Below are 72089 nucleotides of genomic sequence, written 5' to 3' on the forward strand. Positions count from 1 at the left end.
GCTGGGTAGGGCAGTGATGTCATCTGCGGCCGCCCCTCCCCCGCCTGCCGGCCCTCGCCGCAGTTCCTGCCCAACGACATCCGGGTCTCTCCAGCTGCTCCGCCGCGCCGCAGCTGTAGCGGCCGCCGAGCCCGCGGGGCGGGGCGGACAGAGGAGTCGGGGAGGGGCAGCACGGCGCCGTCGTGAGCGCGCCTGCGCGGGGACGCGCTCGAGGCGGCGGCGGCGGCGGCGGCGCTAGGGGCGGGAGCGCGCGCGGGAGCGAGGGAGCAGTGGTCTCGGCGCCGGCCCGGCCCGCAGCTTCGGGTGTTCGGGCGGCTGCAGCGCCGGAACGGGTGGTTGGGGAGGGGGGTGGGGGGGCGCCAGGCAGGTGGGGCGCGAAAGCGATGAATCTTCGGATCTTCCTCCTCCTCCTCCGGGACCCGCTCTCCGCCTCCCGCTCCAACGCCCGGATGATCTGAGCCGCGAGGGCGCCGAGAGCGGGGGGCCCGGACGCAGCCCGGCTCCTCCCCTCCTCCGCCCCCTCCCCGGCCTGACCTGGCCGGCGGCCGCCGCGGTGACCCCCTTCCAGCCCCCTCCCCGGCCGCCGTCGCCACCGCTGCCTTGGCCGACCAGGGACCTGCCAGCCCGCGGCTGCTCCTGGTAAGCGCGACGCTCGGGCCGAAGGCGGGCGGGCGGGCGGCGCGGGCCTGCGCGGCGGCGGTGGCGGCGGCCAGGCCTGGGCCTGGGGCCTGTAAACAAGCCGGGCGTCTGCCCGGGCGCTCCCGGGAGGAGACACGACAACTCCACCCCCTGGCCCGGCCTCCTCCCCGAAGCCGGGCGGCGGGCCGCAAGGGGTTAACGCTCAGCGAGGGCGGTGGCGGCGGCGGCGCGGGAGGGGGCGCGACCCTCCCGCCGCCGAGGCCCGGCGGGTGTTTGTGGCCGCGACGCGGGCGAGAGCCCCAGGCCAGCCTGGCCCGAGAACGGCGGGCGGAACTTTTCCGAAACGAAGAGTAGGGCGTCGCGGCGCCCCCACCCGCAGGGCCGCCCAGGGCTCCAACCCCTGGGAGGGAGGCCTGGAGAAAGGAGGGGGTAGGCTTCCTTTGGACCGCACTTAGCCTCGAGACACCAAATTCTGGAGGATTTGCTTCAGGTCTCAGAGGGGTCTGAGCTGAGAGTGAGGCTCCTTGAGAACTCAAGTCTGTGATGCCTCCAGTTCATTCATTACATCGAACGAATCCATTGAAGCAAATCACACTGATTTCTTGTATTTTTAACTGTAAATTGTGTGATAAAGTTCTTAATGTTAGAGTTGGGTGGTTGAGGTATGGTTCTGTTCTGCTTGTAGATTTAAATATTGAAACACAGCTGGCTGTGGAGAGCCTTCTACCAACCGCAGTTTAGATACGTTTTGAAAATTTCATCACCTGAGGTATTTTTCCTTGTCTCTTCTCAAGCACCGCATGGTACTTACAATCCACAAAGGTCGTACTTAAGTTGTCCAAGCCAAGAAATGTATGCGCCGCCCCCATCCCTACCCCTGAATTTTCGGCAGATTGCATTAATGAGCGGAATGAATTTTAGTGATTTGTAGAGTGATGGGAGGTGTAAAAATCAGTGGGATATAGGTATTATTTTCTCAGAGTAGGTGGTTTTGACATTACTGAAAGAAATTAAAAAATGTTTAAATTGTTCTGAGGAAAAAGGCTTAATCTTTTCAAACTTGCGTATTGGGATTTTAAACACAACCAGTTTTTAGATGCAAAGAGCTCTGAAGAGTAGGAATTTATTTATTTAAACGGTACTCTGCTGAGCCTTAGGGGTTCCACAGCTCCCAGGAGTTCAGCAGGGCTTACTCCCCAATTCCTCTTTAACTGGAACAACTTCACTTTTATAACTTTTATATTTTTACATATTGGGCCTTTTACAAATACTGTATTTCTATAGCACTTTAGAAAATTGATTAGGGAGATAGTGACCCACCCCACTGCCAATTTTCTAATCATAGATGTTACCTTTGATTAAATGTTTCTTTGTCAGTAAATAATTTGAACCACAAAGTAGCATTCCTTGCCTGATGTTACAGTTCTGTTCTTATGTGTAACTCACATATATCTGAATAAACATTCAGTCATGTAGGGATGATTACTTTTAAGCTGCAAGTTGGCGGCAGTGACACATTATTGAAAGTATAGTGAGAAGTGCACATGGAAGTTACTAAAGACATTTTTGATGTGGTATCATCAAACATTTTTCATATTAGTGAAGTAATTTTATTATGGGAGAGGTATATAAGACCAGGAAGTTTGGCTAGCTACCTCAGTATATATTTGAGAAATAAAAGGGTTGAATGCCAGAGTCATTAAAATTTCTTTTTTAGGCGCACCTACGTGGCTCATTTGGTTAAGCTTCCACTCTGGCTCTCAGCTCAGGTCTTTTATTCCAGGGTCCTGAGTTCAAGCTCCACCTTGGGCGCTATGCTGGGCTTGGAGCCTACTTTAAAAAACATTTTTTTTCTTGGGGCGCCTGGATGGCTCATTCGTTAAGCATCTGCCTTCGGCTCAGGTCATGATCCCGGGGTCCTGGGATCGAGCCCCGCGTGGGGCTCCCTGCTTGGCGGGAAGCCTGCTTCTCCCTCTCAGACTCCCCCTGCTTGTGTTCCCTCTCTCGCTGTGTCTCTGTCAAATAAATAAATAAAATCTTTAAAAAAAATTTTTTTTCTTTTTTGGTGGAAATTTACATAAATTTCTTTAAATATTCCTTTTTTTTTAAACACAAGTTGTATGTTTTCATATTTCAGTTTGAAAGGCTGGAATGATGACCATAATTACAGTATAACCTGTTGAAGGGAACACTGTACTAGGAGATAAGAATTGTTTAGTCATGACCGTGCTCCAAAATGTCGTGTCCATGGACAAGTCCTTTAACCTTTTGAGTCTCAGTTCACAAATCAGTAAAGCCAAAGTGGTAAACTGTATTATCAAATGCATGGCCAGTTGTTAAATTTTTTTATTCTGCTAACATTGTCTATTCAAAATGCTTTGACCAAGTGCCTGGTATTTGCCAGACACTTAGATGTTTCAGTATTCTATTTTTTTTTAAAGATTATTTATTTATTTATTTATTTGACAGAGAGATAGAGAGCACAAGTAGGCAGAGAGGCAGGCAGAGGGAGAGGGAGAAGCAGGCTCCCTGCCGAGCAGGGAGCCTGATGCGGGGCTCGATCCCAGGAGACTGGGATCATGACCTGAGCCGAAGGCAGCCGCTTAACCAACTGAGCCACCCAGGCGCCCCAAATCTTTTTTTTTTTTTTTAATTTTATTTATTTATTCATGAGAGACAGAGAGAGAGAGAGGCAGAGGGAGAAGCAGGCTCCCAAGGAGCGGGAGCCCGATGCGGGGCTCGATCCCAGGAGACTGGGATCATGACCTGAGCCGAAGGCAGCCGCTTAACCAACTGAGCCACCCAGGTGCCCCAGATGTTTCAGTATTCTAAATCTGCATGTTATTTAAAAATAAGTGTCTTCCATAAAAGAATTTTAAGTTGGTGGTTGATGTTTAGGGATGATTTTCTTGTAGGCAGGCTTTATTGATTTTTCTGTTGGGATTGGGAAGTCTAGAAAAACTCTTGGGAGGAAGAAGGGTGGGGATTCCACAAGAGAATGGGTGGTTGAGACTGCAGGTTTGAACAAGCACAGGACCCTTGGTAGTTTGATGTGAAGGGCATTATAAGAACACATTATGAAGATGTTTCTGTGAGTTCAAGCTGGGTCTTGCTTATCTTGACTTGTTAATACACCTTTGTCTGAAAATTTGTTTCCTAATACCTAATTTTTTTTAAGATTTGATTTATTTTTAGAGAACGAGAGCACAAGCAGAGGGGAGGGGAGGAGCACAGGGAGAGGGAGAAGAAGACTCCCCGCTGAGCAGGGAACCCACCGTGGGACTCAGTCCCAGGACCCCGGATCATGACCTGAGCCAAAGGCAGACTCCCAACCAACTGAGCCACCCAGGTGCCCCTAGTACCTACTTTTTTTCAAAGGAATCTATAGCAATGTTGTGTTGTCACATGGTAAACATTGCTAAGCAGTTACCAAAAACTTAATGAATTTGTTCAGATTATACTTAGACTATTTATTATAGTAGCTAATAAAATGTGTAGCCTATTCTGGCTTAGCTGTGAATGCTTATTTATTTAATAATTTAAAACTAAAGACTGACATATGTCCACAGGAAGCTTGTTGTCCCTGTAATGCGCACCCATAAGAGCTGGATTGATTTCTTAAGGTGGAAGTCCATGATCATGTAGATATAATTATAGGGTGATATTTTGATGATCGACCCCACCCCCCCATGATTATCTAACTCTTGCCTGGGCACCTGACTCTTGAGTGGTACTGATTACTTTCCATCCTTAGATCAGAGGAGGAGGCAGCCATGTAAGAAAGTCGGTTCAAGTGGAGTCCTGTAAGAGTTAAGCAAGAAGATAAAATAAGGTGTGGCCCTGTGAAATGTGTGGACCTTGGGTGAGGGGAAGGTGTGAGGCAACTAGGTAAAAGTTTGTATCTTCCTGTACCTTAGGTAGTAACTTTATGCCAGAATGTGTTCTGTCTTTCATTTCAAATACTGTCGGTGACAAATTTTTAAAATTCAGTTGCTTCATTTATTATTGCACTATTAGCCAAGAAATTCTCTGAATTTCTACCTGGGATTATTAATCACCCTTATATGAAAGGAGCTTGGGTTAAATTACATAAAAATCAAAAGGTTGATTATATTCTTCTTTTGCTCTTTTTAATGTCGAATGTACAAGTAATAATTTTATATTTTATTGAGTCTCCAGAATAGATTCCTTGATGATTTTGACCTTTGCATGTCCTAGCTATCTATGTACTACCTAGATAATCTCTTTACCTAGCTTTTCTTTTGCTGAGACAGGTAGGAGGAGCTAGAGAAAGGAAACGATTAAGAGAGGTGAACTTCTGTATACCTTTATCTAAAATGTAATAGACTAGAATTTTTTTAAGAAACTGAGAGAAGAGTACTAGATGTTAATGTGTATTAATAGACTACTGATACTATGTTTATGAAATTAGAGGTGTCTTAAACATTCCTTGAATAAATGTGTGATAAAGGAGGGAGCTTGAGTTTATAATTTTTAATATGTTTATTTGGAATCCATTGATCAAGTTTATGTAGTATTCATATTTAGGATCTGGATTGAAAGTCATTAGAGTTTTTGTAGCTGATATGATTTGAATTAAAATCCTATGAGAACAAACTACTTCTAGATACAGAATAAAGAAATAATAAAAGCCAGAGTGTATTGACCATTTGTCAGGCTTTAATTTTCCCCACAACCCTCTAAAGTATATGATGTTATTTCTGTTTTACAAATGAAGAAACATAGATTCAGAGAATCTAAGTAACATGCCACAATCAGAGCTGTGTAGTTATAAAGTTATTTTCAAAATATTCCTGATTGAATTTTTCCCAACTAGATGAGCCTTCTTGTTCCTAGAAATCAAAAATTGAGAAGCTGAATGTTAACACTATGATTTAGATTCCTAGAATTAAAAGACACCTTATAAATTTATGTATAAATTAAGTCTTCCAATACAGGAGTCTCTTCTGAAACCTTCAGAAAAGATTTAAGAAGTTAAGTTCATTTTCTCATTCTCTTAAGTTTCCGAAGTCAACAGAGCTAAACAATTTTATGTCTTCAACTATCATTGTTTAGATTGAGGAATGGAATCAATATTAAATTCTCAAATGGTTGATATCCTTAATGAAGGACTAAGGGAAATGTTTCTAAGTACATACATTAAAGACTTTAGAGAGGAGGTGATGGTAAAATTTTCTAGTGGGGTGATTTGGGGCAAGCTCCTTGATTTCTCTAAGCCTCTGTTTTCTTACCTGTCTTATGGGAAAGCCTTTCTCATAAGGTGTTCTTTTTTTTTTTTTTTTAAGATTTTACTTATTTATTGGAAACAGAGAGAGAGCATGAGGGGGGGGAGGATCAGAGGGAGAAGCAGACTCCCCGCTGAGCAGGGAGCCCAATGTAGGACTCCATCCTGGGACTCCAGGATCATGACCTGAGCCGACAACCAACTGAGCCACCCAGGTGCCCCTCATAAGGTATTCTTGAAGATTAAGTGAGATGATTGTGTAAAATACTTGACGTTTTCTACCATGAAGAAAGTACTAAATAAACAGTAGTTGCTATTGAGTTTGTGAAATCTTGAGATACAGGAATAGAGATTTACTGAGTGTGAGTCTTTGAGTACAGTTTTAGCAGTGAGCCTGGAAACCATACTGTAAGAGATTGAGTAGAGACTTCAGAAGAAGTTATAAAGATTGTGGGCATCTAGAATTTATATATAAAAGTTAAATGTTAAGAGGTAATGGAAGAAAAAGTTGAGTATGAGTAGATTTATTTGAGTATATGAAGCTGGAGAGGTCATGCATTTGGAGTTAATGGTTAGGTGGGAATAGATGGTTAAATAGAGGATAATGAGTAAGAGTAATAGCAAAGGTGAATGTTCAGAGTAGAATGATCAGTAAGTGAAGAAAAACAAGGGTTGGTATTTTGAAGAAAAGTTACAGTTTATGATTAGACATGGGCAAGAAGATACTGCTATGGAAAAAAATGCAAGAGAGAGTAAGAAAACTAAGTTCTAATTAATTCAGTTCTTGTAAAAAAAATAGTCTTTATATAAAAGGTATTAAGGCTTTACAGGTGGGTCCTGTGTTATTTAAGGTTGAAAAATTGTATTAGAATAGTACAGATCTTAATTACTTCATATCCAAGCCGTGCTTTTAGCACTCCAGCTGGTCTTTCCCACTTTCATTTTGTGCTGCATCTCCCTTCTCCATTCTATAAACCATCACAAACTTTTTCTAAAAAACTATTTGTATCATATTATTTCTGTGCTTGATATACTTTGTGATTCGTTTTCATCTAGGATAAAGTTTAGAATTCTTTGCTGGGCTTTTGACACTTTCCATAATTGAACTTCAGGATTGATCTGTTTCTCTCTCTCTCTCTCTCTTTTTTTTTAAAGATTTATTTATTTATTTTGGAGAGAGAGTGGGAGGAGAGTGAGTGGGGGGAGGGGCAGCGGGAGAGAATTTCAAGCAGACTCCCCACTGAGGGGGGAGCTAGACGTGGGACTCAGTCATGAGATTGTGACCTGAACCAAAATCACAAGTCAGATGCTTAGCCAACCGAGCCACCCAGGCGTCCCAGGATTGATCTGTTTCAGCCAAACCAGTACACTTGCCATCTCTGGAACACACCCTATCCTTTTATCTCAGTGGATTCTTGTTCATGCTAATTGGTAGGTTGGATTCTTGCCCTTCTTTTTCCCCTCTATCAAAGCTCATTTCTTTTTTTTTTTTTTTAAGATTTTATTTATTTATTTGACAGAGCGAGACACAGCGAGAGAGGGAACACAAGCAGGGGTAGTAGGAGAGGGAGAAGCAGGCTTCCCGCGGAGGAGGGAGCCCGATGCGGAGCTCGATCATGAAGCTCATTTCTAATATTTCATCTTTCACAAAGCCTTCTCTGATCACAGTGTTTCATCTCTCATTTCTCTGTACTTCTACAGCAGTATCTATTGTATTATTTGTTAGGCTTTAGTTGTATACTTTATTGCTAGGTATTTGTGTTCTAATTATAACTGTGTGTTCAATTTAATTATAAAACTGGGAAGGGGAAAATACAATAACTTTTTATTATCCCAAAGCTTACCACAATGCCTTGTGGATAGTAGATATTCAGATATTTTGTAAATATTAGGCAAAATCTACCTGAGAGTGGAAGTGATTGCTGTAGGAGGTGGTGGAAACAGTTCAGAGCTTTCGGGTAGCAGACATTTCTGACTTTTCTTCCTATATATTATTTTGGCTGAACCTGGGTATTTAAGTGTGAAGATTATACATATCAGAAATGTGGCAGAGTTCTTATGTTGGTATAGATAATTAGGTTGATTGATTCTAGACCTAAAGGTTTCATTTTAACTTCCAGTGTTTTCACTTTGAGGGTTAATAGGACATTCATAGTCATGCATCTCTTTCCAGAGTTATATTTGCAGATACTACGAACTAGGCAGCCTTTTAAATGGGAGTTGTGGAGTCACAGTAATTAGATGACGTATTAGTTAAAGAAGGGAGATAACTTTGAACTGATTTAATTTGAACCAAAACCATAATACATGAATAGTCTATGTTCATATAAACCTTAAAGCTAAATTTTAAACCATATCAAACTGTTAAACTGTTTCCAGTATTTGGAAAATGCATAGTAAAATTTCCTTTATTGAATTTTTAAATGGATAATTTTATATAGGCAGTCTGGTTGCTAAGACCCATTTATTGGAGTATGATACTAATGAGACCAGAATGATAAATTTTTTTTTTTTTAAAGATTTTATTTATTCATTTGAGACACAGAGATACAGAGAGAGAGCATGAGCAGGGGAGAGGCAGAGGGAGAGGGAGAAGCAGGCTCCCCACTGAGCCAGGAGCCCGATGCGGGGCTCGATCCCAGGACCCTGGGATCATGACCTGAGCTGAAGGCAGATGCTTAACCATCTGAGCCACCCAGGTTCCCCCAGAATGATAAATTTGATTCTTGTGCAACTTTTAAGTTTTTCTAGCTTTAACATTAGCTACTAACAATGATAGCTAACATTGAGCAGTAGGTCAGGCATTATCATAGAAAAATTTTGATTACTGTCTTATTAAATCTTCCTATCTTTGTATATGACATAGATACTATTATTACTTGTATCTTAACAGATGAGGAATTGAGACAAAGGTTAAGTTACTTGTCCAAAGTTTCACAGCCAGTAATAGAAGCTAAACACATGTCCTTGGATTTTTCATAGTTATTGTATATGTGGATCACAGCAGTTTTATTCCTCTTGCTAAAAGAAACTGTTGGCAGTTGTGATGGCTTAGAAAATCTTTGGTTATGAAGGGTATGACTACATTTCCGTTGTACCCAGTGAGTGAATCTTGTGACTGAGTTGGGATCCTAGGTGGAAGGGTATACTAAATTTGAAAAGTGTAGTGTCATGTGTTAATGTCAATTCACTTTAGAACTTTTTACCAAGAACTATTAAATTTTGTAATATAAGAAAGATATAGGCATAATACAACTAGTACCACAAGCCATACGCAGGTTTGCCTTAGGGCTTATTCATTACTTTGCAACCCACTGACAGATGCTTTCATCAGGCCTTTATTCAAATTAAATTCTTAGTGAATTTAGGAAGATGGTCTTAAAACACAAGCTACCCCATTGGGCTTAAAATAGAAGTTATACTATAAATGGAATAGTTCAATATTAAGATTTATTAAAAATAAATTCCTTGAAAGCAGGGACAGGGTTTTGTTTTAAGTAGATCTCAATATGTGATTGTTTAATCTTTATAGTCTCCTTGCTTATTTTCTGATGAACACATGACAGAGAAAATTGAATGTGAACCAGAAGTATAGCAAATTATGAGAGCATAGATCATGTATAATCCATTTTATATTTAGGCTAGTTCTTTTTACTCATCTGTGATATGACCATTCAGGCAGGGATGTAGATAAATGGTTTTTTTGTGTGTGTATTTTGTTTTGAACCAGGCTATATAAGTAGCTTAGATATTTTATTTCAAGAATATGTTATTCAGTGGGGCACCTGGGTGGTTGTCAGTTCAGCATCTGCCTTCAGCTCTGGTCATGATCCCAGAGTCCCGGGATCAGGCCCTGCATTGGGCTCTCTGCTCAGCAGAGAGCTTGCTTCTCCCTCTGCTCCTCACACTGCTCTGCTCTCTCTCTCTCAAATAAATAAATAAAATCTTTAAAAAAAATGTTATTCAAGAACTATTGTGCTATTTCTAAGAATGTAATTCATTACTGATTTTGAATAAATGCCTTGGCTTTTTTTTTTTTTTGGCACTTCTACTTTTCTTTAGCATGAGTGGTAGAAAATTGCATCTACTTTGATATTACGTCTGTAGGAGATGTAGCTTGCTTACTTACCTTTGTTACCAAATTTCAGAGATGAAAATATTAATGATAAGGATAAGCAAGGAGTGGCTGGCTATATATTGCTTTTTTGATTTTGTTTTACAAACAGAATTACAAAACTTATCAGGCTTTAGAAAAACATCTCTGCAGTATGCCATCATGCTTCAGAATGTAAATAGATGGTAAATAAAATTTTTACTTTTCATAAAGCAGTGGATTATTATCCTTGCTGAGAATCTTTAAGGCTGTTTTAGATGTTAGGGGCTGATCTTAGAAGTGGCAGTTTTTGTTCTGCTCTAACCCACAGCTTAACTCTGAATTACTCCATATCTGTCATCTTCATTTTTCTCTGTGTAAATGCTTCCTGATAGTATAAGCAAGTACTTCAACAACTAGTCAGCCATCTAGTATGATCTTGTACTAGTTTGCTACAGTCAGTAGAATGAGGAGCTCCTTAAGTGCATATGGGATAAATTCATTTTATATACAGTAAAACTCCCAGACTAAGTTAAAGATATTTTTGTCTAAAATACATTGAAAGTGGGTTTCCTAGCTCTCAGAAATTATTCCTTTGTGTCTAAATTACCTTATACTTTGCTTCTCATATAGAAAACACTTCAAAAAATTTACCCATTCATGACTATTGATTGAATGATCAGATGAATAAATAAATAGCTCAGGGAAAGAGAATGTATAGGCCCTAACTTCTAGTCAAAACTACATCTTTCTCTTTTATCCCTTCCATTTTTCAATAATGAGAGTGTCAACTAATAATGTCAAGAAACTTTTTTTTTTTAAGATTTTATTTATTTATTTGACAGAGAGACACAGCAAGAGAGGGAACACAAGCAGGGGGAGTGGGAGAGGGAGAAGCAGGCTTCCCGCTGAGCAGGGAGCCCAATGTTGGGCTCCATCCCAGGACCCCGGGACCACGACCTGAGCCGAAGGCAGACATTTAACAACTGAGCCACCCAGGTGCCCCTGATGTCAAGAAACTTTAAGTCATTAATGAACACAATCTGAAAATCAAATTTTTAATTGGTAAGCTGCACATTTGCTTTAGAGTCCAATATTTTCTTATTAGAAATCAATTCTATTTCTGTAGAGGTTTTAAAAATTAGAACTATGCATTCTATAGAATAAGAAAATGGAAATGGTAGGATACAGTTTGTTTGCAAGTCCTCTTCTATGGGAATACCTTTTCCTGGATAGAAAAGAATTCCTGAGGCTGTTGACAAGAGAGAAGTCATGATGATGGCTATCATTCCCTTGTCCTACATATTGAACAAGTGTCTCACGATATGCAAAATATTATGAATAGAAAAGACATGATCCTTTCCCTCATGAATCTGAAAATCTAAAATGAGAAGAATTCACAGGGTCTTATATACTATGATAAGGGTGAAATACAGGATTCTGTGGGCTTATGACTAATGGTAGATCTATTTCCTGAGACAGGGAACTGGGTAGGAGAAGTGGCAGGGAATTGAGAAATTCATTTTAGGTCATGTCATTTGAGGTGTGGCTAATCAAGTACAGGAGGTAGTTAGATATATATATATTTTAAGCTAATAGAAAGATGGAATTTTTCACTTAAAAAAAAAACTTTTTTTCTCTTACTTTCCCAACACCCTTTTCCATACACTCAAAGCATCTCATCAAAACTTATGGACTCAGTGAATGAATCTGTTTTTGAAAAATGTTAGATTGTATGGACAGAAGTCTTTCTCTTAGAGGCAAATACTTTTTGGTTCTTTTTTCTAGCAGTGGTATTTCATACTTAAAATTGCTACATATTTTGTTTGTGAATAAACCTTTTATCATCTTAAAGATTTAATAAGTTTTATTTTCCCCTTCTTTCAGGTTACCAGCATACATTTTTAAATGTACTGTCACACAGGGGGTTTTGTTTGTTTTAAGCAAACGAAAAAAGAATGGGTTGGTTGGCTAAGGGAGTCAGTTATTATTTTCTAGGTCAGTCTGAGTCTGAATCCTCAAATATGCAAGGTTTAAAAAATAGCAAACTGGAAATTGAATCCATTTCTGTAGACAAGTTATTCAAAACCAAGAAATTTGAAATAGTTAACAGATGAGGCAAATTGAGATTGTGAATACTATAGAACATTCTTAGAAAACTTTAAAAACTAAATAGCTCTATGCTTTCCACATCTTTTCAATGTTTTTGCTCATACGGTAGTTGAAATAGGTCAGTATCCAATTTTTATAGTCACTGGAACCCACCAACTAAATTGAGCTTAGATATTTTTCAGGCAATTATGTCCTTCTGAAGTTTACTTTTAAAAATTGCTCAATACGTACCTTTGTAGAAACTTGAGACTACCTCATGGAGCTTGTAATTAATATCACAGTACATGTCTAGAAGATACTGATATATTAAACATGAAGGAAACATCAAAAGTGGCAAGCTCTGTCTACACTTACTATGTGAGATTGAGACTGCTGCTCATACCTGCACAAGGTGACTATGGTTTCTGGAGTTCTAAGTTTTTACCTAATTCAGCAATGACTATTTTTGAGTGATATTTGGTAGAAAAAAATGACTTACGTCATGGACTTCATGGAAATACTATTTAGCATAGAAGAACTGTATCTGACTTATTTTGGTTGGTTTGCTTGGTCACTTTTGGTTTGCTTTTTGAAATTCCATTTTTAAGGTTTTAATTTAGAGCATTTAAATTTAGGTATTATTTAACTCAGTAACAGTTATAATTTGCATTATAATTCATTTGGATGGAATTTGGTTATTTGGAAGAAATATTCAAAGAGTGAAGTCAGTGTTTAGTTGAAGCTATAAGATAAAGAAATATTGGGCAGCTGGGGAAGTTTCAGAGCTAATCTTTGAAAAAATTTAATACAGTATTTTACATGTTACTCCATATAATCTATAATCATCTTTTAAAATCTTTTTATGCAAAATAAAATATAGAGAAAACCATAGCAGTCTTTTTAAATGACTTTATTGAGACATAGCTCACATAGCATAAAATTCACCCATTTAAAGTTGCAGCTCAGTAGTTTTTAGTGTATTCACAGAATTGTGCAACCATTAACCACAATTTAATTTTAGAACATTTACATCACCCCCAAAGAAACCTTGTAGTCATTAGCAGTCACTCCACATTCTCCTCTCCCCCAGTTCTTATCAACCACTAATCTACTTTCTGTCTCTATACATTTTTTTGGATATTTCATATAAATGCAATCTAGATAACTTTTTGATCAGTTAATTTCTAGCCTTTATAAACATCTTGTATATCTTTCTTATGAGATAACCAGTGATGAATAATGTAGCTTCCTTATAGAGCTTAAATAATGGTTGTTTCCTCCTCCTCTGACCAGGAAAAATTAATTCAGTAATTGGAAGACTGTATCCAAATTTAAACCAAGAATCAGGCTCTTCAAAGAATATGTACGATTAGTCCTCATCCAGAAGTGCTTTTTACTGTGGGTTGCTCATAGTCCCTCAACTTTCCTTAAAGTATTCTCTAGTAGCCATTTCTCTTCTAACCTTTCAAACTCAGGCTTGCATGAGTTCACTGAAATATTTCCCCTAGCAGCTGACTTGCCTGAACTCTACCTACTTATACCCCTAAACCCAAGAATGGGAAAGGCAAGAACAGGAAAATAGAAGAGATTGATCAGGCTGGGGGGGCCGGGGTTCTCACAAGGAGACTGAATTTGTGAACAGAAGAGTAAAACTCGGAGTTTGCTTAGGAGAGAATAAGACCTAGAGGGAAGAAAGCAAAGGCAGAGATGTTACCATGTAGTAGAAGATAAGAATTTTTTTTAATTCTCTGTTCTGAACTTTGAATTTTAGTCATAATATCAGTGGAGCACAAATGATAATTCCATTTTCTGATGACGTTTAGTACCCTTGACATACTTTCTTTCCAGAACTTTGTATGGGAATTTTGAAGCTGAACTATAGTCATGTGTTGTTTTTTTGGATTATTTGAAGATCTTCAGGTTTGAACCAGCGTAGCATGGGATATCACCTTGGGATACTTTGGAGAAATCCCACAGACTTAAATGACACTATCCCCTGAGGGTTTTTAAATTGGAGTGGTAGAATCCTATTCTGGGTGCCTCCATATTCAGTGGACTACTTCAGGGATCTAGAATTAGCTAGGGGAATGGCACTAATTGAGAGATTGCCGCTGCCAAAGAAAATCTAATTTGATTTGATAGATCAGGGGCCTTCTGGTTGGACTAGAATTGTTAGTGGGATTTTAGGCACAGTCAGTGAAAGTGCCCCCAAAGAGCCATAGTCATACATACAGCTTTAAAGGAGTAAAATCCTGTAATAAGCAAACTCAAAATTTGGGAGAAAGGGAATGCAAACTAATGGGAACTGTTTGTACTTGTATTTTACATCTTGGATGATATGTTTAAAACCCCATAATCAGCCCCTTATCAGAAATATTGCCTACAATATTTTGTATATAACTTTCTAAAGGAGGAGGTGATGAAGATACTTAATTTCTTTAGAACAATGAGATTCGTTATTTAACATATAAAATATGTTATCTGATTTAAGTGAATGTTTTTAGTATTGGAACTCAAGTTTACAAAATGTGTGTATTTTTTTTTTTTAAATAATAAGTATTTCTATTCAAAAGAACTCTATAAGGGCACCTGGGTGGCTCAGTTGGTTAAGTGTCTGCCTTCAGGTCAGGTCATGATCACAGAGTCCTGGGATCTAGCCTGCATTGGGCTCCTTGCTCAGCAGGGAGCCTGCTTCTCCCTCTCCCTGCCGCTCTCCCTGCTTGTGTGCTCTCTCTCTCTCTCAGCTCGCTTTCTCTCTCTCTGTCAAATATTCTTCTTAAAAGAACTCTATATAAATCTTCATAACTTTTTTTTTAAAGATTTTATTTATTCGTTGAAGACAGAGATACAGAGAATCTTCATACCCTTTATAGATTACTTATATTGTAGGAGAAATTTAAGAGTATTTGTTGATTTAGCTGACTATAAAATTGAGCTTTATTAAAAGAATATTTAACCAGAGAAACTTGTGAAAATATTTTAGCCCTGAGGGAGATTGGAGCACCATTCCAGAGGCCTTAGCCCTATGAGCTGCAAACTAATGGATCCCATAGGACACTCTACCTCTAACTAAAGTAAAGATATACAAATTTGAAGATTGCTATGATTTAGGTATATTTAGAAAATGAGATACCAAAGGAGCATTTGTTAAATGAGATTAAGCTGTACCTTATAGAATTAGGTGCCATTATTTTCCTGGTGTTTTCTGATTCTCTCAGTAGAATAAATGTTGATTTAGAGTGTAAAGAACTCTGCTACTACCATAGCCATGTTCTAGGGAGTTGGCATCAACAGAGAGATTAGTTAATAGTTCTTGGGCTTTCAGAGGCACTATAAAGTCCAAGTCTTAAAATTTCTTAGAGCTACTTCTGTGTGGACTGTTTATACTACTTAACTATTATTGGAGAATTTGATTTTCTTTTTCTCCTTCCCCTTTCCCCCTCATCCTTTGGTGGTAGGTTTTTTAAAGTGAGCATAATTTTATTTTTTTATTTCTTCAACTCAGTGAACTAAATTTATTGCATTTGTTTCTAATCTGTTGTCATCCTTTGAAATTTTAATATCAATGATTTTTAATTTTTAATTTCCAAAAGTGGCATTTAATTCTTTCCCAATTCCTTGGTAAATTTTTAAGTAATTTCTTCTCATTTTCCTGGGGCCGTGTGTGTGTGTGTGTGTGTGTGTGTGTGTGTGTGTGTGTGTGAAAAATCTTGTTAAACATTTCATACATAGTTATTTTATATCTTGTATTTGTTATGTTACTCCTATTCATTGCAGCCTGTTTCCTTGTATATTTGGTGATTTTTTTTTCTCTGAGCTCACATTTGATTAAACACAACATACCTTCATCATCTGTATAACTGTCTATAATTTTATTTCCTCTTTTTGTAGCATAAAAACGTTTCGTTCTCTTTTTTATATTTAATACCTACTTTAATCAGTCAGATATTTCACTGTCCTTACTGTTCCTTTATATCTCACTCCTGGAGTTACCTTTCTTCTTGCTAAGGTATAGCTCTTAGTAATCTTTTCTAACAGAGTGTGGCCTGTAAATGTCTGTAATTTTTATCTAAAAGTATATTTTATACATTACTTTCTTTTTTTAAGCAAATAAAGAATTCTTGGTTAATAGGTGTCCCGTCCCCCTATCCCTATTAGTACCCTCAAGATATTTCACTGTATTATGATCTCTGAGAAGTCTGGTTTCCACCTAGTTGTTAGGCCTTTGTATATAATTTTTCTCTCTACCAGTTTTTAAAAGGATTCCTTTTCTGTATCCTGTCACCACTATTTACTTTGTGACCTTGGGCAAGTTCTAAACAGATAATGAGATAGTATCTGTATTGTATGGGGTTGTAGCATTGATTACCTTAATAATATGTAAAATATATGCAGGACAGAGCTCTGTTTTTTAAGTGTGGTATAAATATTAAGTATTTGTTCTACCGTACTTGATAACCTAACACATTCCCCTATACCTAGGAGGTATGTGTATGTTGTGCTATATGGAGGTACTCTTTGAAATACATTGTTGATCTAAAGATGCATATCTTTCTTCAGTTCTAGAAAATTCTTTAACCTTTATATTTTTCTTTTTTTCTTTTTTAAGATTTTATTTTTAAGTAATCCCTATGCCCAATGTGGGATTCGAGCATACAATCCCGAGATCAAGAATCTCATGCTCCACCCACTGAGCCAGCCAGGTGCCCCTATATTTTTGAATATTGCTTTTCCAGGATTCCTTTTTAATCTTTATGTTATTTTCTAGGCAGTTCTTAAGTATCATTTTTCGATTTACTGATAAATCCCTTGACTTTATTCAGCTAGAGTTTATGTGGCCTCAGTTGTTTTTATTTCTCAGTGAATATTTTTCTCCTTTTCAGGTTCTTTCTCTCTAAGAGCCACCTATTCTGGTTTGATTTCTGACTGTTTTAAATTTTTTTCCTCTTTATGTCTATTGTCTTTTTTAACTTTGGAAGGATCCTAAACACACATTTTAAGTTATTTTCAGATTGTTATTTTTCCTTCTAGTTTGAATTCCTACAATTGTTGATTTTGTTGGCTGTCCATCATATTTTTTTTTCCTCATGTGTTTTGGAGTTTGGTTTTGTGTTCTCTTATTAAATGAAAGTTTTTGGTTTTGTTTTCTTTGTTTTCACCCTTCTTATCCAGTGTTTTTGCATGTGCCTACATCTTGGCCCTGGGGTGCCCATTCTGAAACCATATCTTACATTGGAGGTGTGGTTCCTGATTCTTGATAAGATCAGGATCAGACTTTTACCTCTCTCCAAGAAAAGGCACTGACTAAAAGAAGAGCTATACTTTTTCTGCTCACTGAGCACCTAACTTCATCTAAACCATAGCTCCGGGTTATGGTTAGTAAGTAGCTTTTTCCATCTCCTTTTATAGGCAACAGAGCCCCTCCACCCCAGGCATGAGTTTCAGGGCGCTTGAGTTCTATCCCAGCTTTGCACAGGGCATTTTTAATTTCTGTTACTATCCCTACAGGATGTAGACTCATCCATCTCTGTTAGTTGAACCGGGGAGACTCATAGTTTCAGCTTCACAAAAAGTTTTGTATTTCAAGGGTTTATCTTTAGCAGGTGGTTTGGTTTTCTTATTTTTGTTTTATAGTCCATTTATTTTAAAAGTACTTTTGGAATAGAAGGGCACTTTAGAGTGTGAATATAAAAAACCATTTAAATGGAAGTCAACATTTAAAATTAACGTGTGTCATACATACCCTTCAGAAAGGTGGCAGTTTAGTCTCCTACCTATGAGAAGTGTATATATATATATATATATATTTTTTTTTTTTTTAACTCCTTTGCCAATACTGGACACTATAAATTTTTAATCTTTTTTTTTTTTTTTTAAGATTTTATATATTTCTTAGAAAGAAAGAGAACGAGTGGGCAAGAGCCTGAGCAGGGGGAGCGGCAGACAGAGGCAAGGGAGAGGGAGAAGCAGGCTCCGGCGGGGCTCAATCCCAGGACTCTGGGATCATGACCCGAGCCAGAGGCAGACGTTTAACCCACTGAGCCACCCAGGCGCCCCATTTTTAATCTTTGATAATGTGTAAAAAATAAATTTGTGTTTAATGGCTAGTGAGATTGGTTATTACTCCATGTATTTATTGTCTATTTGTATTCTTTTATGAATTGAATTGCCTGTTCATGTTCTTTGTTTCTTTTCCTTTAAAGTGTTCATTTTATTGTCTTACAAGAGACTTCTATTTTAGGCATATTAACTTTACCATGTATATTGCAAATACTTGTTTTAAAGATATGTGCCTTTCAAGCTTAGGAGCTTGGTTTTATAGTGTAAGAAGTTTTATTCCTCTGGAATTGCTTTTTATTTCTTTAAAGTCTTTTTTTGCCTAACGGCAAAAAAGTGTCATACTTAGAAAGTCCTTTCCTATGATAAAATTATAGAAATATTTGCCTAGATGTATGGTTTTATTATAGTGTTTCAAACTTAAATCTTTAATTACCTGGTATTTATTTCAAGATGTGTAATAGGAATTCAGCTACTTTCCATTGGGGGGCAGGATTAAAATAGGCCAGCTGTTTTAACATCATTGAATTTTTCCTCCCACAGTTGTCTTTCCAGAGTCTCAGTTCTGTCCCACTGATGAATCCTTTTAGTATTCCCTCTTAAATATCATAATTTGAAATTATTTTAATATTAGATATGACAAATGCTAATGTTTTTTAGAATGTTTTGGCTATTCTCAAACATTTATTCTTTCATATGAATTTAGTAATCATTTCATCAAGGTCTGGGAACAAAAAGACCCAGTTGTGGTTATACTGAATTTATTGATTAATAAAGGGAGGATGACTGTCTTTGCAATATTGAATCTTCCTGTCTCAGAAATAGGAGTGTCTTTTATTCTGAGGCTCTTTTTTTTTTTTTTTTTAGGATTTTTTATTTATTCATTTGAGACACAGAGATACAGAGGGAAGGAGAGAGCATGAGCAGGGGGAGAGGCAGAGGGAGAGGGAGAAGCAGGCTCCCCGCTGAGCCAGGAGCCCCATGTGGGGAATCCCAGGACCCTGGGATCATGACCCGAGCAGACGCTTAACCATCTGAGCCACCCAGGCGCCCCCTGAGGCTCTTTTCTTAAAGGTCTTGAATAATTCTTTGGTTATTTATTTAGATGTAAAGACTTTTATTGGCATTTTTTCTTTATTTTCTAAGTGGTTATTATTATTTTCTTAAGGATTTTCTGTAGTCAGATAACCTTAATTGAACTTTTTTTCCCTAATATTGTTTTAGATTTTGAGTTTGCCATCACATGGTTATTATCTGCAAGTAGCAGTTTGATCTCTTCTCATAATTTTATGCCTTTTTAAAAAAATCTTAACTGTATTGATCATTATTTCTAGACCTTGCTAATTGTTAGGGATAAGAATAAGTATCCTTGTGTTGGCTTCTTTCTGGGAATTGTTCTATATTTTTTTTTTTTTTAAGATTTTATTTATTTATTCATGAGAGACAGAGAGAGAGAGGCAGAGGGAGAAGCAGGCTCCCAAGGAGCAGAGAGCCTGATGCGGGACTCGATCCCAGGACCCTGGGATCATGACCTGAGCCAAAGGCAGACGCTTAACCATCTGAGCCACCCAGGCGCCCGATTTCTGGGAATTGTTCTAATCACTATGTTTCCTCTTTGGCTTGAAATATAGATTATCATATTATAGAATGAATTTTATCAGATGAAGAGATAATCATGTGGTTTTGAACTCATTTATTTATTTGAGAGCGTGCACACAAGGCGGAGGGGCGGGGGGGGGGAGGAGCAGAGGGAGAGTGAGAAGCAGACTCCCCGCTGAGCAGGGAGCCTGCCCCCTGGGCTCAATTCTGGAACTCCAGGATCACAATCTGAGCTGAAGGTAGTAGACACTTAACCGACTGGGTCACCTGGGTGCCCCCCTTTGGACTTTTTTTAAAAAGATGGCATATTAATAGGTTGCTGAATGTTGGCTCATAGTTAAATTGTTAAGATGAGCTCTAGTTGGTGATCTGCTTATACTTAGGGTTTTTTGCATCTGTATTAATATGTTTGGATTATAGTTTTATTTTTTGGTACTGTCTTTGCCAGTTTTTAATCAGGATTACGGTAGGTTTGTTAAACGAACTGGGAAGCTTTTTTCTTCTGTAGGTAATTTAGGTATTATGTTTTAAGGCTTGTCTGATACACTCGTTTTTAATAACTTTATTTTGGAAACAATTTAAACTTACAGAAAATTTGAAGAAAAAAAGGTACAGTGAACTTTCATATTATCTGAATGACTTTTTTCCCACATTTGTTTTATAAATTTTCTTTTTTCCCTTTGTGTATGTATGCATACATATTCTTTTTGCACACAGAAATAATACATAAGCCCATGCACAATTGTGCATTACACTTTATTGTCATATCTTCTTGGTCTTCTTTAACCTGGAATGGTTCTTCTGCTTTTTAAATTTTTTCATGAGCCCTAGAGTTCTTTTGAGGGTTAGTTCTTTGATAACTTTCTCATTTTGTTCCAGAGTTGCTGGTCTCTATTTCATCACTGCCTGAAAAAAATTTGGTAATTTGTTTTTCAAGAACATTGTCTGTTTCCTCCATATTTTCAAATTTATTAGCAAAGAATTGTACAGTGTGTTTTATAAAACAAAACAAACACCTGTCTCAGAGGCAAGCCATATGCTTATTTGGTTTCTAATTTTTTTTTTTTTTTTTTTTTTAAGATTTTATTTATTTATTTGAGACAGAGAGAATGAGAGAGAGAGAGAGAGCACATGAGGGGGGGAGGGTCAGAGGGAGAAGCAGGCTCCCCACTGAGCAGGGAGCATGATGCAGGACTTGATCCAGGGACTCCAGGATCATGACCTGAGCCGAAGGCAGTCGCTCAACCAACTGAGCCACCCAGGCGCCCTGATTTCTAATTTTGAATAATGGTTTTTCTCAGACTAATTAGTGGTTTACCTATTTTATTCATTTTTCTCTCATGACATCATGTTTACCTTAATTTTTCTTTTAGATTTTATTTATTTGACAGAGAGAGACACAGTGAGAGAGGGAACACAAGCAGGGGGAGCAGGAGAGGGAGAAGCAGGCTTCCCACTGAGCAGGGAGCCCGGTGCAGGACTCGATCCCAGGACCCTGGGATCATGATCTGAGCCGAAGGCAGATACTTAACAACTGAACCACCCAGGCGCCCCTACCTTAATTTTTCTTAATATACATTCCTTAATATATTTCTTTCCTTAGGTCTGTGTGTATGCATGTAGTTGTTCTTACTTTTTGAGTTGAGATTTAGTATACCGATTTTCACTTTTTTACTAAGAAAGTGAGTTTTCCTGAATAAGGTTTGGTCACATCTCATAAAATTTGATATAAGGTTTTACTTACCATTATTGTTTCTAAATATTCCGTAATTATAAAAATATACAAACTCACTGCAAGGTTGATTAGAAGCATGCCTTTAAAACAATTTCTAGATGTTTAAAGTTTTCTTCTTTCTTTATTTTTACCAACATCTACTGTTATTGCATTAAAGTCAGATAATATGGTCTGTGTCATTTGTTTTCTTTTGGGGGGGGGCGAGGGTTCCTGGAGTATGGTGGGTGGGAGTGTGTTAGGAAACTTTACAGCTTTTCTAATATACAATCAAATAAATGCTTGATTTTTAATGTTTTAAGCATATTTGAACAGAAAATATAGTCTTAATTTCAGCATATAGTATTTTTGAAGGATTGTTATGAATTATCTGGCATAAAAGTATTTAGCCCATAAAATTCATAGGTTATAATTTTAGAGTACACTCTCGTCAATTAAAAAAAGACAGTCATTGTATTTATTGACTTATTCCTTATGCTTTTCTTTCTCTGAAAGTAAAATCGCACCCTTGAGTTCTGTTATACAGGTGACCCTTGAACAACGTGGAGGTTGTTGCAGGAAAAGCAGGTTCCCCTTCCCTAAGGGCACCAATTCTCCACGTGGTCAAAAATTCACATATAACTTCTGTCTTCCCCAAAGCTTAACTACTGATAGCCTACTGTTGATTGGAAACCTTACTGATAACATAAAGTTGATTAATATATATTATGCATGTTATACGTATTGTATACTGTATTCTTATAATAAAATAAGCTAGAGAAAAAATGTCAAGAAAATCATAGGGAAGAGTAAATACATTTATAGTACTGTACTGTATTTACTAAAAAAAAAAAAATCCATGCACAGGTCCATAAGTGGATCAAACCCATGTTTTTCAAGGGACAACTGTATTTGCTTAGTGTATTTTGCCAACCCCAAAGTCCTATATACTATGACATCTCCATTTATTGAATTTCTGGTTTTAATCTCTTGGCATTAACCTTTCTTTAAATAGGTTTTCCATGAATGATACTTTTTTTTTTTTTTAAGATTTATTTATTTGAGAGAGAGAGGGAGCAAGCTTGAGCATGGGGAGGGGCAGAGGGAGAAGGAGAGAGAATCCACAATCAGACTCCTCAGCTGTGCGTGGAGCCTGATGTGGGGCTCTATCCCAGGACCCCAGGATCATGACCTGAGCCGAAGTCAAGAGTTGGCCGCTTAACTGAGCCACCCCGGCGCCCCTGGATGGTACTTTTTTAGTGTTGGCATAGTTGATGATACCTTTTCTGTTACTTTCACATATAAATGCCAGCTTTGCTGGGTATAGAATTCTGGGAATATCACTCTTCACCCTCAACGTTTATAGGCATTACTTCATTATTGCATATCATGTGACAAAGAAGTTTGAGGCCAGCTTGATTTTTTTTTTTTTTTTTTGGCATGTTCATTTTTCTAAACTCTTGTATTCTTGAAATTTATTATCAAAGTATACTTTGGTATTGATCATTTTCTACTAAAATTACTACTTGACGAACACTTTCAATCATCAGTTCAAATTTTCCCTCAGTTTGTGATTAATTTCTTTGAAGTTTTATTTCTTCTCCATTATTTGATTTTCTTTTTACAGTATACTAATTAAATTATTGGATCTGCATTGTTTGTGTCTTTAATCTACTCACTTTTATCTCTTTATTCTTACCTGCATACAGGATGATTTTTCTCTTATTTTAAGTTTCATGCCTTGCAGATTGTTTTCTATAGGTTCTTTGCTCATTATTGTTTTTCTTTTTTATTTTTTTAAAGATTTTATTTATTTATTTGACAGAGACAGTGAGAGAGGGAATACAAGCAGGGGGAGTGGGAGAGGGAGAAGCAGGCTTCCCGCAGAGCAGGGAGTCCGATGCGGGGCTTGATCCCAGGACCCTGGGATCATGACCTGACCCAAAGGCAGACACTTAACCGACTGAAGCACCCAGGCGCCCCTCATTATTGTTTTTCATGCCATTTAAAACATTATAGTAATTTTTATCTCTCAAATTTCTTTCCTTAGCTCTATTAGTACTTTTATACTCCAGGTTTTTATTTGTACACATTTATTCTCTTACCATTCTAGAGGGCACAAGTCCAAAATTAGTTTCACTGGGCCAAAGTCAAGGTATTGGCAGGAATGTGTTCACTCTGGAGGCTTTAGGGAGAATGCAGCATTCCTTGGATTGTAGCCATATATCACTGTAATCTTCAAGGGCTAGCATCTTCAAATCTCTATCTTCACTTCTCTGTGACAGTTCTTCCTCTACCTCTCTTTCAGGGACACTTGTGATTACATTTAGGGGCCCCAGTATAATCCAAAATAATCCCCCCATTGCAAATTTCTTAACTAATCACGACTGCAAAGACTGTTTCCAAATAAGGTAACATTTATAGGATTTGGAGCTGGTACCTATTATTCAGACATTTACAGGTATCATTTGTTTTGCTACTTTGAGATGAGGTGGCCACTTCATGAAAAATAAGATTAGAGTAAATCCTCATGGATTGTATGCTGTTATCATCACAGGTATTGTCCTCTTTATCAAATGATGCAAACTCAGATGCCATGTGGTCCATAAGGAGTAGTAGGAGCACTGGAGAATGCAAGTTGTTCAGGGACAGGGGCTAACAATATATGTGAAGATCAACTTCAGTCTACCAGCTTGTAGTCCTAGTTGGTAGCTGTTTTTTTCTTTTTTCATTCTCTACAAGTTGATTTTTCTGTTGTAAAATAATTTTATCTCATAATCTTTATCTTGGTATTGAGAATTTTATTGGCATGATTTTAGACTGAAATATTATTTACTAATGCCGTTTACCTTGGTATTCCTAGAATTTTAGGCTTCTTCTACATTTCTCAGAACAAGGTAATTATTCTGAAAATGGTTAATCAAGGTTGTTTATTTATCAATGAAGAGAGTTAGAAATTAAGCTAAAGGATTTGTCCAAAGTCACATACTGGATACATCTATAACTTTTAAGTTTAATCTTATGAAAGGTATTTCCATTTATAGACATAAGGGGTTTCTCCTTAGTATTAAATTGGATAAGTTGGCAATTTCCCAACTTCTTTTTACTTTATATATGGGATTTTGTTTTTTAGATTATTTTAACCAACTGAGCCACCCAGGCGCCCTGTTTTTTAGATTATTTTAAAGAAGCAGGTTATTTAAGAGTTAAACTAATGACAAGTCGTAGAGATGAACTTAGTTTTAAAACACAGTGAGTAGATGTTTGCTTGGCTGGATTTCTCATTAAAAAAGTATGAGTGTATACTTTGAGTCCTTTTGTATCTTAAAAAAGCATCTGGTTCCCTTTCCCCCATACACATGAATAATAGTTGGAAGCCAGCATAAAGTGAGAAAAGGGCTTGGGTCTAAGCCTTGAATGTCAGTATTTAATGGCTTGGAAGATGAAGATGGATCTGCAAAGGGAACAAGGACAGAAAAGCCTGGGGCAGGAGGAAAGCTGAGAGTGTGTAGCATCTTGAAAAGCCAGTGGGAAGTTGGAAGAGGGAGTGTCAAATGCTGTTGTAAACAGTCAGTGAAATGAGGACTAAAAATGTCCACTGGATTAAGCAACTTGGAGGAGATTATTTTGGTGGGATGGCCAGGCAACAGTGTGGAGCATCAACACGTGTTTTTAAGAAGTTGAACTGCAAAGAGAAGGGAAAGGCAGTAATGGTTGACATCTGAGTGTCTTTAGAAGTTGTACTCCAATTGAAAAGGAGAGGTTGAATATAAAGAAGAAGAGGATAATACTGTAAGGTTCCGGAGAAGACATGTAAGTAGTATAAGATTCCTTTGAAGCATGGGCTTCAAAGCTCTAGTAGAGGGATTTAAGTTAAGTGAGAGCAGAGAGTCCTCTTTTATAACAGAAAGGTATGAGAATAGGATGGGTACAGATGTGGGTGGGTTTCTATGTTTGGAATTAAGATGAAGAAAGACCTGAGTTCTAAAAGAATTTCTTGAGGTGATCTCATTTATTGGTTTGGTTTTTTTCTGTGGTATCTAATTGGCTATTCGTTGTTTCTATTGAAATTTTTAGTTCAATATTTGTTTTTCATTTCCATGTACCTACTTCCAGAGTGCCCCCCACCTTTTTTCTTTAATTGACAGCCTGTAGTTCCAACTCATAATCTCATATCTCCTATCTTGATGGGTCATTTCTAGTTTGGAGATAATGAATATTGAGGCTTGTGCTCCCCTCCCCCTCTCCCTCCCCCATCCCCGCATAACTTCTGAACCTTTAAAAATATATCCTCTTATTTTTCTTTGCTCATTATTACATTTTATTTAGCCTGAGTATTTAAGATTAGCTTTGCCAGAAATTGTTCACTCTGGTTTTCTCTCAGTCCCAGACAAAAAAACAGAGTTAGATTTCTTGCTTTTTTTCCTTTTCTCTTTACCTTTCCTTCTTTTTTGTCCTTTATCTTGGCAGTATAGAAGTTTAGAAAAGTTAGAGTAGGCAGAGGAAGAAATGGCACTTAAGGAATTTTCAGCTTTGTTCTGTGACAATCTTCCCTACTTATCTGCCTTGTGTGTTGTCTTTAAAAAGCCTGTTTTTAGACTTCCATTAACTTCATTTGCAAGTACACAGGACAGGATGTGTAGAATTGCAGTAAAATTCCAGAAACGTACTACCTATTCTCAGCTTTTACTGTTGGAACTAGCTTTGTGACCTTCAGCAAATCATTCTATTTCTTGTGCCTTCTCGTTTGTAAAATAGATTTAGACAGATCATTTCTACATTTTGGCTCTGATGAGTTACACAAGTTAATCAAAATCAAATTTGTAAATATAAATTTGTGTAATCCTTTTTTTAAGAGAGAGAGGAGGGCAGGGGGAGAGGGAGAGAGAGCATCTTAAGCAGGCTCCATGCCCAGCATGGAGCACAAAGCAGGGCTTGATATCACGACCCTGAGATCATGACCTGAGCTGAAATCAAGAGTCGGATGCTTAACTAGCTGCGCCCCCCCGGCACCCCTGTGTAATCATTTTTTAAAGTAAGGGTCGATGAGAAATTTCAGACTCCAATGAGAGAAAAATTTAGCCTTTTTCTTTTCTCAAATTGGTATAAAGTTTTGTTCATGCATTTATTTGTCATTACCATAGATAACTTTGATGTGGCTGCCTTGGATTATAAAATACAATTTATGAATTACCATGTCTCATAGCTTGGGAAGTTAAAAGTAGATTGTGTACCCTAAATTATCCTTTGCAGAGATACAGCCACAAGGAGTCTGTTTTTTCACTGAACCCCCACTCTGCAATATATTGCTTAAATCCTATCGTTCAATAAATGTGCATTTCAGGGGTCAGCTGAGCATTTGTCTTCGTGTTTGACAAAGTCTATTCACGTATAAGCATTAGTGGGCAATGTAGAATATGCTAAACATTTGGTAGCAGTAAAGAGTTTACATCCCACATCCCACTGCAAATGACTTGAATTTTGCCATGTTGTTTACACTGCTTCCTATGCTGCTAGTTAGTGTTCCATTTTTTCCCTCTTCCCCAAGGAGCTCCTAGCGCTCTTGTATATAGTTTTTTCCCCCTCTGGATTCCCCCCAATCTTTAAAATATATTTTCTCACGTTTTTTTTTTTTTTTTAAAGATTTTATTTATTTATTTGACAGAGATAGTGAGAGAAGGAACACAAGCAGGGGGAGTGGGAGAGGGAGGAGCAGGCCTCCCACGGAGCAGGGAGCCCGATGCGGGGCTTGATCCCAGGACCCTGGGATCATGACCTGAGCCGAAGGCAGACGCTTAACAATTGAGCCACCAAGGCGCCCCTCTCCATATTGTTTACATGTGTATTTTGTCCTCTGTTTATGGAGCCTGGAGGGGTTCTGTATTAGCCTGTGTCCCCATAGGTAAACAGAAAAAAAGACCTTATATCTTTTTACTCCTCAATTTTTTGACTAACTCTTGTTTCTGGGCTAATATGTTGCTTAAGGATCTTACCAGTTGAATATATAGAGCTTTTATTGGGGGGGGGTGATTTATAAGCAGATTAAACCAAATACCAAGGTTTAAGACTTTTCTGCTATGACTATGAGATCAGTTTTGCTTAATAAAAGCCAATGGCTGAACTTTAATGAATGACTTCCTGGCTCAGCCTTAGAATTTTTCAATTTAGGAGTTAGTTTGGTTTTCAAAGACAAAAAGTGTTCATCAAAATTTCTGATTATATCAAAGATGAGTTCAGTCTTGTGATTGTCATAGTACTTTGTTTTGAAAAGTTCAGATCAACCGATAGGCTAGTGTTGTGGTGAGATCCATCCGGCATGTGCTCAGAGTAGATCTAAGACAAGGCGAGAACTAGAATTTCTTTCAGAAACTAGCTTAAGCTTTCAAGGGCAAATTGAACCCCTTGGGATTTACTATTTATAGATAGATGCCAATTTAATAATTTGACTACATAATTAGTAGTCCACTTCTGGAAGATGACTATGTAAACATAGTATTTATAAGTAAGTAATTTCTGGTAAGTATTATATTTACATAACCATCTGCTGTATTTATGTAGCTATTGTTGGCTGCTTCACTAGGATTCTACAAATTACTCAGAATCCCAGGAGGTAAGATTTCTGAATTGTCTATTTTCACTATGTGAAAGTCCAATCACAAAATTACTAATTTGTCTTTGATGTATATTTTTCTACTTGCTATGGGCTGGACCTAAATTTTTATCAGATGGTTGACTTGGTTTGTTACATTTTTACATTTCTAATATATATTTTTCAAAAGTTTGGGTTTTGTTTTTAGAAATTTTATCCTGTTTGTCTTCAAAGAATTATTTATTTGGTAGTTTTATATGTATATCTGGAAAATAGCTACTGGACTTTTCTGCAAAAGAAAGTTCCCTGTTAGGTACTATCTGAATCTAGTGTGACTGTATATGTAGGAATGTAATAATAATTAAATAGTTTACTGAGTGCCTTATTTTTGCCTACCTCATTTAAACCTTGAAGCAACATTCAGAGGTAAGTATAAATATGTTCATTGTACAGACGAGGAATGCTAGATTATCAAGCATCTTAACTATATCTCTCTCCTCCCGTTTAGTCTAGCTAAAGGAATTGAGGTACAGAGATGAAGCAAATTGCTGTTGACCTTCAGCAGATGACTTAACTTCACGATGGCTCAGTCATCATCTAGCCATCTAGATGTACCTATCTAGGCATCTCATCTAGTCTTTTTACAGATACACAAATGTCTAGGTTCCAACCCTACCCTGGAAATTCTGATTTGTTAATTGTAATTTTTCAAAAAGTCCACAAATAATTCTTTTGTATATCCATGATCAAGACCATTGCCATAGTAGTAAATGGTGTTTTAGATTCAGACAGGCTTGAATTAGAGTCCTGATTCCTCTAAACTTAACAGTTGAGTAACCTTGGCCAAGTTCTTTAGTCTCACTGAGATTCATCTATAAATTGAAGATATTATTACTGACTTTAGAGGGTTATTGAGAACGAATGATTTAGAATTATTCTTAAACATGGTCTGCTATTAAGGTATCATCATTATGTTACTCCTTTGTCTAATCAAAACACTCTTGTCATAATAATGTATATCAACTTGGTATCTGGTAATCTGATGAATACTACCATAAGGAATAATGATGGCTAGTTTTCATTATTTACCTTCATTAGTGGAATTGTCATAAGGGACAGAGGAGTAAGCAAGAGATTGTTTTATCACACCCATCAGCCAGACTTCTCTCTTGTGTATTAGTTTGGTCCTGGTAGGAAAATAAGGGGGAAAAGGTTACTGGGACACTGGGACCTTCCTAAGGAGTTTTTCTTAAACCTTTCTCTCCCAACTTCTCAAAGCTTAGAATCACTAGCATCATCAATCCCTTAGTCTCATAACTGCATCCTGATTTACCTAGGTACTTTTACCTACCCCCTATTTTGCTTCCCCATTTTACCTCCATTAAATTTAATTCTAGCCTTCTTTTGAATTGGTTTGAGTTCAGTTGTGACTTAATTTGATGACTTGGACCCTACTTCTCTACATTCCTAGGCTATTACTCAAGTAAAGGTCAACCTAAATTCTAACCGACTTTGCCCCTTGTGGGCCCATTTCAGACTAGAGTTTTTAGCTTTTGATTATTGGGAAAGGATTAGATTAGCTAATCCTTGTCCACATGCCTTGTCCACATGGCTTTTCCTAGACCCTCCAATCTCCTTTACTGTTTATATCTAATGGTCATAAAGTATACTACTAATGATATATGTTATTACTGCTAAATTAATAGAACATCAGTAGATCACAGTAGGTTGATTTTGTTGTATATAACAAGCTTTGTTGTATGTATGTATAATTGCTTTGCAACTTGACCATTGAGGTTGTACTCCTTATGATAATTTAATAACTTAATAGCTTTGTCAGAGACTGAAAAAGCTATGGAAAAAGTAGAATTTGAACTAGACTTTAAAAGATGGATATACATTTTTCTATAAGTAGGGAGGAGGGGCAAGGGATTCCAGTTAAGGAGACTGACATGAGCAAAGGCTTAAAGGAATGAGTATACAAATTCGGATCTTTGTGAGTAGATAATTTTTTTTACTTTTTCAGAGTGTTCATGTAGTAGGAATAAAACTATAGGTAGTTCAGAATAAAAATGGAAAATCCTAAAAGTTCAACCAAGATGTTTGAATTAGTAGGCTTTTGGTATGTTGTGAATTCATTTGGCTTTTTCTTGATTAACATACACATACAATTTAGGTCTGAGATTCCCTAAGAGATTCACATATTCACTGCATCCTTAAACACTTGGCCTGGTTCATGTAAGCTGATGACCACTGCCAGTCTCCTTTCTACCTCAAGTGGTTGTGCCTGGCGGGGCAGTGTCAGGTCAGCTACTTTTATCCTGATGCTTTAGTTCTCTCTGCCTGTTGTCCCCAATTCTTTCTTGTTAATCTCTAGGTTCCTGGTCCGCAACACAATGAGTGTCTGCTTATAAAGTTGTGATTTCTTATTTAAAGCTTTCTTTATATTTTCTTCACTCTTAAAAAGGTTGTTGGATATGTATTTTGTATATAAGATAGTTATTAACTTCCCTGTTTCTCTTCCTTTGCAGACCTAGAATATCAAGACATAATGGGAGCATTTTTAGACAAGCCAAAGATGGAAAAACATAATGCCCAGGGGCAGGGTAATGGGTTGCGATATGGGCTAAGCAGCATGCAAGGTTGGCGAGTTGAAATGGAGGATGCACATACGGCTGTGATCGGTTTGCCAAGTGGACTTGAAACATGGTCATTCTTTGCTGTGTATGACGGGCATGCTGGTTCTCAGGTTGCCAAATACTGCTGTGAGCATTTGTTAGATCACATCACCAATAACCAGGATTTTAAAGGGTCTGCAGGAGCACCTTCTGTGGAAAATGTAAAGAATGGAATCAGAACAGGTTTTCTGGAGATTGATGAACACATGAGAGTTATGTCAGAGAAGAAACATGGTGCAGATAGAAGTGGGTCAACAGCTGTGGGTGTCTTAATTTCTCCTCAACATACTTATTTCATTAACTGTGGAGACTCGAGAGGTTTACTTTGTAGAAACAGGAAAGTTCACTTCTTCACACAAGATCACAAACCAAGTAATCCGCTGGAAAAAGAACGAATTCAGAATGCAGGTGGTTCTGTAATGATTCAGCGTGTGAATGGCTCTCTGGCTGTATCGAGGGCCCTTGGGGACTTTGATTACAAATGTGTCCATGGAAAAGGTCCTACAGAGCAGCTTGTCTCACCAGAGCCTGAAGTCCATGATATTGAAAGATCTGAAGAAGATGATCAGTTCATTATCCTTGCATGTGATGGTATTTGGGATGTTATGGGAAATGAAGAGCTCTGTGATTTTGTAAGATCCAGACTTGAAGTCACTGATGACCTTGAGAAAGTTTGCAATGAAGTAGTCGACACCTGTTTGTATAAGGTAGTTAGATTTTCTTTTAAAAGATAAAAATGGTTGTATGTCATCTTAACTATTACTCTAGTATTTAATCATTTTAGAAACTAGTTCTCAGAAATAAGTTCTTGGCACAAAACTGCAGGATACTCTTTACCAATTAGGAAAATTTAGGAACATTTTTTAGAAATAAATTACCCAATTACCAAATATGCAAGAATTATAATCTAAATGGTCTTTTAGTAACCATGACTACCTCAGCTTTTTAATATTGTGGAAGATTATCAAAGGCAAAAAGAGTGCATGTCTTAAAAGGAAAGGCATGGGGGAGGGTTAGGCCTTTGTGTCTAATAAATGAAAAGCATTTTAGAATTTTAATATTTTATTTTTATCATGTGATATCTCCATACAATCATGGAAGTACTGTGAGACTATAGTCTAATGAATATGTAGCACCAACAAGGAGAATTTAGTGATCACTTGGTATGATGTAATAAAAATAGCCTTGAACATGGAGTCAGAAGAACGTGGTATGAGACTGAGTATGACTTCAGGTAAGCTATTTAAGCTGTCTGGAAAATCAGTTTCTTTAACTGTGAAAAAGGTAAGAGATATTATCACCCTATCTCATGGGGTTGTTGGGATGATCAAAGGTGTTCATATATGTAGATGAGCCAGCTCAGCCCCTTTATTTTACAGATGAGGAAGCTGAAGCAAGAGTAAGCCGACTGAAGAGGCAGGCCTTGAGTCAGGCTTACCTGGGTTACTTTTACAGTCTCGGACAAATTGTTTGACCTCTCTCAGCTATTGAGTGGAGATAGTAGCTAACTCATAGGACTGATGAGGAATTAAATTTTTTGTCTGTAATGTTCATTAATTCTTTGGGTTTTTTCTTCTTCTCTAACAAATGTTGATTTTATAAAACTCTTCTGAGACTACATATTTGATTTTCTTTTAACGTGCAGAAATAGAAAGTCATCTTAATGTTCTTTGTAGTTTTATAAGCATACTGCCAGCTCTACTTAAAATCTTAATTAAAATCTGATCATACTTAGAAATCAGGTTTATGTAACATCCAACACAAATCAAGTTTATGTAACATCCAGCACATAGGTTTTAAAAAAAAAACAATAGAGCAATAACTTAATAGTTCACACTATTGATTTCTGAATTTGAGTAGAGCTGTGAACAGTGACGCATGTGCTCTTTGTCCCTTTTAGTATGCATAAAAGTAGTATCTATTTGTTGGTCTTATTCTGTAGCTCTTGAGAATTAAATAGTTGTTGGCTAGATTAAAAGCTGTTTTCTTGGAGAGAATTGTCACATTCAGACACTAGTAAATTATGACTCAGCTAATACTTTATCTTGTCTGCATTCTCCATTTAAAAAATTATTCCGTACCCTATCGTTTGCCACATTTTATACTGTTTTTCTCCAAGATTCTTTTTAATATTAAACTTTGTATGGTTTGCTTAAACTAATGGTATAAGGTCAGTTTTCCCATATTGAGGAATCAAATATTTAAAATGTAAAAGTTAACTCCAGTTCCTAATAGGGAGGGGAATATGAGGAGGCTAACATTGATTCAAGTATTTTAATTATAGCATTTTGAATACCTAGGTGTCTTTTTAAAAATGAATGTACTTCCTAAAAGTTAAGCCATTTTTTTAAATTATGAAAGTTAAAAAACTGGTTTATAAATTATATATATTTAGTGTTTTACTACTAATTCCATGTTTCTGTTTATTATGAAGCAAAGTAGTTAGCCCCCAAATTTATTATAATTTATTTTAAATATAAATTTGTCGAGTATACATGTAACTATAGGTCAAGTCCCCTAGAATTTTCTGTTTTGTTGATTATGTGTGTGTGTGTGTGTGTGCATGCATGTATGTATGTATATTTGTGTTCGGTATCTTCAAATTAAGTAGGCTGCCAGTAAATGTTCAGAAATATTTTTGTTTTATAGCATTTTAAAAAAATGATCGTTTGCAGTGGAGGTTAGCCTGTAGTGCTTCTCCCGTCTTTTGGAGTGTTGGTTATACTGGATGCCATATACACTGTATGTGCATGGGGAGGGGGGTGCCTCTCCACATATGCATATTTTTTCTCCTTTAAAACAATTTATATATTTTTTACTGGAACAAGTATATTTAAGATTGTCATGGCTGTAAAAGTTTTCAAGGCTTTAAAGAGCAAGAAGAAAGCATAATATTTCTCAAACTTTTTTCTTCTCAGGGAAGTCGAGACAACATGAGTGTGATATTGATCTGTTTTCCAAATGCACCCAAAGTATCACCAGAAGCAGTGAAGAAGGAGGCAGAATTGGACAAGTACCTGGAAAGCAGAGTAGAAGGTGGATCATTTAACAAAAAATAAGTAGCTTTATTAAAGAAAAACCTCAACACAATCAAAATATTTTAGCTTTTAGATCTTTACATGCCTTTGACATCTAGTGTTTAGTGTACAAAAGTGGGAAAGGGCATTTCTGTAGTAACTGTTCAGATGTTTTTGATTGTCCTATTACAGTTATATTAGAAATAACTAGTGTGACCCTGTACATTCTGTTCAGGATACTTTGTTTAAAAAGGCTAAAAAGTGTTTGTATGCTTTAAAATTCTTGATGAATTCACTGGCATGAGTAGTTTTATGCCAGGAAAGTCTGATTTGTGGTTTATTTAATTATAAACAGATTATTTATGATGGTGATAATTTGAATACCATCTTTCTGTGTAAAGCTATGTATATGAATTTAAGGTCTTTAGGATTTTTTTTTTAATAACTTGAAGATCACAGCCTGGTTATTAGCAACTTTCATGTGCCACAGCTTTTTAAAAAATTTATTTTAAACTGTTTCAAGGCTTCTTGCCTAAGCCATAAACTTCCTCACTGAGACAACATAGACCTGAATAGAAGATATACCAAGTTTCTACTTGGTAGAAATATAAATGCTGAATAAAAGGAAGAAATGAGTTGGGAATTTCAGGAATATATTTGTCATAATTCTGCAAATTACTTGGAGACAATTAGAAAGATGTTTGTAACTCTCAAGTGTAATGCCTTTAAATATCTGGAAAAATACAAGCGACCTTTTATGAAGCTGCTGCTTTAAATGCTAAGTCTCCCCAGAGAATTCCATTTGGTTGCATATATGCAATAAGCATGTAGATTATGCAGTTTCTTTTAAGCAGAAAAACTTGACATGCCTATGATAGCGTTAAAATGCATTTTGGGCTCCTAATGTCATGAATTTGCACATTAAAGATCTAATAGTGTGTAAGCATTGACCTACACACTATTATATCCTGCTATGCCCTGCATTATTAAAATTAATATGCACTTTAATTTTGTTTTCTCCGTTTTTACTGTTTGATATCAATTATGATCAGTCTGCTATTAGAATCATGATTGGTTTTGATTTTCAGTACTATCTAGAGCTGCTATTTTGTTTTTATTGCTCTCCCCCACTTGATAGTGCTATATCTAGTATGTGTATGTACTATTTAGTATTTCATTCATTGGACATACTATTCACTGAGTTTGTTTTCTTACTATTACCTAAGGCTCTTGGAATTTTTATATTTTAAATGAATCATTTTGATATGTTATTTATATATAATACAGTAAAATAAAATATTTAGAATGCTACCAAGTCATGCCACATTGGTTCAAACTGCTGGCTTAGTGGAAAAATGAAACAGTAAGAATATGTATTGGGATAATTTGGTATGTGATTTATTGGCACTTTAAAGTAATTTGGGTGTACATGTTTTCTTACTGATTTAAAGAATAAGTACTTTAGTTTTATTTACTGTGAAACAGGATCATATTTTAGAAATGAATTACAACTTTGTCTTTAGTGTACACTCTTTAAGTTTTTGGTGCAATTCTAAATAATTGCTTTAGATACATAATTTTATGTTACAATATTAAGTTTTATATTGCTTTTTATCAAGGAAGAATTGCTACCTGAATAGAGTTTACATCAATACTCAATATTTTTGATATGTTGAAATATACTTGTATCATTCAATTTGAGATTATTATGTCACAAATCAAATTTCATATTCTTTACTGAGGTAGGTTTGATAAGACTGCAACTAGAAAATAAATAATTACATTAATTAAAATTGCTACTATATTTTAAAACATAGAATGTAACTATTTACATTGCAAAAGTTGTTCTAAGTAAAAAATACTGCATTCAGCTTCCAAAACAGGCACTGAATATTTTTTCTTTCTTTTCTTTCTTTCTTTGTTTAAATGCATGTCTTCAAAATTGCTGTGATCTACTAAACCTCATTTTATTTGCTTTGAATACTTTTGGCTTCTCTGTCCACACCATACAAAAGAGGAAAGGCTTTTCAGCTCTCCCATTACCTGTGCCCTTCTAAATACTTGACTGTCTAGGGTTGTGATAAAAAGACTCAGCTCATAATTTAAACTTCATCACTTAAGGTTGTGGTCCTTCTAAGCCAATTTAAGATTGTACTTGTACATATATACTTTTTAAATCTTTTCTGTTGACTGCCCAAGCTTTAAAGTTGCTAATTTGAAGATAACTGATAGGATGCCTCAGACTTGGTGTGGAGGGGAGTAGGGAAGAGCAGAATGTGTTTATATATGAGTATGGGAAACAGATCTTCTATACATATATTCTTTAGTAAAAGCATTCAGCCTTTTTACAATTCTAATTAATGTATAGTTCAAGAGCAATTAAAGGAATATTTCATAAAATTCATCTTGTTTTCCTTTTTAAAAGCAGAAGAAGCAATGCTAGTGTAGTATTAATGGTAAGACAGTTTAAATGTGTTGTCCCGTGTGGAATAAGAGATATTAACTGTTTTTAAAGCCTTACATTAATTTTTTAAAAGAATTTGTCTTCCTGTAATTTTCTTCACAATTAAAATACCCTAATATATATTTTAATAAAGGAGATGTAAGATACATCAAATATAGATGAATCAAGGTAATGTTTTTTAGACCTGAAACTATCATTGATTGAATTTATCATCAGTGTTCATTTCTATTGTATTTAGTCATCTATCCAATAATTGTATTGGCTTAGCAGAGACTGTATGTTAAGTGTTTTACAGCTTTAGATTGTGAAATTGTGCAGCTTAGGTAAACATCAAAACCCTTTATTTTTGTACAGCAGATTTCCAGCATTAGAACCATGTAGAATACTAGATGTTAAAGATTATACAATAAAGGAACTTGGCAAACCAAATCTGAGATCCTTGCTTTTTGTTCAGATTTAAGACTGGTTAAAAAAAAAAAAAAGCAAAAAAAGAATACATGGTAAAATTTGGCCTTAATTCCAAAAGGACAATTTGAGCCATTTAAAGAAATATGGGTAGCACTGTCTGTCTTTTAATATATGGCTTTAATGAGGAATTGATATTTTGAGACTTGATCGAAGGATGGAAGATCTTTATATGCATTGTAATTTTCAAAGGTATTTATAAATTGAGAACTAGAATGACAGTTTTCTTGCCCTAATGATGACAAAGAGAATTTCTTACATTTAAAAACATTTAAAAACAGAAAATTGAGCAAAACTTGAACTTTTAAATTACAAATACCTTTGGTATGATCTTGCATTTAGAATAAATATGCTAAAACTCCAAGTGAAGACTTCTTGTACTTGATAGTTTGAGAATTCTTTAAGTTGGTTGTATATAATTGTTGCTATTCTGTGGTATGAATAACAGTATGCGTCTACATGGCAACACTGCAGCTCATATCACTATACCCATTTAGTAACTGGATGTTTTGAAATTAACAATTTTAAGTGCAGTTGTATGGTTTATCAAATTTTTTCTTTGTAAAAATTTATCATGAAATTTAGATTTTTTTTCCACTCCATATGCCCTGTTCAAATGACCAACTGAGGAAATGGTATTATATATCTATTTACTGCTTAAAGATACTTCAGACAAAAATTAGGCTGTGAGTGGTAATCTGCACATGCTACTTAATCTCACTTTGCAAGTATAAACATATGTAAAAATGATTTGGGTTCATATATAATCAAAAAATTCCCTTATGTTTAAAGAGTTTTTTTCCTTTCAAATTTTGAGATTGGTTATTTTTTTTTAAAAAAACCTGTGCAAAATTCAGGAAACATGTTTCTAGTCTAAAGAGAGGAGTTGACCTCCTCAGAAGTAACTAGTTGGCATCTTAAGAATATTCTCATTTGTATACCCATATCCTTGATCATATAGTACATTGATTTTAACATGAAATTTTTTTCACATTTTTGTCTTGTTTATTTTCATTCTTCGAAGTTAATCTGGAAAGTATCTCATTTTTGTGTGTCATTTTGTGCATCCCTTTGTCATAAATTTTCAAAAGTCAACTTGATTTTTTTTTCTAATACCAGCTTAGAAAATCTCAGATGTGGTAAATGCCATCTTTAAAAACCTAAGTTATCTTTGTTTCAGTTTTTTTTTTTTAATTAAATTTGGACAACACTTACAAAAAAAGTACTTCTGATTCCCAGAAATCATAAAGAAGCAGGGGGAAGGCGTCCCTGACTTAGTCCATGTGATGCGCACATTAGCAAGTGAGAACATCCCCAGCCTCCCACCAGGGGGTGAATTGGCAAGCAAGTAAGTTACATTCTGCATACTCTTAAAATTTATCTCCGCACATAAAAATGTTAGGTGTTCATTGATCAGATGTGTATTTACCTAATTTCTAAAGTGATGCAGTTATCTGTATGTTCAAAATGTTTAGCCTGTGATTCAGTATTTTTCATTATTAATGATACATGATGCATGTTTTAGAATAGGTGTCAGAATGTCATTATGTGTAACTAATTATACTGAAGGCTGTCTTTAGTGAAGGCTTGGGTTATAGGATAAGTATATAGTGAAATTTTTTTGTGTGAAATAATTTTTTAAGCTAAATTATGTAGCACTACAGAATTCTAATTGTCATTTTTATTGCTACTATTTTAATTTGATTTTGTCAATCCCTGGATAATTTAGCACCCCAGGGATGAGCATCTTTCCCTTCCTCCATCTAGGCCATTTTTTTCTATCTCTTGATTTTCCCAGTGTCTTTGATTTTTGATACCTGGTTGGTTGGATTTTGTAACGAGGGAATATAGGAGGATGCATTTCTTGCCTTTTTCTGTGTGCATTTCAGTTCATAGAACTGGACTAATTTGTGTCAGATATTAAGCTTACATCTTTATAAACTAAAGTGGAGACTTTAAGAAATTTTATAATTCAAACATTTTTACCTCCGATATCTGTATAATGGACCTACAAAGATATATTGATAATTTCCTTGATTCTCTACTGTGTTGTGTAAATGTAACCATGTTCTTTATAATCATTTCTCTAAATAGTAATTGTTAAAATTCCTATTTGAAGCTTGGAAACCTTTTCTTCCAATATGACTTTCTGTGAAATGACTGTGAAATTGCTTCAAATCAATTTTGGAAGTAGGGAAGGCTATAACTTATAAATACCACTACAGATTGTTTAACAAAATGTTATTCAGAAAGTCCTAGACTTGGCAAGGAAATGTCATATTCGACATTTTAGCTTTAATAGAGTTTTTTAAAGGGGCATTACAAAAAGCAGAAATTTAAATGTAAAATTTATCTAAATTATTTTACCGCAACAGATGCTGAAGTTACTTCTACTTCAAAACTAACATTCAACTCTTAAGCAGGATATATATTAGTATTTTTATCTTAAAACTGCATTGTCATTGCTGACTCATAACCACATAAGCCAGTTCAAATGAAGTAGACCATATATAGACTGATTTTTTTTTTTTTTGTACCATGTCTTTTAGTCTTCTATTAATTGGGTTGGTGGAATGTTAACATTTTAGAGTAAATTCCCCTCTAGTTTAACATAGGGGCTCAAATACCTTAAAGTGAGGATCACTTATTGACAGTAAGAAATAGAATTAAAATAATTTCTAAGTATAAGGTTATCTTTGACATTTTAATGAGCACCTAACTATGAATTGTTAAAGTTTTGTGCTCTAAAGAATTAACTTTCTGCATTTTTTTAAATTTAGGCGGAATGTAATTGAAGCCGTTTACAATAGACTGAATCCTTACAAAAATGATGACACTGTAAGTAACATTTTGGCTCCATCTGCTTTCCCTTCCACTTCATTCTAAATGCATATCCTTCCTACCTGTTTTTGCAGAGCTGTTCACTGCACGCATTCTCTTACACACACCCCTGATTGATTGCTCTGAACTCTGGCTGCACCACAGTTCTAGTGATTGAGGACATAATCATGGTGAGTGGCCACCTCTTGAAAAAGAAGAAAGTCCCTTTGAATTATTCTTGGTTTTTTAAGTCTCTGCAAGCAATCAGCTTCAGAAGGTTTGCCTCCACTAAATGATTTTTTGAAGTTGGAAATAATACCTCTGCTCAGAATTCTAAATTCTGAGTTTTATAAGCAGCTGCAACAGAACTTCAGAATGCTCAGCTCCACTAAGTAGTTTTTGTTTGGAAATACCTTTGCTGAGAACCCTGAAATATATACTTCATTTAAATACTAAAGTAGAGAATTCTACTTATATAAAAAGACATTAGAATGTCCTATTCACCACTTAAATTTCTTGTTACAATTCTGTTGTAGTATGGTGTTTACAGAAAAGTGGTGACTTAAAATCATTTGGGCACAGCTCTGAGATATATATTGCATTATGAAGCCTCCTCAAATCTCATATTACCTGAAGCCTTAATATCTTCTTATGTAATAAAAGTAGTGTTCTGAAGATAAATTGGGTTTTAATTGAAGAAAATAAAAATTTTTTAGTAATTATACTGATTTAGAAATACATTTGGTCAACCTCATGGTAAAATTGTATTTCAAATATTTTATTCCAAAACAAAACAAAGGGTTAACAATTTTTTGAGCAGATAGAATACTGATATTACATATACACACAAACACATACACTTTAAAAAGCACTTGTAGTCCAAATGTCAACTTTATAAAACCTTACCTTTCCGCATTATCCAGAAAGTAATGTTTGTTGGCACCTCAGCTTTAATGTAGTTCCTTGTTCTGTTCTGTTTCCTTTTATAAAGGACTCTACATCAACTGATGACATGTGGTAAAACTGCTCATCTAGCCATGGAGTTTACCTTCACCTCCAAAGGAGAGTACAGCTCAACTTCCTTGAACCTTTTAAACATCCATCCTCAACTTTAAAGAAGGCCATCTGACGTGGGTGAGAGTGGGCCACACCGGAGAACTCAGCAGTACAACAGCTAGCCCAGGACTGAATTTTTTTTTTTTTTTTGTAAATTTGAGACTTAATGTAAACATGATTTCAAACCATAATTCATGTTGTAAATCAGACTCCAGCAATTTTTGTTGTATGATTTTGTTTTTTGTAAAGTGTAATTGTCCTTGTACAAAATGCTCATATTTAATTATGAACTGCTTTAAATCACTATCAAAGTTACAAAAAATGTTTGGCTTGTTGTGTGATGCAACAGATATATAGTCCTTTGAAGTCATGTTGTGCTTGGACTTGGGGTCGGGACAGGGAGAGTAGCAGCCATGCCAGCTAGACGCTCAAATGTGCTCACAATTATGGAGAATAATTCCAAAATCTTACAAAGCTGAACATCCAGGGAGTTAACCGAAAACTATCTTGGCAGTGGGGTTGGCACTGTTGATAAAGCTGGTCCCTTCATTTAACTGTCTTTTAGGTTGTTCTCGCCTTGTTGCCAGGAGTATTGCAGGTAATACAGTATATTCATAAGAATATCAATCTTGGGGCTAAAATGCCTTGATTCTTTGCACCTCTTTTACAAGTCCTTACGTTGAATTACTAATTGATAAGCAGCAGCTTCCTGCAGATAGGAGACTGCCACGTTTTTGCTATCATGATTGGCTGGGCCTGCTGCCATTCCTAGTAAGGTATTCTGATTCCATTTTATCAATAAAGCTTGATTTAACAAACAAGAAATTTAATCATGTATGTGTAATTCCTCCTTTACCCCACCCTTATAAAACACCATGCCATTGTAAATGAGAAGTTTCTCATGGGGAAAGATGCTAGTCTCTTTTAATTGGGAAATACTGTTACTTAAGGCACAGATGGAACTGTTTCCCTTCCATTAGAAAGACTACAAGATTTAAGTCTGTGTTGTTTCTTAATGTGTTTTTTAATGGAGTTCTTTCTGGCTGCTTATTTTTCATTAAGATGTGGATCAGCTTGAATTTGCCTACTGTTTAATTAAAATAATTGTCAGAGCTTGACAATCTAACACTCTATAGTAGGGGTGTGTGTGTGCATGTGTGTGTGTGTGAGCGTGTGTTTGCCTGTGGTTCTTAATTGGCCCATGTCTTTAGAATCCAAGTAGTTCAGATGTATTTGTGATTTGAAATATAGCATGTTGCTAATATTTAGCTGTTGGCCTTTAAAAATAACTTTCAAAGCTTAAAGAATTGTAGATATAAAAATACCTAATTTAATTTAGGCTTAAATTCTTCTGATTAAGCATGTGAAAGTAAGTTTTTAAATCTGTCACGCAGAAAAGACTACTGTTTTGTGCCCTTCTGTATTTTTGTCTGTCTAGGTTGGATATTGTATTTATTGCCGTGTAATTTAATCATTCAGTAGGCAGATTCCCCACTAGAAAACTATGAACGTATAAGATTACAATACAACATTGAATACAAAATCGAAACTCTGTGTATAAAAGGTAGTATAATCAGTTTTGTTATATTTGTTTTTTTCCCTAACTTGGAAATATACATATTTGTATATATAGCCTTAAAACTAATGTAAAGTTAGGGGAGTAGTGGGCAAAGTAATGTGAAATGTCTCAGATTTAAGTAGTTACATACCAGCAAAACCTTTCCATTATCCCTCTTATTTGTGAGGCGATTCAATGTAATTTAATTGTATTTAATTTATAACTCAATCCAGCATGAATGAAGAAAAACAAGTACTATTTATATTTAGAAATTCGTAACAGTTGGAATTACAGAACCAATTCCAAACTTACAAATAAATGCTCGGTGTCTAAATCTGTGGTAGAGTGCGAAGTATGACGATGTTCAATTCTGGCTTTGCGGGCAGCTCCACGTGCAGTCCGCGGATGGCGGCGCTTCTCGTGTAGAGTGAGTCCTAGACCTACTAGCGCTGAAAACGAAATTCCTAGTGTAAGAAGCCAGCTCCTTAATATTTAAAGTAGACTGAATCTTTTAGTTCTAGAAATTTCAAAACCTTGAATTAGACTTTGAGATGCAAAATTGTAAGTCATGAGTAAAAATATGTGATGGAACGCTATATTTCAAACCATAACAGCATATTTAGGGTTGTTTTTTATTTGAGACTTTTTAAATAGAAAAGAAGAGGTTAAGATATTCCTTGTTAAAATTAGTACTGAAATGAAGCTTGGAAGTGAGAGAAAACTACTAAGTACTCTCTGAGAAGACTAAATCTTTTCCGCATGAGTCAGCATTGCCATACTATATATAATTTTTCATTGTAAAAAAGGAAGTATACATTATAATAGCAGACTGTGTGTGTTCTTGATTCCTGGGGGTAAGGGTGGGGGTGGGAACCAACCACACTTTTAAAAGGCACTTTTGCACCTCTGTTGTGCACATCATTTTTGTACCACTTAAGTTCTTACCCTCCCAACCCCCTTTTGTGTGCTAATTATAGCATCTCAGGGCAATGCCTCAAAATTTTTTGATGTGTTGTATGTTACTTTCTTTGGAGGGTGGAAGTTCTTGTATGATGGTAATATACCATTCAAAATGTACTTTCATTTAAGTGTTTTAATAGGATGAACTCAATTTGCTGCTTTTAATAGGAAATTCATTTTGTGTAGCAGACTCTTGTTACCCTAACATTAAAAATTTCACCGATCTCTTATTGTTTTAGCAAGGTAAGCTCTCTTAATTTCCACTTTCTTAAGGAATATACTTTTACAGATAACAGAAACAGTGCTCAATATTAGAATTAACTTTGAAAAATCCAAGTGGTATTTTTCTTATTTAGCTTTAGAACTATTTCAAACATTTGTAATTGTAATGCTTGCTCCTAGAGTACTATGCAATTAGCATGCTGCTCTGCCCACGCATTTGTTCACCACGTCAAGAAATTTGGATTAAAGACTAAATCAAGTATGTAATTCAAATAATCTGAATTATACTAGCACTTTTAGTGACCATCCATTTGACCACATGTCAATTCTGCTAATAATCCAGGTTTCCCACAAAATGGATTGAGTGTTACCTGCAAAACACTGTTCTAGGCCCAAGTACCTTGGAACTATAAAGACATGAATAGGTCCTTGCCCTCAAGGAGTTTACATTTGAGTACAATTTATAATCTAATGTATGTTAATATTGTAACTGAATCACTCATCCAGAAAAATAGTTACAGTCCCCCTACTGTCTGCCAGATAATTGTCCCGAACAAGGCAGGTCTCTGCCCTAAAGAGCTCCTTTGTACTACCATTATTCATTTGAAAATGCTCCTGTTTACTTTCTTCTCCCCAAAGTTAAAAATCTCATTCAGAAGAAAATTTTGCTCAGCATAGTAATAAAATTGGACTGAGGAGGCTCAACTCTATTCAGTATGGTTGACTACCTTTAACAAATGGCCTTTATTTACTCTTCCTGCCGACAGCAGCCAGTCAGAGAAATAGGTCATGGATTTCTTAGATTCTCCAACCTTGGAAATACTGGTTGAGTTTGAGCTTAAGGCATTTAAAAAAAAAAAAAAAAATATATATATATATATATATATATATATATATATAGCTAAATTTATCTTATTTAAGAGAAAAATCTGTTTTTTGAAAACACACTGCCAGTGTTAATAATTTTATCCAAATGATTACTATGTGTTTTAATTTTTAAAAATAATTTCACTGCCCATCTTTATTGGACAAATTCATATGGGAATTCAATTTGTGATTTCTGAAAGAACTGACAAAATTGGTTACAGGTTTTCTGTTTTCATTTTGAATTTCATGGTGTATAGTTTTAATTCATAAAGTTTGAATTAGAGGTGTAAGCCTATGTTTTGTTATTTGTACAGTATTATGTTAGGATTTGGTAGTAGAAAATATGTAAATATTTCAGTACATAGATGTTTCTCTTTTGAGGTTTTTCTTTGAAGGAATCTTAAAGAGTTTCATACCTTTGCTTGCAGGTATTGCTAGTGAGATGACCATTTTGTAATTGAGTCTTCTAATTAGTTTTTCTTTTAGTCATGAGGATGACTTCTCTGTAGTTTAAAACTTTAGAAGCCTAATTTCACTTTATTTCCTTCAATAATGTGCCATGAGTTTGGATTGTATTTTTAAATTATACATTACTTTAGAATATGCTTGAAATATTTAAGAATACATTTTCTAAATGTTGGGAGTAAAATACTGTATTGTTTTGTTGGTCAGAATAATAAGTCTCAAGTGTTAGTTATTACTGAAATCAAGATGCCATACAGAATTGATGAGAGGTATTTGGTTCCACTTTGTTGTCAAATGAACATTTCTACTTCTGTTCACCTTCACGCAGATTCTTTCCCTTTTGCCTGCTTTATATATTAACCTAGGGGCCTCTACTCTCGTGTTTTCCTGATTATATTACCAGCAGGTAGAAGTGCACCAACTAGAAAAACTCAGATATATTTATATTGTAGTTGACAACATATTAGATGGGGGAAAATGTTGTTTGAATTGATATAACAAAGAAGTGACTTTTTTTCCCCCCCTTCATGCAGCACGAAATGTTGCTTGATTTCCTCTACTGTCCTCTTGGTGATGGTTCTCTCTGTCTCTCTTTCAGCAGGCCAGTTCTGTTTTCTTGGGTGCATTACCTCACCAAGGCCAATTAACACTATATAAAAGTGGGCCAAAAATAAGAAAACTTGGGAGACGGAAGGGTGGGTAGATGCCAGTGAGGAAGACAGAGAGGATTGCTCTTAATTATTTTAAATGCCAGTGGAAGGTCTTCCTTGAGCCTAGCTGTATATTATTAACTGTTGCATCACATAAACCAGCAAGAACCAACCTTTGCTTCTTCAGATCATTTGATTTTTTCCAGCAAGGGAGATAATGGTAAAAATTACTGCTGCTTAAACTTAACTGAGAAAAATAAATGCAATGTTTATTCACCACAAAACCCAATCCTTCTGTTCTTTTAATTGCTCCAAAGCTCAGTTTTCTGTTAGCTTTCTTATTGAATTAAATGTTTAGAAAGATTTAATGTTTTTCCTTTCTTTTATATAGTCCTCCTGATCCAGTAAAGGACATTTAGTAACATTTGTGTTTGTATGGTACTATCTGAAGATTTGTATAGGAGATTGGGTAGCTGCAGAACAAAATTAGTAAAAATTAGGTACAGTGAGTGGTACAAATTCATTTTAGCAGTGGTTCTTAATTTTTTAGGTTCCCAGGCCCTTTGAAATTGATGAATCCTAGGAACTTCCTTACACAGGAAAATTCATATAATGTACATAACTCCCCAAAGTTTACAATATTGCATTGGTTCGTCAGCCTTTTTCCTGCAAAGCCCATAAAAATTTCAAGGGCATCAAAATAATTTGAGTCTATATTTTAAGGAAGTGTTTAACTTTTTTAAAAGATAAAAGAGGTGGATGGGACCCTAGGCTAGAACCTGATACGAAAATATCCTTTTTAAAGATGGTATTTTGGGGGGAAGCAAGTAATTAAAGGTGAATAGAGTATTTGGACTAGTTTTGGAGGATAACATCACTCTAAGTTTGCCACTTGAAACAACAGAAAAGAGGTAAAAAATGGAAATTGAAAGTTTGAAATGTTTCTGACCTGCATAGTGCAAATACAGTATATTCACAACACGTTTAACTGTCAGATCTCACTCAGGTTTTGAGCTCCCTAGTCTTAGAGTTCATCAAACGTGTAATTCACTTCAGATTCTAAGGAATTGGGTATTTACTTACTGATACAGAATGTTAAAATAGGATGTAACATACAGCCATTAATGTATAGAATTAATGGGATATCTACTAAAATATAACCACCATGAAAAAATTTATTAGCTTGTTGCATTTGTTGCCAAAATAAGTTACAGCTTATTTAATTCCCATTTGTGGGAATTTTGAAACACAGAAACCATTGTCTTACTTGGTTAGCCATTGATTAAGACAACAGCGTATGTGCAGGAAAATACCTTGTTTGTAGTAATACGCCCAAATAGTAGTTGGTTTCACTCTTGAAATGATTTTTTTTCACTTAATTTGTATAAATGTTATGAGTGGAGAGACCATGTACATGTTAAAGCATGTTGCATTATATAAATACATTCATTTTTTAAATCTATAAATGTAAAACTAATACAACTGCAGAAATATTTTTCCTAAACAGTGTATAACAAAATTCTCCACAGTTAACTCACCCACTGTTTGCCGTTTATGTGATCCAAACTTTAAAGAAATTCCATAAATGTATATTTTGTATTATGTACCATTTTCCTGGTCCAAAGAAAACATGTGGATTCAGTTCTAACTTTAAGAATGTACTTTTGTTTTTAAGTCTGTTGAAGAAATTGCATTCGGCCTGTGAATGATTGCAGATTGTATGTGAGATGAAAAGTAGAAATAATTTCTAGTTTGCAAAATTGGTGCCACTAAATAAACAGGCAATTGCATAATGTGTGTGTGTGTGTTTATGATTGTTCGATACTGCAGGCAGCATTTTTGTTCTGCCTAGAAACATGGGAGTTTTGAAGTTAGTTATTAGGATACCTTAAGAGAATTGTTGTTCAACTCAATTTGGTTCATTGGCTAAGGAAGATAGAACTGATAGCCATAATTTGAACTGGACTTGTCCCTTCTTGACTTTAGGAAGATTACTGAAAGCAAGTAAGTTTGAATTGATGGTTATTTTCATAAAAACATTCCAGAAACGAAGAAGCCAGAAGTTGTTCCTCTTGGGCAAGAACTTTTCCATTTGTCTTCTTACAATAAAGATTTCTTACTCCCTTGGAGAATTGGGAATTGGGAGTGGTCTGAAACTTACCCATTTAGTGTCCCTGGTGTAGTGCTCACTTCATTGTGCGTGTGTGTGTGTATGTTGGTGCTTCTGCTAATTCTGATATTTTGTTGTATTACCTGTGTTCATGTCTGGAAGTGTGACTTAGAGGCTTGCAGAATTGAATTAGAGGGATTTTAACATACATTGAATTGGTGATGTAAGTTAAGTTCTATGAACTGCAAAAGCTAATTGTCATAAAATGTGTAATGAAAACACATTAATTAAAGGTAGCAAGTCTTAGAAATAAGTAAGGTTGAGGCAAATAAGATTTATTTGGCTTACATGTAACTAGTGCCTGTTCACCTGTCAAAGTGTAGTTTTGTATCCTGGAGTTTTGTTTTCTGTAATCATTCTTTTAAACATTGAAGGTAGGTTTTTTTTTTTTTTTTTAAGTAAAAATTGTTTATTTCAGTTACTTTTTCCCTTTAAGTGATTGCTTATGAAGAAACTAATATTGGGGTACTCTTTCCTTGTTATCACTTAATTGCTTAGACTGAAATTCCCATCAAATCACAGAAATTTTGATTCTAGTTGAAAAATCTATTCTTAAATGAACTACCCCAGAAAAATTTAATTTGCATGCTGTCCATAGGATTTTGTTTACTTGCCACAAAACCACCCACTTACCAGAGACAGGGAAAGGATTTGTGCTCTGTTGCTGCCTGTTGTCTAAAAGAGAATTATAGTAATTTCCCTGATACCTCATATAAGGTGATACAGAGTATCTAAGAAGCTTTTTATAAGATTGTGTTTCATGTTAATAGTTGTACCATTACCTAGATAGTAGATTAGCTAAACATACTGCGTAAGTGTCCTCTTCTGTTTATAGTTTAGGTACGGGCTTGGGTCTCCCAGACCAAAGCACTTTCTCTATGGCTTTCCCGATAGGTACAAAGAGTTTTTCCAGATGTTAATTTGAACCAGTGAAATTTCTAATTGAAATTTCTTTTTTATTTTTTAAAGATTTTATTTTTTAGAGAGTGAGTGAGAGTGAGTGGGGAGCGGGGGGAGCAGAGGGAGAGGGACAAGCAGACTCCATGCTGAGCACAGAGCCCGACCCAACATGGGGCTCGATCCCACAACCCTGAGATCATGACCTGAACCGAAATCAAGAGCCGGACGATTAACCGACTGAGCCACCCATGCGCCCCTTTAATTGAAATTTCTAATTTCTAATTTGACCATTTTTAATCTACAAAAATGGCAGTTTTATTTGGTTCAATTTCATAGTTTCTGAAGTTAGTTCTTGAATGATCAGATTGCAAGTCAGTACTTATTTCAATTTAATCATGTCTCCTTAGAATTGACCCTTAGAACTGGATGACAGGTTTAAAGAAAAAACATACATAAATAAAATTTGCATTTATGAAGTTTGATAAATATAGACAATACCAACTTTATAATTCCTACTTTGAAATTAAATCTAAAGATATGTTTTTATTTTAAATTACTTATTCTTTGTCATTTCAGCTTTTTCATAAAGCCCCCTCTAGGTGCTCTAGTATTAGATCAACTTGCTTGGACATTGGTATGGGAAATGTTATTCCAGCAGTTGACCCAGAAAGAAATAATATTGAGCTTAAATGTTAATGCCAGGTTATAATATAAGCATAAAGATAAGATGGGAAAGTGATTTTAAGGTTTTCTTTTGAATGACACAAAAGTGAGTTGAGTGGAGAGTTCCTTTCAAACTCTAAGGGTGTTGAGATTTATGGATCCAACTCAGTCTGACTGAGACATCACTGAAGTCTCCGAAAATAATTCTTTTAAGTGTAGTCTCTGTTAGAGGTGGATGAGGGCTCTAACTAGGTGACAGTCAAACTCTGACTTGGATTATAACCATGCTGTGTCCTTAAAGATCCTTTTTGTATTGTATTTTGCTATTTGTGTTTGTTCTGCTATCAACTGACTAAAATTGTTTAGTATTTAAAAATCAAAGGGTTTGCTAGAAGAGTTCGTGACTGTTCTAGTTCAAATGGGTTATATGTGTACCTCACATTAGGATACTGAAATCATTCTAAGGATTGTCTTAAATTTTCAGTATAACAATCTCCAATGTATATTTGATTCTATTTAATGAAGAAAACAAAGATTCACTATATATCATTATAAGAGCAGAGCTTTTTTCAATTATTTTAGCCATTCCATCTTTTAACTCCTTACTAACAAAACAAAGGTTTTTTTAGCTAAAATTCTCCAGAACATTCCTAACAAAACAACTATAATGTTCTAGTGATTTGATGTAGTAGAAGCACATGGGAAGTGACTTTTTAACCTGGCATTAAGCAAAAGTCTTCATGTAGCTGATGTAAATTCAACTTTTATAACTGTTCCAATGTATTTTGACAGATTTTGCTGCAATGATCCTTAATAAAATAAAAAGACAGAGGTCTTAGCATTTAATAAGGGCAACGAAACGGCTAATGTGCCTAGATCCCAGAAAGGAAGCTTGCTTGGTGTCCTTCTTCCTTAGTATTTACTTTAATGTCTGAAATCAGAATGCTTGCCTTGTTTTTTTCCTTTGGTTTTGTTTTAAATATGTAAGCTGCTAGACTACATTTGCTTTAGGACTTATGTAAATACATTTTTAGAAAAATTTGAGGGTGTTGAATTCTGCCTCTCATATATCCTAAGGGCTTGCATTTTGCTTTGTCCCGATTTCCTCAATATTTCTAGGTTGGACTGTTTAATGACAATATGGTTATAAGGGTGTTACATATGCATATATAAATATCCTTGTTCAAGTTCAAGTGCCTGGCACAAGTGTTCCTGGTTCAACTTGACCTTCAGAGAGGTTTGCTGCTTCACGACCAGATGGATTTGGCATCTGACAGAACTACAGTGTCAGTAAAAGCTTCATCTCAGGAGGAGCAGGACTCCAAGAAGGATACTTGCTGGAGGTGAGTCTCCATGATTTGAAATAAGAAGGCTGTAGTAGTTTTTGAAGATCATGTAGTTGGTTCTCTAAAGCTGTTGGAACTGTTTGGGTATTTTAGTTTCTTGGGCTGAAGTCAAACACTTTTGTTCAAAAATCATTTGTTCAGGTATAAAAATTTGAATGCTTTATGTGAAAATCATTGTACTTTTTAATCTTAGAATCTATGATTTTCTTAGACTTTAACTTGAAGTGATTTAACGAAATTGGCAGTATTCTTTTTGGCAAGAGAGGAAGAGGAAAAGGGAATGTGGAGGAGGGGAGGGAAAGGCGATAAATACTAAGGGCAAGAAAGAAGAGGTTCTAAAGTGAAAAACAAGGTATAAGTTTGTTTTTTTTTTAAGTTAAGATAATTCTACTTTTCTGAAATTAAAAACAGAATTAATCAATTTAGCCTCCATAAATCCTTATGTTTTTATAGCCGTCAATAGGCACCCCTGGTTGGCAGATTAGGCGTCCCTGCTCTCCCTGCACTAGGTCCCTCCAAAGGCCCTGTATAAGGGAAGCTGGGGATGGCCCAACATTCAGCTGTCAACTGTCACTTGGAGGTTCGATTAGGAAAGCAATAAAAATGAAGTTTAAAATAAGGATCACAGGTTTCCCTTCTATTAATTGGTCCCCTGGCTTCTCTGAAGCAGTGGTTCTCAAGTTGTCCACAAGATAGAATGACCTTCTTCCATCAGTGAAGGTTCAGTTGCAAGGTTACTCCACCACCAGCCCCAGGGGGTACCTGCACTCTCCCTCGCCCCTCAGACCCTTTGTTCAAGTTCCTGAGATAGCTGCTGTTTCACTCAGTAGAAGCCGAAGCCCTTCACAGCGGCCTGCGAAGCCCTCTGTATGGGGTGGTCCCTGAGACCTCTCAGACCCACCTGGCTTGCTTTGCTTCAGCCACACTCCCCAGAACATGCCTGTCTCATTCACATCCTAGGGTCTTAGGGGAACTTGCTTTACTGTTCCTGTACTTGCATGGTTTCATTGGCCAGAGCAGGTCACATCTAACTTTAGGAGACTTGAAACGAACAAACCGGAATAATCGTGAGTAACCCTAATAAGTATGTTGGGTGCACAATCTGCACTTGGATAAATAAGCCTGTGCGTGTATCTGGGCCCGCAGAAAACGAGATTGGTGTATACGCTCCGGGAGACGTGGTCTTATTTGAACTGTGCACTTTGAGACCAGTGGCTGGGACCACGTGGGATGATTTCATGTTGGAAGTGCTCATAATCATGAGAGGTGAGCGTTCCTGCATCTTTGGGGAAGTGGAACACACCTGGCATTAAGGGTGAGTTAGATTGGCATAGACAGAGCTAGGCAGGTAGTTTTCCAAGCAGAAGAACCCGATGAGCAACGGAGCGCAAAGGAAAGGCGCCGAGGCGGCGAGGCGGGTGAGAATGCCCAGCTCCGCGGGAACTTCCGCGCCCGGACCGCCGCCGGCGAATGAGAGAGGTTTAACGGTACATCGCTAAGAAACCTGCCTTCTCTGTCCTTTGTTTCCGGAGAAGAGCTTTTCACTAAGTCTGTGTTATGAATAGGACATTGCTTGTGTTAAATCAGCTTCACCCCAGACCAGCGGCATCTCGGTCACCACCACCCTCCCCCATACGCCACCAGCGCAGTGCGGGCCCCAGACCCAACAGTCGGTCAGTAACTGGGGCTGATTGCCCAGTCAGAAAGTTTATCTGCCACGGCCTCCCCGCCCGCCCCCCACCCCCACCCCCACCCCCACCCCCAGGAGGGTTCTGGAGGTTTATTAGATACGCATTAGATACGGCTGTAGAGGAGCCTCGGCAGTAGCTCGGGCAGAACTGTGGCCCCGAGAAGACACCCATGACCTGAGCTCAGCCCCCACCCTGACTGGCCTCGCTATTCCGCCGCCAGCACGAGCCCGGAGCCGGGGGCGAACTTGAACTGTGTACTTTGAGGCAAGTGCGTGGGAGCAGAGAGGCGGGGACCACATGAAATGCTGTTTGAGGTTTCCTGCCACCACCACCCTCCGAGCGGAAACAAAGTAACACCAACATTTGGAATGTGGAGTCAGCTAAGAGCCGTTAAGCATTTGATAGTTTGTCATTTTTCAAGTTTTAACAATGGACAACCCATTTCATAATTTAAAAAAACACACTTTACAGCCTCCAATTTATCGGCAACTTATTTCTGATGTGACTACCGTAAGATGTACGATTATTATGTCCCTATTTTTGAGCTGCTTCGAAAGCTACTGCCCAGGTCCATTCATTGTGACTATGACAGTTTGGAGGTAAACCTTGCAAGAGGCTTTGTTTTTTTATCAGAAAGCTTCCCTCCTCACACTATGCTCTCCTTCCTTCGATTCTGAAACAGTAACCTGCAGCCCTTGTGGCTAGGACAGGAGGTAGCACAATCCTGTGTTTTTCTTCTTAGTAAATGTGATTCTTTGGAGGAGACATTTTCTGAATAGAAGTGGTGAGCAAAGGGCGCCTGGGTGGCTCAGTTGGTTAAGCGACTGCCTTCGGCTCAGGTCATGATCCTGGAGTCCCTGGATCGAGTCCCGCATCGGGCTCCCTGCTCAGCAGGGAGTCTGCTTCTCCCTCTAACCCTCCTCCCTCTCATGCTCTCTGTCTCTCATTCTCTCTCTCTCAAATAAATAAAATCTTAAAAAAAAAAAAAAGTGGTGAGCAAAAAAACAAAACAGAAGCAAAACCCAAGGCCGGGGGCTCTGCCTGCTTACTGCTATTTCATCTTCCTGCGGCTCCAGCCGTCCTGCCCTTCGTCGCGGGCCAGACTTACCAACCAGTCTTAACTAAAGACCCCCCTGCTGTCACTAACCCTGAGATATGCCACAGCTGCCCGTCAGCGGCCTCGCCTCTGCAATCCGTCCTCACCTGCAGTGGAGTCTCTGCCTCTGAGGCTCAGTAGGCAGTTGCCGTGCAAGCCTCTCGCCGCCCGTTGTGTGCTCGGGCCACACATCCCCATCCCCCAGGCCTCAGTCTTAATCTTCTGCAGATAATGATCGTTTCTCTCTCAGGCGCTTCTGGGAGCACCAAAGTGAATTTGAGGTTTGCCACAGAGCCTACAGTTTAAGTTAGACTAACTTAACCAGCCTCTAGTTTTGTGACCATCTTTCCAATCATTTTCTTGCGATTCAGGGAAAAGACCAATCAAATAGAAATTCTAGTGTATATGGAATATTGTTTAAACTGAGGAATATTAATAATTAAAATATACTAGACTTACCTCCAACCATGATTTATAACAACCTGTAAAAAAAAATCCTCAAGGGCGCCTGGGTGGCTCAGTTGGTTAAGCGACTGCCTTCGGCTCAGGTCATGATCCTGGAGTCCCGGGATCGAGTCCCACATCGGGCTCCCTGCTCAGCGGGGAGTCTGCTTCTCCCTCTGACCCTCCCCCCTCTCATGCTCTCTCTATCTCATTCTCTCTCTCAAATAAATAAATAAAAATCTTTAAAAAAAAAAAAAAAAAAAAAAAAATCCTCAAGCTGGGGAAAAAAACAGTTTTTTTTTTTTTAACATCTTTGATCATAAGCTACCTGAATTAACTTCTCAGGGAAGATCTCACCAGCTTTATTATCTTGACATAGTTTCTTTATTGCAACGTGTACATAACAAAATTACCACTTTGAGTGTACAATTCAGTGGCATTAAGTACATTCACAGTGTTGTTTAACCATCCCCAACATCCATCTCCAGAACACTTCCATCACCCCAAACAGAAACCCGGTATCCACTTAACAATAACTTCCCAATCTCCCCTCCCCTCAGACCTTAGCAACCTCTACTCTACTTTATTATCTCTAGAAATTGACCTATTCTACATATTTTATATACACGAAATCATACACTATTTGTGTATTTGTGTGTGACTTATTTCACTTAGCGTCATGTTTTCACATTTCATCCATGTTCTAACGGGTATCAGAATTTCATTCCTTTTTAGGGCTATTATTCCAACAATGTGTATACCACAGTTTGTTTAACCGTTTATCCATAGATGGACAGGTTTTTTTTTCACCTTTTGGCCACTGAGAATAATGCTGCTATGAGCATACGTGTATAAATTTGAGTCCCTGTTTTCAATTCTTCCAGGTATATATATGTAGAATTGCTGGGTCATGTTGTAATTGTGTGTCCAACTTATTGAGGAGCTGAAAGATGGTTTCCCACAGCAGCTGCACAATGTTACATCCCCACCAGCCATGTACGAGGGTTCCAGTTCTCCACATCCTCATCAACACTTTTCTCTTTGTTTGAGTGATAGCCATCCCAATGGGCAGCGGATCTCACTGTTGTGGATATGCATTTCCCCGATGGCTAATGATGTTGAGCATCTTCTGATGTGCTTATTGGCTACCTGTGTACCTTTCTTGGAGAAATGTCCAGTTTAACCTTTGCCCATTGTTTAACTGTGTTATTTGGCTTTGTTGGTGTGTTGAGTTGTAGGGATTCTTTATGATTCTGGATATTAATTTCTTATCAGATAGATGATTTGCAAATATTTCCTCCCATTCTGTGAGCTGTTGATGGAGTCTTTTGATACACAGTTTTTAATTTTGGCGAAGGCTGATTTATTTTTTCTTTTATTGCCTGTGCTTTTGGTGTCGTACCTGAGAAATCATTGCCTAACCCAAGGTCATGAAGCTTTTCAACTGTGTTTTATTCTAAGGGCTACATAGTTATTAAATTTAGGCCTTTGACCCATTTTTTAGTTAATTTTTATATATGGCATAAGGTAAGGGTCCAAATTCATTCTTTTGCATATGTATATCCAGTTTTCCCAGCACCATTTATTTAAAAGATTATTCAGCTATCAAAAAGAATGAGATCTTGCCATTTGCAATGAGGGTATTATCCTAAGCAAAATAAGTCAGAGAAAGACAAATACCATATGATTTCACTCATATGTAGAATTTAAGAAACAAAACAGATGAACACATGGGAAGGGAAGGAAAAATAAGATAAAAACAGAGAGGGGCCAAACCATAAGTGACTCTTAACTCTAGGAAACCAACTGACGGTTGCTGGAGGGGAGGCAGGTGGGGGGATGGGGTAACAGGGTGTTGGGCATTAAGGAGGGCCTGTGATGTGATGAGCACTGGGTGTTATATGCAACTTATGAATCACTAAGTTCTATCCCTGAGATTAATAATACAGTGTATGTTAGCTAAATTGAATTTAAATAAAGAAAAAAAAGATTAACAAATTTATTTAGGACAATGGCTTTTTCTTCCTGCCTCACCTGACACTGGGCATAGGCTGGAGACAGAAAGCTTACAAACTGCTTCTTCTCCCTGGCTGGTGAGGATCAACCCCAATTTCTACAGTAAAAACTGCACTTATGGTCCCCATTTAAAATTCCCTGATTAGCAGAGGTGAATGGATCTGTTGTTCTTGCTACTAGCAATTAGCCTTTACATGCCTGTCTTCTCCATGAGGCTGGTAGACGGCTCTGAGAATTGTTGACGTGTATACAAAACACCTACCACAGTGCCCACCACATAGCGGACAGATCAGTCAGGGCTCTTCCTTTCCAGGCCATAGATCCTGACTTTAGATAACTTAAGCAAAAAGTGAAATTTATAGCAACGCTCTCAGCAGCTCACAGACCTACAAGAAGCTAGAAAACCAGGCTTGGAAATGGGTGGAAACCAAGGTAATTAGAGGAAAGATCTATCATCTTAGCTTCATAGTAAGGCAGATGCCAAAATTTAGATGCACCAAGACCATACATAAGGCTGTAGAGGAGATTCCCTAAAGGAAACAGAGCCCAGGACGGGGAGTGAATATTGGGCCGCAACTGACAGCAACCGTCTGCTAGAAATCATCTTGCTGGTCTCCCAACATCCACATCCACGTCCCTTTCACTCCTATATTTCCCCAAATGCTCCTGGCCTTACATAATGCAATTTTCAAAAAATGCAGTAGCCCTGAATACTTACCATTTGCATCAACATGGATGGAACTGGAAGGTATTATGCTAAGTGAAATAAGTCAAGCAGAGAAAGACAATTATCATATGGTTTCATTAATATGTGGAATATAAGAAATAGCGCAGAGGACCATAGGGGAAGCGAAGGAAAACTGAATGGGAAGAAATCAGAGCGGGGGACAAACCGTGAGAAACTCTTCACTCCAGGAAACAAATTGAGGGTTACAGAAGGGAGAGGGCTGGGGGGATGAGGTAACCATGTGATGGGCATTAAGGAGGGCACGGAATGTGATGAGCACTGGGTGTTATACACAACTGATGAATCATTGAACACTACATCAAAAACTAATGATGTACTATATGTTGGCTAATTGAACTAAATAAAAAGAAAAAGAAAAGAAAAGAAAAGAAATGCATTAGCCCTTCCCCAGAGGGAGACAATACAAAGTGTCATCAGTCACTGTTCCAGGTCCAGGAAATCTCTGTGATCTCTACTCTTTAGTCCTCGCCTGTGGTAGCTGACATACTCAATGGTGAATTTGACCAACAACCGGCAAGAGCGTGTGGGCCAACAGTGGCGCCATTTGTCGTAGCAGCAATGCTGCTTTCTGAGCTGAGAATGAGCTGCAAACGCTGAGCGTCTTCTGAATACACACACACACCTCTGAATACTTCCTCGTGTGTTTCCTGAGAACGAGGACGTTTCCTTACAGAATCACAGCCCAATTCTCACCATCAGGTAATGTCACATTCCTAAAATACAGTTCCCTAACGCACAGTCCATATTCGAATTTCATCACTTACACCAAAATGTCTTTCTAGCTATTCTTCCCACCCCAGGGCTCAAGCGGGGATCACGCATGGCCATCAGCTCTCTTGTCGCTTTCATTGCCTCCTTAGCCTGCCTTTGTCTCTAGTGACTTTGCCACTTTTGAGGAATAGAAGCCAGTTGTTCTGAGAATATCCCTCAGCTTGGGTTTTTCTAGTGTTTTCTCATTACTAGGTTCAGATATTATCTCTGATCCCTCAATTAAGGTGGTATCTGCTGGTTTTCTCCACTGTGAAGTCATTGTTTTTCCCTTTGTAATTAATGTGTACTTGGTGGGGAGATTATCTGAGACTGTGTAAATCGTCTATTGCTCATCTAACTCCACCCACCAGTTCTAGCATCAGCTGATCTTAGAACTCCATACTTTCTATATTCTACTATGAGGAAAGGCTTTCTCCAATCTCTCCGACTTTTAGCTTTTTAAAAAATTAATACACACGTGTATTACCAGCATATTCTCACTGCAGCCTTGATTTCCTTATCCTGAGCTCCAGCCCACAGTTAGTCCCTGCCCCAGTCCTGAGCTTGGTCTTTGACTGCCATCCCATCCTGCCTCCTTCCTCATCTCTGAGCTAGCCCATCCCCAAGCCACCCCCCTCCCCCCACCCTATGTTCGGTCTTGAGTCTGGATAATGTGCCCTGGAGAGTAGACTGGACATTGATAATGTGCTATTAAAAGCATTTATCTCAGAGAGCACATTACGTCAATCTTTACCTCAAGATTGTATTCCCTCTCTTACATCTTGCAGATTTCTACTATTTTCCATCAGTCCTAAACGTTTTAGACATACTTTCATTGCTAATCTTTGTCTCACTGGCTATTCTAAAAGTCAAAACTAGAATTTTTTTTCTCAAAACATGAGTCCTGGTTTGGCGATTTGTTTTTGCCTTATTCTCAAAGGTAGTTTTCAAAACTATACCAATGACTTTAAGAGAAAGATTGGGGATTAGGGAAAATACAATGGGCTAAATGTTCAAATGTCTCATATGTTCATAAATAAAAATGCATATGTTGAAACCCTAATCTCCAATGTCATGGTATTTGGAGGTGGGACCTTTAAAAGGTGATGAGGTCATGAGGGTGGAGCCCTCAGGAGTGGGATTCATGCCCTTAAGAGAAGAGGCCAGAGAGCTGGCTCCTTCTCTTTCGACCATGTGAAGATACAGGAAGTTGGCAGTGTATACCCTACAAGAGAGCCCTCACCAGAACCCAACCATTCTGGCACCTTGACTGCAGACTTCCAACCTCCAGATTCGTGAGCAATACATTTCTGTTCTTTATCAGCCATCCAGCCTATTGTACTTTTGTATGGCAGCCCCAACTAGGACAGGAAGCAAGAATAGCAAAAGTAAGATTAAGCCTGGAGCAAGGCTAGTAATATAGAATGCATGTCATAGGGGCTTTGCTTGGTTTGGGGCTTTTCAGTAGCCAGGCAAAAGGGAGATTTATCATTACCTAGTCATCTCCATTCATCAAATAGAGGGTGATACTTTTTAAATTCTCTACACCCAAGTCACATTCAGTTGCTCAGAAGACAGTGGTTCCTGAAATATGGAATATGTGGAATACTTATACATTATCCAGTGCTGGGTGGTTCTGTAGCTGACTTCTGTGGTTTCCTCACATGGCTGTGCTGGTTGGAGCTCAGCTGGAGACTTGCAGGAGCCTCTGTTGCTCCCTAGAGCCCTTTCTCTTCAGGTTTCTCAGAGACTCTCTCCTGAGAACTCCTGAGCTCCCCCGACTACAAACTCTGTCTGCCCGGTGCAGAGGGGTCACCAGGCTCCACCTCGTTCCCCTCCCTGTGATGTAGCCTCTTCCCAGGCAATGAGCTGGCATTCATGGGCTCATGTTTTATGTTTCCCTTCTCTCAGGGATCCCTGTGCCTTCCTGCCCAATTGTCCAATGTCCTGAAAGGCTTTGTTGCATATATTTTGTCGATGTCCTTAATGGTTTCACGTGGAAGGATAAATCTGGTCCCCAATACTCCATCTTGACCAGAATCTGAAGTCCCTTGCTTCTTGACAACCCTGCATTTTAAAGTCCTAGCCTGCATACACCAACCTGTGATCAGAACTTTCAGGAACCACTGTCTTCTAAGCAACATTTATATAAAAATATCCTAACAGAAACTCCATGACATTTTATTTCCTCTAACTGCATTCAGGTGGGATGTCCTCACATCCACAATGAGTTGGGAAAAGAGATTTTGTAGTCTTACAAAATCACATTATGTTATATAGACTTGCCAAATCACTACACTGTATGTCTGGAACTAATGTAACATTGCATGTCAAGTATACTTCAATTTTAAATAAAAGACAATGCAAAAGCAATGGATGCATGCATTGTCTATGGGTAGGAAATTCCCAGGAGAAATATGAATTTCCAGTGATGATGGAAATATTCTGATCTTGAAGCTAAAGTCAAGTCTCAGCTCCAAATCTGTTTTCAACTCCACCTTGTGATGCTAGGGCTCCAGTCCCTTCGACTACTTTTCTCCTTTGCCAGCAGATTTTGTTTTGTTTTGAAGTTACTTCATACAAATGATAGGAGATGGACTAGAAAGTGGGAGTACGTTTTCCATTTTCCTGACTGGACTATGACTGATAAATCTACCACCCATTAGGAAAAGGACAACTAATGGCTGCTCCGAAGGGGCTCTTTGTCACCTCTCAGATCAGCAAAAACAAAAAGGAGTAAGATCCTGTGTTGGTCAGTGTGTGAGAACATATGAACTTATACACTCTTGAGTGTAGGTTAATATAGCCATGATTTTTGTGGACAATTGGCAATACATGTTGGCAATGTGTATGTGTTTTGACCAATATATTTTACTTCATGGCAAAAAAAATCATGTTATGTTATTAGCTGGTCGTGTTATTAGCTGAACCCCACACTTATTTTCTAGAATGTAGTTATTATTGTTGGTTATCATGTCACATTTGTTGGTAACGCCCATCATGTAAACATGTCTGCATCTTACATGGATGTATATGGATATATGTAGATTTACTGAGAATACTCAATTCCCCACTATCCAGAGACAAGTAAACTATAATGAGGATAGAAAAAGACAATGCACATTGGAAAAATAAAATAAAATTACCTAGAAATTGACAAAAAGCACCTACTAGTTGGAAGGCATCTATTGTTCGGTACTACACGGGAACAGCAGACCCCAAGCGAGATCTACCACATCCTGGGAATGCCCAGGGAGGGCTCTGGCCAGCCAGAAACACAGCAGTCAGGCAGTCTGATTTCTCAACCCACAGCCCCTCTGGAGAACAAGACGGTGACCCACAGTCTGGGCACAGCAGCCCGCGTGGCCAGAGACCCCATTCCAGTTAGCCACGTGAGGCCACGGAGCTGCGCAAGGAAGGGGGGCAAGAAAGCAACTGCAGATGCTGGGCAGCGCTTGGCCTCGTCCTGAATGTCTAGACAATGGGCTCAGCTAAGAAACTGGCTGTTTTTCATTTCAGCTTATAGTTCCAAACTCTTTTACAATATTCGTATGTTGGGATGGTGGTTGTAGAACAGTAAACATGTTCCTAAGTACAGGATTTAATTTTAGCTAGACCTAGCCTCCGACACCATCATCTGAGGACATACCAGCTCTAGCCCCTGACACGCGGGCAGCCATCGCTGCTCACTTCCAGGATTCCACCGTGTGTGTGACTCAACTTGTTTCTACTACTTTTGCTACCACCAATTGATGAACTCCATAGACCTTTCATCCAAACTCCCCAGGAGAGGATCTGACGGGCTGGCTAGTCAGCATCCATTCTCAAGAGTTGGGTTGGGCTGGGCCCCCTCTCTGGGCCAGCCCTTCAGAGACCACAGCCAGCCTGTGAGACAGGGGACTTCCACTCAGGTGCCGACCTCTGACCTAGGACAGTAGAGTCATGAGGGGTCGGGCAAGGTCATCTGTGGGTATGGCAGGCACTCGGTAGATGACCTCCAGTACATAAGTGGAGGATTTTAACATTTCCAATGGTACATGCCAGCCCCTGAGCTGGTCTCTGTGGGAGATAAAAATGTGAGAAAGACTTGATTCTTGTCACTGAGAAACAGTGATGGATGCTGCTCACATTTATGAATGAACAGGGGAGTGGAAGAATGCAGCATTCAGCTGATGCATAATGTTGGCTCCCCCCTGAGTCGAGCATGTAGGTCAATTGCTTAACTCGGATGCTTCCTAATGACAACTCAGTGAGTGACAGCTATTACTAGGGAGACAGCAGATAAAGCCCTATCCTGGAGGCTCCCAGGCATGTGCTTGTGTCCTACCCAGCTCTGCTGGACCAGGAACAGTTGGGGAGCGGGCACAGCCAGTCTGTGGGGGTGCAGCTGCTTTTGCAAATGGGAGAGAGCAGGACAGGGGCAGAGACCACGGGGCCTGCCACTATCATTCCAGAAAGCTCCTAACTGTTGCCTCAGGGCTGCCCTGAGGTTGGTGGGGAGGCACCTGGACAGGGCTAATGGGAGAAGCTCACCTGGGACCTGAGGAAGCTTCGAGTACATACAGTTCTGTAGTCCCCACACCCTACCCCTGGCTTGTCAGCAGGCAGCTCCTTTCGTGGGCACAGCTCCGATGTCTGTCTTGGAGTTTGTGTATTCAGATAAATTTCTGCCAGGTTTGTTGGGGCACCTTCAACTTCCTCAAAGCCATAAACCACAGCAGTTGGCTGGAGGTTCCTCCTGAACAGCAAGTGACTGTGTTTCCCTGGGTGTCCGCTGCCCCTACAGAGCCAGCCCTGCGGTTCCCCACTGGCAGGACGAAGGTTCACATGGGGGCTCCCACCGACCACTTCGCAGGCAGGGTGAGCTCTTGGTTTCAGATGCATGCTTCCCATGCAGAGTGAGTTGAGTTTCATGAATAATAAGGAATACTTCATGGAGCACTGCAGACACTGCTTGTAAATTCCATTTGGGTGTTACCCTCAAATTGGCCAATTATTAATCCTTTCACCACAAAAACTCAAGATCACGACATAAGCATGACTTTTGAAAAATCACCTTTGAAATATATTTAGGCAGGATCTCAGCCTTTGGGAAGCACAGGGGCCAGCCCTGGGGTCTCCCACCCTGATGGAACTGGGAGGTGAGAGGTGGGCTAGCAGCCATCCAAAGTGACTGCCCTCATGGGCAGCTTTTCAAGGGCCACAAATATGAATTGTATCCCTATGACTAAATTTGGCCTAATTTCTAACTTGTGAGCCATGATTATTTGTTTTTTAAGTGTTTTTAAAAGTCTTTCCGGCTGTTGCCAAGGGTTCAGATGAAGTCTAGTTCAGGAAGGGGGTTGGGGCTGATGATCATCATGCTTCTCATCTGTGAGCAGGTGTCTGCTCCTTCCTCATGGCCTCTCCTTCCCATGTGTCCCACATCATTACTCCACCTTATTCCTAAATCCTTGCCTTGCTAAATTCTTCCTAAGTCTCTCTCAGAGAAATGAAGATGCCTGTAGAACTGGTATTCCCATAAACCCCTCAAAGGCAATCTAGCCCACAGAAGAGCTGATGGGAAGGGGTGGTAAGGAAACCTGGTTACCAAAATAAGATTTTAAATCCTCCAGAATTGGCTCCTTAGAGAATGCATTGGTCTGGAAAAGACTGGAGGTGCTACCTGGGACCCTTGGGGTTTGTACCTTCTTCTCCCACCCTCTGGGAAACCCCAAAGCAGGGAGACACGCTGAACACACAGCTTAGAGTCCCTTGTATTTGAGTCACAATCTGTAATTCGTTCCTCCGTGATCCAAGATGGAAGTTATTTACCAATGGCTCTTTTATCTCTTTTAGTTCACTGGAGCAGACTTCCCAACCTCTCAGTCTGGAGCAGTAGGTCTCCGGAGCCAGGTAAAGACCTGAAAGGAGGAAGAGTCTCTGTCAGTCTGCCTTCCTAAGGAAAGAGACTTACATACAGGCCCATAGAAGCAAGAGATACACAAAACAATGCATCATTCTCTTCTTCAAGACACCGAATATGACAGGCGTTGAGGGAGATGCCCCCAAAACACGGCCTCTGTCTTAGGACTACTCTGCATGGGGCTGGGCAAAGCAAATCCGACTAGCACCACCACATGGTTGACACTACTGTGTGTGTATTCTGTCAGGTACTGTGCTAAGTGCTTCCCATGCAACATCTCCCTTTAGTCCTTAGAACACCACCATGACAGAGGCAGGATAATCGTCCTCGCACTCCGACGAGCAACTGAGGCTCAGAGAAGGTGCCTGACTTGTACGAGGGTGCACCACTACTAACTGGCCAAGCCCCGGTTGGAAACCAGGAAGTCTGCCTTCCAGTCCAGCCCCCTAACTACTCTGTGGTCTTCACTGGCAGTCTGTTGAGTGGATAAACCACAGCCTTTGGCTTCCTTGCCTTAATCTCATTTTGGCATCAGGGCAAATGCCTCCCTCAGAGTTACTCAGCACCAACCCCAGGAGCTCCTCCCGCCACAACCCCTTCCTGTTCTGAGTGCAGTCTCCGTTCTCCCAGAGCCCTGCAGCCAATCCCACAGTGTTGTCTAGGCCTAAAGAGAAGTGAGCTGCAGACTGCTTTGTTCCCTGGGTAAATTCCATTTCCTTTTCTTTTGTCTAAGGATTCTTAGTGATGAAACATTATACCCAGGGTATTCTGCTTTTAAAAAGAAACTTCCATGGAGGTGGGCAAATGACCACACGAAGCTCTGCAAACGATAAAGTCACAGGGGATGAGGGGAAGCAGTGCACCTGGTGTCAGTAATTACAGGCTTGGACAGGGAGGAAAGAAGGGATGAGGGCAGGCCAAATACAGCTGGGTGTGGAGACAGGCTCTGGAAGGTTTTCAGAGTGCTGTGGGAGGGGAAGCAGGCATCCCAGGAGGTTATATCATCTCCCCCCCACTACCCCCGCCCCAACCTTGCTTCTCCACCTTTTCTTCTCACCTTGGGTTTCTTTTTTGATCTGTGTGTTTTCCTCATCTCAGATCCCTTTGTCCATCTTCCCACACCAGTTCCAGATGGCCTGTGAAGATCAAAATACAAGCTCTTGAGGCATCTCATGTCAAACAATCTGTGTTTTGCTTCTTCATTTGGGTTCTCTAATCTGTATTATGTGTGAGAACATGCCAGGAACACTCTAGGAATTTAATCCATTGACAAAACTGGAGGGATTAGAAAACAGACATCACAATGTCTACTAGCCCCCAAACTGGATTTCTTCAGTGACTCCTTTTACTTTTTACCTGGAAGATAATCTAAGACCTGAACTGTGGCTATTTAAACTATAACATAAATTAATAAATATCAGATGCAAGTAAAAAAAATCAGTTCTTCATTTGCACAGCCATACTTCAAGCACTCGATAGCCACATGTGGTTCGTGGCTGCCATATTGGACGGTGCGATATAGAATATTTCCACTACAGCAGAAAGTTCTGTGGAACAGTCCTGTCTTAGACACCACTATTATTGTCCTAATGCTGACGACATTTCATTGGGGCAGAACTTCTGACGAAGGAGCTAAAAGCTACTGCTAACAGCGGGAGCCCACTGCCTTCCAGGCAGCCCACTCACTTTTTGGGAACCACTTAGACCATGATCCTAGCTTCTATCTCTTTCTGTCCAAGGAATAATCTGAGTTCTGAGGGTGAATTAGGGGCTCCAAGAATTATGCTGGCATTAAGGGTGAGGCATCTAGTACATGTAACATCCTCTGTCCTTGGTAGCATTTGGATATTGGCTCAGTCTCTAAGCAGGCTTTAGTCCTGCTGGGGTCTCCATTGGTCCAGTTCATTTGTTGATGGCATGCCCATGTCATAACTGAGAGACATCATCCAGGCTATCAGCCCTCTCAGTCACCTCCAAGCCCTTTTTAGGGGACACAGGACACTTCTGGAAACTCCCATAGACCACTCGGTATTGAGGTTGCCGCCAGACCCTTCATGGGGTCACCTGCAGGCAAAAGTTTCTCTGCTTCCAATTCAATCTGTGGTTTTTATTTCCCACTCCCTCTTTTGGACTTTAGCTCAGGATGGTGGGCTCTGTGCCCAGTCCACGGGGCCCAGAAGTCTCTAAGCTCTAGTGATCCATCCTTAAATTTCTCCCTTCCTCCTGCAGGTCAAATCCTTATCTCGTTTGGCACGGAGAAAACACCACCTCTTCTTATATTCTTCCTCCTTTTATGGTTTATGCAGAGGTCAGCAAATTTTCTGAAAAGGGCCAGATAGTAAGTAACGATTTTAGGCTTTGTGTTCCATACAGTCTCTGTTGCAATCACAACTCTGCTGTTCTAGAACAAAAGTAGCTATAGACAATTCATAAAGAAATGGGTGTGACTGTTTCAATAAACCTTTATTTATAAAAGCTTTACCCCTGCAGGCCATAGCTTGCTGACCTCTGGTTTAGAGAATAAAGTCTGGACTCTGGGTACTCTTGTCTTTGGCCCTTAGTTTGGAAACAAGATTTTAGAATTAAAGACAAAAATTAAAAAGTACCTGGCTCTTACATTTGAAAGTCTGATATTTGCTGTAAGTTTTTAAAAATCTACCTTTGAACTCAAACAGCAAGAATTTTCTTCTTTCTGCTAGGATTTTAGTCCTATCCATATAGAAAGTCCCCATGGATGCTTGAATAATAAGACAAAGGATATGGATAAAGGATCAGAAAATAGTTAAAATCATAGTATTTCTCAGCTCCATTACAAAATGAACTAGAGTTCTTATCTGTGATTGTAATGATTATTTTATAAATTGTGCCTCACACGTTGTGAGGCACATTCCATAAATGTCCCTCCCTTTCCATTTCTAAACCTTTAGGGTCAACACTGTGATGTCATGTGAACAACAGCTGGAAGATCTGCTCTTTCCTAAAGTGTCTGCACTCATCAGCTGATTGAGTTGAAATGCATTCCTTTTTTTTTTTTTGAAAGATTTATTTTTTTTAGGAAGAGCGTGAGTGAGTGGGGGAGGGGCAGAGGGAAAGACTCTCAAGTAGACCCCCTGCTGAGTGGGGAGCCCATTGCGGGGCTTGATCTCACAACCCTGAGATCATGACCTCAGCCAAAACCAAGAGTTGGATGCTTAACCGACTGGGCCACCCAGGTGCCCCCTTTATCCATTCTTAAAGAAATTGTGGATTTTCCCCAAAGGAGAAATTCTGAAATTCTCAGCTTGTTCTTAAAAAAACACAGAAAGCTGACGGTTCGATCCTCTGGGAAGGAACCATCAGCCTGCTGGTTTTGAAACGGGAGAAAACAGTGTCCCCTGCAGGAATGCACTGCGTGTCCATTTCAGAGATGACACTGAAAATGAAGCGTAGATTTTCTAAAATCACATTTCACACTTGCTCCGTAGGAGTCAGGACATTTCTTGGTGACAAGTGTTAGAAACTTAACTAAACTAGGTTAGGCAAAGGGGGAATTTGTTACTTCGCAATATCCACTGTTGAAGCACTAACTTGGGGCTGGTCAGGACCAACCGGGACGGGGCATCTGAGTGCTCTCCCTAGCCTTTCTTACCTTCTATGTCAGACCAGCTTCCTCCTTGTGGGAAGCACAAGGGCTCGGACAGTCCTTCCCCTGCTGCCACTGGGAGGGTAAAGGTTCCTTTTCTCACTTCCAGTTTTAAAAATCCCAGGAAAGGACTCCGATTGTTTCCGCTGGGGCCATGCATCCACCCAGCCAGGGCTGGCCATAGCTGGTCCCCATCCTAGCCTGGTGGATGAGGGAGGCAGCAGGCTTGGGGTGGGTCAGCATGCCCCTCTCTCTATCCTAGCACAGACCCAGGACAGCAGTGCTTGGTTATGTTGTCAGGTATAAAAGTTATTACCATGTTGACTCGAAGCTGATAGATTTTGATGCTTTTCAGGCAAACACTGCATTTTAGGTTGATATCTTAGAAACCCTGACTGTCCTTAGGAAAGTGTTATATGAACTGTGGGCCTTTGCTGTCTTGTGTTGTTGGTTAGGCTTTGTGGCGGAGACAGGCCAACAGGCGTGTGATGAGCCTGCCCTTTCTGGCAATGTAATTCAGCCCCTGTCACGCTCTGTTTCTTCTCGCGGTCATTGAGTCGGCCTAATGCAGCCCCTCAGTGGCCAGCCTGGTGCTCCCTGGGGCTGAGGATCTAATGTCAGTAGGACACGATTCGATTCACATTGAGGATGGATATTAAGTCTTTTTACTCAGGGTCTTGTCAAGAAAAACAAATCGGCCTGCTATCAAAAGCACAGAAAATGCCCCTTCCCATAACAGCAGTTGTCTGTGTTCACTGATATTGAAGGGCCTGTCTGTCCCCAAGCCTCTGAGGCGGTTTTGTCAAGGTCAATTCAGCTGATCTTTTTCAGTGATAACCCAAAGAGGATTAAGTTAACATCTGACCTTTAAAGAGCTTTATCTTTGGGGAACTGGGCTAATTAAAAAATTAAAAGTCTGCTTTTTAAAAATATTTGGACCACAGCCTAGGGAAAACATGAACACACTGCATATAGCGGCAGAAATGGCCATAGAAAATTCCAAACAGCAAGCTAGATTTATCGATACATGGATGAAATTAGTGTGGGGACTCTGGAGTCAAACAGAAATGGGGTCCAATCTTGATTCCGCTACTTGCTAGTTGTGTGACCTTGGACAAGCATCTCACCTTTCCTAAGCTCTGTTATCTTATTTGTAAAATAGAGTGGGATAATAATAGTAATCACCCCAGAAGGTTGTTGAGAAGATTAAATGAAATAGTACACTTAAAGCCCAGTCATTTAGGCTAGCCATTACTATCACTGTGGACATGTTTACATTTAAAATTTTAAAAATTTGTTTAGTTACTTGCCCTATCATGTTGACGGCTGAATGGAATCTCATGACAAAGTGGCTGGTTCTCCAAGGCCAAGAACTCAGAGACACCTAAAGGTTTTGAGATGACTCTGCTTTGGGTCAGATGTTCCTAACCCAGATGCAGCAGCACCAGCAACCCCAGCCGCCCCTGAACTTGACCAGATACCACTGGGATGACAATGCTACTAAAGCCATTTTGAGGAAAGAGTAACATGAGATTAGGGATGGTAATATTGTCCCCCAAAGCTAGGAATATATCTGTCCTTTAAATTCTGTAGATACGTTCCCATTCAAGGAGATACTGATCATTGTTAAATATTTTCATCCAAAGCACTGTTCTTGATGTTGCTTTTCTTCTCATTGGTTTATAAGATGCCTGAAGTGATCTCTTTTGCATGTTGACAAATGTCATATAGTCATAGGGACTCTGGGATAGCCTGAAAATAAGATCAAGGACTCTTCCCAGGAAGGAGATTGGTCTAGAGGCCCCTGGCCCCTTACTCAGAGCCTGGTGCACAGACTGGAGTTCGGCATCACTGGAGCAGAGTGCTTGTTAGACCTGCTGGAGCTCTGGCCCTGCCCTTGACCCGCTTCATCAGAATGTGCATTTTCCCCAACACCCCAGGTGGTGCTAATGCACACTACAGGTGCTCTCTTCTCATTTTTAGCTGCAAATCAGAATCACCTAGAGAGCTTTAAAAAGCACGATGCCTGGGTACCATCCACAAAGATTCTGACTTCATTGGCACAGTGAGTTTTAAAACCTCCCCAGGTGGTTGTGATGTGCAGCCACGCTGGAGAACCTGTGCACTGGAGACATCCCTTCCTCTTTCTCTACTTATTCCTACAACGCCAATTTCTCTACATGTGAAAATCTCTCAAGGTGCAGTGAAGGCTCATTTCATGCTGTTGATGTCAATGGATGAATGCCCACTTTCTAGATAATGCCATGCAATTTGAAGATTCACTTTGAATTTTTAAAAATAACCTTTAGGAATTTCTTCTGAACCTTTGCCAAGGCCTCCACATCCTTCTCTTATTGTAAAGTCCAGAAGGAGACACAGTCTTCTAATATAGCCCTGAACAGCACTGAGCATCAGCATAAAGGACTTTTGTGTCCCTCTGAATGAAAGGTACTGTTATAAGTAAAGTCAGTCCATTTGAATGGGGAGGGGGCAGTTTTAGTGGCCAAGCAAAAGATTTTCTCATGCCTACACTCAGTCTGGAAGTGAATAAGCCAGTTATGCAGGGAGAAAACCCACCTTCTCGGTTCTGAGCTTTCCTAATGGAGCAATAAATATGTTGTTATGCAAACAAAAAATTCATAAGCTTTATTGCATCTGTAATTCACGGACGGCCAAACAGATAAATCCAGTTGCACCAAAAGACACCAAAGACAGTTCTACGGATTCAAAACTTTGGCTGATGTCATGAGCATAAAAGTCACCTGAACCTTAGACTTTTGTCGGAGTGACCTCCACACCTGACCACTCCATGTATAAGAATCATGTGGGCTGCTTCCTCCACACATCTAGAAGTTTGGGCAAAAGTATTTGTGGTTTTAAAAAACTGAATCATTTCTTCCCCAACTTTAACTCGAGGCCTTGTTAAAAGTTTAGACTCTCAGGACCTACCTGCATAGGTCTGAGGTGGGGCCTGAGATTCTGCGTTCTAACCATCTTGAAAGTGATGGTGTGTAGCTACTTCACCGACCACACTCTGAGTAGCGATGCCCTAGAAAATGCTAATATTCAGCCCCTTGGAGAACCAGAACGTTAGGCATTTCATATGGTGTTTAAAATACGAGAAAGCTCATTTCCAATTCAGTGTTCTTCAGCAGCTTCCGGTGTATCAATGAGAGTGGGACATGGGCTGGTAGAAAATGTCAGTGGGCAAATTCAATTCCAATGAGTGTTAGAAACCTGGGTGAGAATGTTTAATTGCCTCGGTGCTTTGCCAATACAAGAAGAAAGCGGCATCTGAATTGCTTTATTTCTTTAGGGCTCTATTCTTTAGAATTCACTAGCAAACACAAAGGCAGGAGGAACCGTTACTTTAAATTCATATTATTTTAGCTGATGGATCTGGAGCACGGTGATAAATTAATCATGACGTCTGGTCTGATTCACAATCATACTCTAGTCCAATTTACACTTCGCATTTGCAGAACTGAAATGCGATGCATTAAAAATGGTGCACACACATCACAGATTTTTCTCTCCACTGAGCCCGCGGAGGGAGGTGTTCTCTCTGCCTTGGCCCTGAGGCACCTGCCCGTAGGCCTAGGCCCACGCTGCAAGCAGCCTCCTGCAGGGAGAAAGGAGGATGGGTGCTGAAGACAGCCAGCCTCTGCTGCCTAGTGGGCGAAACCTGCCTGCGAGAGGGCGTTGGAGTCGTTGAAAAAGGACTTCCCGGCTTAATGCCGGACGGGGCAGGCTTATTCACCGGGAAGGGGGAGCGGCGTGGGGTTGTTGCTGAACATAACAGATGGCAGCTGTCTGCCGCTATATAGGGCGCACTGACAAATCCCCAGGACGGCCCCGGGGCGCTCGGGGGTGCGCTCGGGGGGCTGCGGGCCTGGTGCAGCTGCCGGCCCGCTCACGGGGCGCTGCCTGCGGAGGACTCCGGAGGAGGTTGCCCTCCTATGAGACTCGGGGCAGGACGGGTTTGGTCTAACCCCGGGGTCGGGGGCTGCGTCGGGTAGGGGAAGCCTCTGCCTTGTGTACCTGCGGGCGCCCAGCCCCAGGCGGCATTCAGGAGGTTCCACCGCCCCTCCCGTGGACACGGACACCCCCGCCCAAACTCCCGGGGTGGGGGGTGTATGTTAATGAACCACGCAGTGATCCAGGCCTGCGCATTCTCGGCGCCAGGGAGGTGTGGGCAGATGAGCCAAGACGGGGTCTCCCTCGTGCAACCCTATAAAGCCGAGTGTGGCTGGTAAAGTGGCTGGTCCGCACACACTAACGATGGTACGGACCCACGCCTGAGAGTTAGTTTTGTGTGAAAGTGTCATAGCCATGATTTCCCTCTGTAAACCTATTTCCCAACCCCCAAGTCAGTCATCCATATACTACCTTTTATATCTGTCAAATGACTTTTTTTCTATGATTTGGATATTCAGATGGGGAAAACCTTACAATGCTAGGCAAGTTAAATTGTTTTTAGAAATACATTAAAATACTTTAATTGAAAATAATAAAATAACATTGGACAGCACTAGCAATTGGGGATGATTGCTGAAACACAGGACAGGAGAGTGAGGCTTCTCAGTTACCGCTGGGGAGTGGGGGATGGGGGAGGGCAAAGGGAAGGGATTTAAGGGTTCTGAGGACCCAATAGCCTTGTAGCGCTGTGATTTTCAAGCTGCAAAGACCAATGAAGAAGGAAGTCCTGACTAATTGTATACATCAGACAGTTTATCTCTAAATCATGGGAACTGTCCCCAGAGAGGGAGCAGAGGAACTTTCTGGCTAAGGTTCTAAGTCCCTGAAATGAGCTTCAAGAATGACCACGTGGGGTCCGTGGTGCATTTCATGTGTTTCACTCTGGTCTGTGTGGCAGGGAAAAGCCTCCTCACCTCAATCCTCATGGACTTCCTGGCTCCTCCATCAACAAATGTCAGGGACCAGGCTTCCTTATTTTCTTCTCAATCGCTTTGCAGTGCTTTTCATTGAAGCTGAAAAAGACCGAGTTTCATTCATTCATTCAGCAAATGTTTATTAAGTGCCTTCTGTGTGTTGAGCCCAGGTGCTCAGACTCTGAACAAAACAGGTGAGACTCTCTGTCCGCTTGGAGGTGCAAGAAGCAAGATAAGTTGATACAATTATGGACAATGTCAACCTGACAATGGTCTGGTACTCGTTTCCTATAAATAGATCTTCTGACTTGATGAGAATTGTGACACACTGAGGGTCCTCCATACATATGAAGCTCTCGTTGTGGTTAGTCCATAACTTCAAAGAAAAAGGCATAGCTGGTGGAGGAACCCATATGTTTGAAAGAAGAGAAAAGAGTTCTAATTCCTACTTATGAATTTGATGAAGTTGGTACCCAACTTCACCACAATCTATTAACCTGTTTTAACTCTCTCTCCCTGACCCTCCTCCTGTCTTCATTTCCCTCCTTCCTCACCTTCAGTTCCGTGGCCACACATTATATTTTTTCCCTTGTCTCTGCC

The 72089-nt window shown here is 38.8% G+C and overlaps 1 protein-coding gene across 2 annotated transcripts; it reads left to right on the top strand.

Moving 5' to 3' along the window:
- Window positions 1-498: 498 nt before the first annotated feature.
- PPM1A (protein phosphatase, Mg2+/Mn2+ dependent 1A) lies at window positions 499-47039 on the top strand. Of its 2 annotated transcripts, XM_045900982.3 has the most exons (7): window positions 501-639; window positions 1325-1408; window positions 30556-31409; window positions 33621-33738; window positions 37888-37996; window positions 39429-39486; window positions 40460-47039. In XM_045900982.3, the coding sequence occupies exons 3-7, from the start codon at window positions 30576-30578 to the stop codon at window positions 40487-40489; spliced, it is 1149 nt and encodes a 382-aa protein (XP_045756938.1). In that variant the 5' UTR covers window positions 501-639; window positions 1325-1408; window positions 30556-30575; the 3' UTR covers window positions 40490-47039. The 2 variants fall into 2 exon arrangements, with proteins under 2 accessions (XP_045756937.1, XP_045756938.1); XM_045900981.3 differs by lacking the exon at window positions 1325-1408 and having other exon boundaries at window positions 499-639.
- Window positions 47040-72089: the final 25050 nt, after the last annotated feature.

The sequence above is a fragment of the Mirounga angustirostris genome, unplaced genomic scaffold (genome assembly GCF_029215605.1).
Source record: "Mirounga angustirostris isolate CCGP_5_RB_7025 unplaced genomic scaffold, mMirAng1.0.hap1 SCAF_9, whole genome shotgun sequence".
Taxonomy (NCBI): domain Eukaryota; kingdom Metazoa; phylum Chordata; class Mammalia; order Carnivora; family Phocidae; genus Mirounga; species Mirounga angustirostris.

Coding starts and splice junctions, on each gene's coding strand:
- PPM1A (XM_045900981.3), top strand. CDS start 30,576: ATGGGAGCATTTTTAGACAAGCCAAAGATGGAAAAACATAATGCCCAG. Junction 31,410..33,620: donor TCGACACCTGTTTGTATAAG/GTAGTTAGATTT, acceptor TTTTCTTCTCAG/GGAAGTCGAGACAACATGAG. Junction 37,997..39,428: donor GGGGGTGAATTGGCAAGCAA/GTAAGTTACATT, acceptor TTTTAAATTTAG/GCGGAATGTAATTGAAGCCG.